Here is a 72,089-nt window from a genome sequence, read left to right as displayed (position 1 = left end):
ATTTGAGTCCTACTGAGAGAAAAGCTCTTTAAATGTATTATTATTATTATTATTATTATTATTATTATTATTATGTTTCAAATTAGCATTAGAGATGATAGATTGTAATCTAAGGATTTGTGCTACCTTTATCGTGGGAGTCGAGTATAATACACTAGTGGTTTTGGCCAAGGATTAGCCAAGGGGATTTGTGCTGTTCCCAGTATTTAGATTGTAGCCCCATGAACTGGTTCCTGGTGGACTTGAGCATGATCAGCAAGCGGGGTCAGTACAAAAGATGATCTCTCTATGCATTACAAAAGTAATAGTAGAGAGTAGTCAGGTACTGTATCTAGTCAATACCAGATCAAGGTAATCATAAAGCAGCATAAGCATCAGACAGATATCAGGACAAAAAGCAATCCCGGTCAATGCACAGGGGTCAGAAGATAAACTAATATGGAACAGACCAGGGTTTAAATAGATAGGTCTTATATTACTGTGAAGCAATGGTGATGTCAGTGGTCCCATGACAGCAAGTACACAGTCTTAAGAGTGCTGCACCCATATAGGAATGAGCATGATTTTGTCAAATACATAAACAAGTATGTGGTGAGGAGAGAGTAAGTGGCGAGTGAGATGCCAGCTGCCATATGATGCATCAGCATCAGAACCAGTAAGCGACTGCTGGCTACCGGCATCAGATGACACATGACCACTATAGTATATGAAGTTGTGGTTGTATATTCACATTAATAATTTGACATTTAATTTGGTTGTTGAATTTATACATGCAAAAGCAGGTGTTTCTATTTAATATACCTTGTATTTGTTTTTATTTAATTACATTTTAGATGGAAAATACATTTGTATGAATTTGACTTAATTCCCATAGAAATCTAACTTTTAGCAACATCTTCTCATATTTGTGATAACTCTACTAGTTCAAAGGTCTCTCCGGTCTCATCTCAGCAAAGTGTTTATGTACTGTAGCTCCTCAACAGATTGTTCATGCTTAATGAAAGATTAAATTAAACGTAGAGAGGAGAGAAGTTGCAAGTGTGGATGGCTGTCAAGATGTTCATGACTCCATCTTACTGTTCTAGAGATGACGGATCTACAAATACTGATAAATGAGCCATGCAGCCAACCAAAGCAATCTTAGAGCTCAGGACCTGATTCAGAGTTGGGAATAAATAAGAAATGGCAAGTAACTGTGCATCCTGGACAAACCATGTTGCAAGGCAAAGGGGTGCAAATACATACATTATTATTGCATGCAGGGTAAATACTGGCTGCTTCTGCATGTAGCCCACAAATGCTGGGCAGCTTTATTTTGACACTGCAATTTAGATTTCAGTTTGGACACACCCCTCCTAAATCTGACTCACTTTTTAAATCTGCGCCACATGCAGTACAGCGTAGTTTTCTAGATGCACAGTTACTCGCTGTGTCTTACTCTATTCCCAACTCTGAATCAGGCCCTCAGAGAAATCAGGGAAAAAATAAAGGGGGTAATATCAGGCAATAATTTATGTTGTGGTTGAGCCTGTCCTTAAATGTTCTGGGAATTTAACTTACCTGAAATGCATGGGAACCATCCTATTATGGCTGTCTATGATGTGGTATGCATTTGTAATACAGTAAATTCTAAATGGAAAAGTAGAAGCGCAGAGTAAGGTTAACTAAAAAAAAAGTATGGACAGCATAACAATGAGCATACCAATGAGGGTAAACTATACATATACACATATTCTTGTGTAGACATTAATCTGAAGAAATATCTTTGGAATTATGTGGACCACCAAGTAGTATATGAGTATTCTTTGGAATGTCTGAAAAGTGTTTTTTGTTGTAACCTTGGTTTCCTACTCAACTATATAAATATAGAAATGCCTTCTTGTAAATATTTAATGACACTGGAAGGGACTCTGTAAATGTAGTGAGAATCCAAAGTGCAGAGACCTTTCTTTAGTGTATCAATCAATAATATCAAGTTAGCAGAAAAAGGACAATTAGTGTTTAGTCAGATAAATATCGCAAGATTTACCTTTCAGGGGTTGTCATTAGAAGCTAAAATGAGCCTGAAGTTGTTGTTGCATATGTAAGTAACATAATGACCTACTGTAGCAATTATGTTCTGAATTTCTGCTTTAGTTTTAGAGTTTGACAACTGATTATACTCTCTGATCTTTTTCCAAAGAATGGATACAAATATATTTGATTGTGAGCAGCATGTCATCTATGTAAAGTGTGAGCTTACGGAATGTCCTAGGGAGCCTTTTTTGATTCCCAAAATATTTGGGACATCCCATGGTCTGGATGCCAGCAGTTTGATGATAACGGAAAAAAGGGTGATGCAACATCCCTGCCTTTCCATTTTTAATCTGAAAAGGGTCTGTAAAGCAGCCTTTCAGGTAGACCACTGCAGATTATTTATGGTATAATGCTGCTATAACCATAAGGATTGGGCCAGTGGTTCTCATTATCCCCAGATACGAAACAGAAATAACCAAGCTACTTGATCAAAAGTTTTCTCTGCATAAAGAGCCACCAGCACAGCAGGAGTTGTCAGGATATTACCAGCATCTATCAGATTAATGGCCACTGCTTGGCACACTGGGATGATCCCACTTGGTGGACTAGAGATATGGGTTATAAACTGTAGCATAAATTTGAGTCTCTGTCTTCTTTTGGAATCTTCGAAAATTTTGGATTGGGTGGTAGTTCGTCAAACTTCGAACTCAAAACAATTAAATTTAAATGGTCTATCAATAGATGTGAGCCATCTCAACATCTTATAACATGATACTGTGTTGCCATCTGGGCATTGGGCAGCAGCAGTTTTGAGAATTGTTTTGTCTGAAAGCTTCAAGAAGGAATATCTGATTGAACTAAGCTGTTTGTGAGATGGATACGTATGGAAGGTTACAAGCTTCTATAAAATCTTGTATGTTAGTATTGGGATTATCCGAAGTAGAATGACTCAAATGCATACAGTATTATACAATATGAAATAATAGTTGCAGAAGCATTCTGTAATTGTTAAGAAATCAGGAGGCAGCTCAAAGTGTCCTTTATGGATAATATTCTATTTAATGTTTACTTTGATTGGAGTCCTCCTGATGTACTCTTAATATTTGTGTCAGAGTTATTCAGAATAATGGTCACTTTATTGGAGAAACATTCTCTTCTGGTCCTGAGAACAAGAAATTTTGCTTCACAATTGGAATTGGAGTTAGAATTGGAAGCTTCCAATTTAAGAAATTCACAATTTTAGGACCTTTTTTCTCACTAGAGTTCATAACATGAAATGTCCCTGAATCATAACCTTTTTAGGTTCCTATATTGTGGAATATCTAGAGAAAAGTTGTGGCTATTGTACTTCACAATCGCCCCAGGTAATGTCATGGAGTAAATGATCATTGATGCATCAGAAATAAAATCAGTAGCAGTCTGAATCTCCAAGTTCCACCTTCCAATGGTCATTCTAGGAAGTGGAGTATATACACAGTGTTAGCTGAATATAATGGCTGTGTGGGGGCATTATCAGCAAGAAACAATATACATTATAATAAAAATAAAGCTTGCACATTTTTCTAGGTAAATTAAAAAGCCTTATAAATTCTATAACTTCAATGGAGTTGAAAGTATATGTAATTCTGGACATCATTACAGGGAATCAGATAGAATTACCGCTGGACCCCTGGCCGGCGGTTCAAATCCCGACTGCACCTGGCCAACAGAAGAAGAAATCATGATCGTCCCTAGGTAAGTATTCCCCTACCTAATCTACCCCCTCCTTTAGGGTGCCTAACCCTAACCTCCCCCTGGGGGTGCCTAACCCTCCCTAGCCTAACCTTAACCTCTCGGGGGGTGCCTATCCCTAAGTCCCCCCCGGGAGCCCTAAACCTAACCCTCCCCCCCGTGGCTGTCCTCTGCGGCGCCTGGCATCACTTTGATTGGGATGCCGGGCGCCGGTCTCCCAACGTAGGTCAAATGACAGGCATCTAGATTTAGACGCCTGTCATTCATCCCTAGTCGGGATAACAATGTCTGGAAGCCGGTGGTCGGCATTCCGTCCGCCGGCTTCCTGAACCTATACCCATTACAGAATTGAACATACTATGAATGCAAGCTGCTCCCTTTATGGGCACAACTTGCTATTTTTGTAAGTGAGCAGACATGTCTTTTCACAATACCCATCTTTCTGCACAGCCATAAATTGTACTTATTACTCCTGAGATGGGGGAGTTCAGATGCAGATAAAGTACATCAAGGGCAAGTTGTCGTGAAATGCGCAGAAGATACACCTAAGAGATTGAAATGCATCTGATTGAGTGGAACACAGACTGGGTAATGGTTAGCATTTCTGCCTCACAGCACTAAGGTTGTTGGTTCAATTCCTACCATGGCCCTACCTGTGTGGAGTTTCTATATTCTCCCTGTGCTTGCGTGAGTTTCCTCCGGGTATTCCGGTTTCTTCCCTCACTCCAAAGATATTCTGTCAGGCTAATTGGACCCCATAAAATTTAATCCTAGTGTGTATGTGTGTAGATGTGATAGGGAACATTTATTGTAAGCTCTACTGGGGCAGGAACTGATGTGAATGGCCAAATATTCTCTTTAAAGCGCTGCAGAATGTGTGCGCTATATAAATAACTGGTAATAAAGAAATAATAAATAAATAATGAAGATTGAGTAGTTATCTACATTTTCCATAAGCAAATTTATAATGGGTACAGGTTGTGCAATGCACATGGTCCAAGTGGGCACAGCACGGCATACCCTGCACCCAGATTATACTTACCTGGCAAGCAGGTTATTCCTCCTCCTCCGCACCATCTTTCCAGGGAAGTCTTCCGGTGCTGTACAGTGAAAGCAAAAACTCTGGCACTGTGCCAGAGTGTGTTCACAATTTTCAGGTTACTTCATAGATAAATTAGGGGTGAGCGGGTTCGGATTTCTGAAATCCGAACCCCCCCGAGCCCCCCCGATCCGAGTCCGATCCGAGTCAGGCTCGACTTTTCCCGCCTGACTCGGATTCTGAAATCGAGGCAAAACGTCATCTTCCCGCCTTCCGAGTCTCGCGGGTTTTGGATCCTATATAAGGTACCCACGTCGGCGCCATTTTCTCACTCGGCTGTGGACAGTGAAGAGGGAGGGTGGGAGTTAGGGCTGTGTAGTGTAGTGTAGTGTAGTGCTGCTGTTGTCCACTACTTCAAAGTCCATAGGGGCTGGCTGTGTTGTGCTGTGCTGCTGTTGTTAATAGGGGCTGTGTCCACTACTTCAAAGTCCATAGGGGCTGGCTGGACTGTGTTGTGCAGTCAGTTCTCCATAGGGGCTGTGTCCACTCCAAAGTCCTGTGCAGTGTCCCAGTCCTAAAGGAGTGCTGTAGTGTTGTCCAGGGGGTGCTCTGTCCATCAGGGGTGCTCCCCCCAAGTGCTAAAAAAATAATATATTTTCTGTGTTTGTGAATTGTGTGCGCAGTAGCCGCACGTGCATCAACAAAGTAGTGCCAAGCGTGCGCCTGTGTCATAAGTAAAGGGCTGGCTGGCTTGACCGTTAAGGGTGCTGTAACCCCCGAAAGTACACTCCAGTCCAAACCAAAAAAAAAATTATTTTCTGTGTTTGTGAATTGTGTGCGCAGTAGCCGCACGTGCATCAACAAAGTAGTGCCAAGCGTGCGCCTGTGTCATAAGTAAAGGGCCGGCTGGCTTGACCGTTAAGGGTGCTGTAACCCCCGAAAGTACACTCCAGTCCAAACCTAAAAAAAAATTATTTTCTGTGTTTGTGAATTGTGTGCGCAGTAGCCGCACGTGCATCAACAAAGTAGTGCCAAGCGTGCGCCTGTGTCATAAGTAAAGGGCCAGCTGGCTTGACCGTTAAAGGGTGCTGTAACCCCCGAAAGTACACTCCAGTCCAAACCAAAAAAAAATTATTTTCTGTGTTTGTGAATTGTGTGCGCAGTAGCCGCACGTGCATCAACAAAGTAGTGCCAAGCGTGCGCCTGTGTCATAAGTAAAGGGCCAGCTGGCTTGACCGTTAAGGGTGCTGTAACCCCCGAAAGTACACTCCAGTCCAAACCAAAAAAAAAATAATTTTCTGTGTTTGTGAATTGTGTGCGCAGTAGCCGCACGTGCATCAACAAAGTAGTGCCAAGCGTGCGCCTGTGTCATAAGTAAAGGGCCGGCTGGCTTGACCGTTAAGGGTGCTGTAACCCCCGAAAGTACACTCCAGTCCAAACCAAAAAAAAAATTATTTTCTGTGTTTGTGAATTGTGTGCGCAGTAGCCGCACGTGCATCAACAAAGTAGTGCCAAGCGTGCGCCTGTGTCATAAGTAAAGGGCCGGCTGGCTTGACCGTTAAGGGTGCTGTAACCCCCAAAAGTACACTCCAGTCCAAACCTAAAAAAAAATTATTTTCTGTGTTTGTGAATTGTGTGCGCAGTAGCCGCACGTGCATCAACAAAGTAGTGCCAAGCGTGCGCCTGTGTCATAAGTAAAGGGCCGGCTGGCTTGACCGTTAAAGGGTGCTGTAACCCCCGAAAGTACACTCCAGTCCAAACCAAAAAAAAATTATTTTCTGTGTTTGTGAATTGTGTGCGCAGTAGCCGCACGTGCATCAACAAAGTAGTGCCAAGCGTGCGCCTGTGTCATAAGTAAAGGGCCGGCTGGCTTGACCGTTAAGGGTGCTGTAACCCCCGAAAGTCCACTCCAGTCCAAACCAAAAAAATAATTATTTTCTGTGTTTGTGAATTGTGTGCGCAGTAGCCGCACGTGCATCAACAAAGTAGTGCCAAGCGTGCGCCTGTGTCATAAGTAAAGGGCCGGCTGGCTTGACCGTTAAGGGTGCTGTAACCCCCGAAAGTACACTCCAGTCCAAACCAAAAAAAAAATTATTTTCTGTGTTTGTGAATTGTGTGCGCAGTAGCCGCACGTGCATCAACAAAGTAGTGCCAAGCGTGCGCCTGTGTCATAAGTAAAGGGCCGGCTGGCTTGACCGTTAAGGGTGCTGTAACCCCCGAAAGTACACTCCAGTCCAAACCAAAAAAAAAATTATTTTCTGTGTTTGTGAATTGTGTGCGCAGTAGCCGCACGTGCATCAACAAAGTAGTGCCAAGCGTGCGCCTGTGTCATAAGTAAAGGGCCGGCTGGCTTGACCGTTAAGGGTGCTGTAACCCCCGAAAGTACACTCCAGTCCAAACCTAAAAAAAAATTATTTTCTGTGTTTGTGAATTGTGTGCGCAGTAGCCGCACGTGCATCAACAAAGTAGTGCCAAGCGTGCGCCTGTGTCATAAGTAAAGGGCCGGCTGGCTTGACCGTTAAAGGGTGCTGTAACCCCCGAAAGTACACTCCAGTCCAAACCAAAAAAAAATTATTTTCTGTGTTTGTGAATTGTGTGCGCAGTAGCCGCACGTGCATCAACAAAGTAGTGCCAAGCGTGCGCCTGTGTCATAAGTAAAGGGCCGGCTGGCTTGACCGTTAAGGGTGCTGTAACCCCCGAAAGTACACTCCAGTCCAAACCTAAAAAAAAATTATTTTCTGTGTTTGTGAATTGTGTGCGCAGTAGCCGCACGTGCATCAACAAAGTAGTGCCAAGCGTGCGCCTGTGTCATAAGTAAAGGGCCGGCTGGCTTGACCGTTAAAGGGTGCTGTAACCCCCGAAAGTACACTCCAGTCCAAACCAAAAAAAAATTATTTTCTGTGTTTGTGAATTGTGTGCGCAGTAGCCGCACGTGCATCAACAAAGTAGTGCCAAGCGTGCGCCTGTGTCATAAGTAAAGGGCCGGCTGGCTTGACCGTTAAGGGTGCTGTAACCCCCGAAAGTACACTCCAGTCCAAACCTAAAAAAAAATTATTTTCTGTGTTTGTGAATTGTGTGCGCAGTAGCCGCACGTGCATCAACAAAGTAGTGCCAAGCGTGCGCCTGTGTCATAAGTAAAGGGCCGGCTGGCTTGACCGTTAAGGGTGCTGTAACCCCCGAAAGTACACTCCAGTCCAAACCAAAAAAAAAATTATTTTCTGTGTTTGTGAATTGTGTGCACTGTGGCTGCACGTGCATCAACAAAGGAGCAGCGCCAAGCGTGCGCCTGTGTCCCATAAGTAAAGAGCCGGCTGGCTCATTTCTTAAAGGGTGGTGTAACCCACAAAGTGCACTACTCTCCAGCAAAAATAAAATAATATTTTCTGTGTTTGAGTGCGCTTTAGCCGCACGTATATATATATCAATATAACATAAATGGAGGACCAAACTTTCTCCGATAAAAATAAAATAGGGAAAGATCAAGAACCTCTTCCTCCTAGTGCTGTTGCTGCTGCTGGGAGTTGTTCATCATCCCAGAGAGGAAGTAGGAACATCACTACTTTTACTAAACAATTGACCCTCCAACAGTCCCTAGCGATGAGGATGAAGTACGACAGCAGTCATCCTGAAGCAAAACGTATAACTGAGGCCTTGACTGCTATGTTGGTGTTAGACGTGCGTCCGGTATCCGACATTAGTGCAGTGGGATTTAGACAATTGATGGAGGTAGTGTGTCCTCGGTTCCAAATCCCGTCTAGATTCCACCTGCATCCTCAAAGCAGCAGCGACAAGCGTGCGTCTGTCTGTTAAAGGGTGGTGACACCCTCAAAGTGTTCTACACAAACAATTAAAATATTGTTCTTTTTTTTTCGGTCTTTGTGAAATGTGTGGGCTGTAGCCTCACCTGCATCCTTAAAGCAGCAGCGACAAGCGTGCGTCTGTCTGTTAAAGGTTGGTGTAACTCTCAAAGTGTTCCAAAAAATAAAAAACTATTTTTTTAATGTGTTTGTGACTTGTGTGCGATGTAGCCACACTTGCATCCTCAAAGCAGCAGCGACAAGCGTGCGTCTGTCTGTTAAAGGGTGGTGACACCCTCAAAGTGTGCTACACAAACAATTAAAATATTGTTCTTTTTTTTTTGGTCTTTGTGAAATGTGTGGGCTGTAGCCGCACCTGCATCCTTAAAGCAGCAGCGACAAGCGTGCGTCTGTCTGTTAAAGGGTGGTGACACCCTCAAAGTGTTCTACACAAACAATTAAAATATTGTTCTTTTTTTTTCGGTCTTTGTGAAATGTGTGGGCTGTAGCCGCACCTGCATCCTTAAAGCAGCAGCGACAAGCGTGCGTCTGTCTGTTAAAGGGTGGTGTAACTCTCAAAGTGTTCCAAAAAATAAAAAACTATTTTTTTAATGTGTTTGTGACTTGTGTGCGATGTAGCCACACTTGCATCCTCAAAGCAGCAGCGACAAGCGTGCGTCTGTCTGTTAAAGGGTGGTGACACCCTCAAAGTGTGCTACAGAAACAATTAAAATATTGTTCTTTTTTTTTCTGTCTATGTGAATTGTGTGGGCTGTAGCCGCACCTGCATCCTTAAAGCAGCAGCGACAAGCGTGCGTCTGTCTGTTAAAGGGTGATGACACCTCAAAGTGTTCTACACAAACAATTAAAATATTGTTCTTTTTTTTTTCGGTCTTTGTGAAATGTGTGGGCTGTAGCCGTACCTGCATCCTTAAAGCAGCAGCGACAAGCGTGCGTCTGTCTGTTAAAGGGTGGTGACACCTCAAAGTGTTCTACACAAACAATTAAAATATTCTTCTTCTTTTTTCTGTCTTTGTGAATTGTGTGGGCTGTAGCCGCACTTGCATCCTCAAAGCAGCAGCGACAAGCGTGCGTCTGTCTGTTAAAGGGTGGTGTAACCCTCAAAGTGTGCTCCACAAACAATAAAAATATTCTTTTTTTTTTTCTGTCTTTGTGAATTGTGTGGGCTGTAGCCGCACTTGAATCCTCAAAGCAGCAGCGACAAGCGTGCGTCTGTCTGTTAAAGGATTACATCGGTGACAGCATCCAAGTAGGCATGTCAGACAGTCCGTACCTGTACTGGCAGGAAAAAGAAGCAATTTGGAGGTCCCTGTACAAACTGGCTCTATTTTACCTGAGTTGCCCCCCCTCCAGTGTGTACTCCGAAAGAGTGTTTAGTGCAGCCGGGAACCTTGTCAGCGAAAGGCGTAGGAGGTTGCTTCCACAAAATGTGGAGAAGATGATGTTCATAAAATGAATTATCAACTCTTCCAGGGAGACCAGCCTCCAGAACGTACAGAGGGACCTGTGGTTCCAGCAGGGACGAATTAATACTCTGTGAGGATGAGGATGTACACACTGAAGAGGGTGAGGAATCGGTGGATGAGGAGGATGAGGATGACATCTTGCCTCCGTAGAGCCAGTTTGTGCAGGGACACATTAATTGCCAGCTTGTTTTGTGGGGGCCCAAACGAACCAATCATTTCAGCCACAGTTGTGTGGCAGACCCTGGCGCTGAAATGATTGATTTGTTAAAGTGTGCATGTCCTGTTTATACAACATAAGGGTGGGTGGGAGGGCCCAAGGACAATTCCATCTTGCACTTCTTTTTTTTCTTTGCATTATGTACAGTTTGGGGCCTAGTTTTTCTAACTGCCATCCTGTCTGCCACTGCAGTGTCACTTCTAGATGGGTCACGTGTTTGTGCCGCCCACTCGTGTCGCTTAGCATAGTCATCCAGCTACCTCGGTGCAACCTTTTGGACATGAAAACACTATTGTGAGGTGTTCAGTGTTCAGAATAGACTGGAAATGAGTGGAAATTAAGGTTATTGAGGTTAATAATAGCATAGGAGCAGAGAAACAAACAAATTCTGTGATTTTAGCTGTTTTTATGCTTTTTTTAAAAAAAATACAGATCCAAAACACAAAACCCAGAACCCAAAACACGGAAGGGTGGTTTTGGCAAAACCAATCCAGATACAAAACACGAAGAAAGATCCAGATCCAAAACCAAAACACAAAACACGAAAAGTGGCCGGTGCACACCCCTAAGATAAATACATTAGCTCTAATTTTTCAGGTCATTCATTTTAGATGAAATAATAATCCCAATTTAGCAGTGGCCTCATTAGGAGGGGAGAGGGGGGTGCAGGCCACACCCGGGTGTCATCATAGGAGGGGGTCACACCAAAATGCTGGCTCTACTGCAGTGACAGGAGCCGGGTGATGCAGTGTGATATTCTCCTGCAGCACCAGGCTCCTATCATACAGTAGAAGGGGAGCCTACAGTATAGTGCTGACAGCCCAGCTTCCGGGGCAGCCAAGCATCTCCGGCAATGCTGTGCTGCCCCGGAGTCAAGTCATTGGGATCCCCCATGAAGCCACGCCCATTTATTTTGGGTCTCGTCTTCTTTTCGGGCATGGATGCACCTCTGGGGCATAGGGAAAGTCAAAGTGCGCACCGACCCGGTGTCACCGGACCCGGTGACGTCAGTGACTCCTCTGCAATTTCACCAGACCTGGTGACGCCTCTGCAATATAGTATTCACAAACACCAGATGAGCCGTGTTTGAAGTTAAACTGCCATGTATTTGTGCCACTGCTGTCACTTAGCTTAGTCAGCCTTTGGCCAATAGTTGTTAATGTATAGACTGATGACAAAAACAATGTCTAAACGCTTCCAAAAGGTAGATGCAAAGGATCAAACATGACAATTCTACAGGACCTTCGGGGTTAGGAACAGGATGTTCGAAAGAATTAAAAGTCTAATAAATAATCAATGTGTTCTGAATTTGCAGGTTACTTCACCGAAAATTACATTAGCTATAATTTTCAGGTCACAGATTTTAGATGGAACAGTGGTAATAATAATCCCGATTTAGTATCCACAAACACTAGATGTGTCATATTTGAAGTTGAACTGACACGTGTTTGTGCAACTGCTGTCGCTTAGCTTAGTCAGCCTAACTAGCTCAGTGCAGCCTTTGGCAAATAGTGGTGCAAACAATATTGTGAGCTGTGAGGTGGTCAAAGTTGACTCGAGATGACTAGAAATTAATGTTATTGAGGTTAATAATACTGTAGGAACAAAACATGATTTAAGCTGTTTTTACCAATTTTCTTTTTCTTTTTAAAAATCCAGATACAAACCAAAACCAAATTTAATTTTATATTTAATAATTTGAATGTGTAAACAAGTGTGGAGTCTCAAACACTGAAAACAGTGCTGTTTGAAAATTTGATTGAAATGTGAGAACGCTGAATATTTCACGTGGATCTATTGATAGTACTAAATGCTTTTAATGTCTTCAAACTAAGCATTATCTCTATGAAGTAAAATTCCTTAAAACCTGTATTTTTGATGGATGAGAATAATACGAATAATTTAGTATTGCTGAAGAATTACCAAAGTTATATAAAATAGCTGAAAGGCTATATTAATATTACTACAATATTCTAGATTTATAAGCAAAATGAATGTACAGTACTTAAACAAGGCCATATATAAAAAGAAGAATGCAATCTGAGGCCCTTTTATGTCAGAATGGGTTTATTTGCATTTTAATTACAGGACAGAAAATATGAGTTAAAACAATCAGAATTGGACAGGTATACTGTATATTAGCTGCTAGAACACCATCATTTATGTTTTGGATGTGTTGCAATACAGATATATTTCAGACATTGGTATAATATGTTTAATCTATACTTATAATAAAGTAGTAATGATTGTGTCTGTAAATAGATTTTTTTTCGAGAAATGGGACTGTGTATGAACTATGGAGACAAAAACATTTTTTCAGAATTTTTGTTTGTCTGTCTGTCCGTTCCGGCATCACTCACAAATTACGGGATGAACTTGGATTGCGTTTATAATATTGTATAGCTTAGTCACCTAGAAAGAAATGTAGGTATGTGTTATCTCAATGTTACAACAGGAAGAGGAGCAATAAATGAAAAACCAGATGCTTGACACTCAGTTTGTGCAATGTGCAGGTTCCTTAAGTCAAAAATGACTAGATGTACAGTATATAAATATAACTTTTTGGGACAAATATACCGCTTATGAACTACGGAGACGAGAACATTTTTTATCGGAATTTGCACATGTTCCTAGAGTCCAAAATTACTCTGTGTGTGTGTATGTATATATATAATGACACTGGCAATGTGGACCGGCACTTCAGTACTCGATAAACAGCTGCTTGGTTGCCTTCAGTACAATAGAAATAGCAGAAGAAATAAACTGCGGCACTCCAAGACTGATTAAATAAAATGAAGCTGTATTAGATGTATGTAAACCTATATATAAATACATAGATATATATTTCTCAAGATCTATTTTTCATGAAAATCCAACTACAGAATACATATATTAAGCAGTAATCAGGCAGTTTATCTTGACTCATGAAGTTGAGGTATAAAGGTCAATCCAGTAGATGGTGCACTAAGACAAATAATACATATCATAGAGTCGCTGCTCATGTTCCTTGCAACCTTTCCGTTTTACTGTAGGTTAAGTAGCAATAGATTTGGTATCTATAAGCGTGCAGCTGGACTTCCAGCGCAGAGCATTACACTGAAAGTTGGTGTTCCGAACATGCTTCTGCGGAACTTGACTCCAAACAAGTTATGCAATGTAACCCAACTTAAAGTTACTTCTCTACAGAGTAACCTAATTGAGTCACAGCTTCTAATGGGATCTGGTGCAGGTGAGACTGATACCCATGGCCGTAGAAAGCTGGTCCAGGCCCGGGTGAAGGGGGCGTGACCTATTCGTGGTAGGTATGGCTATGCCCTCTCAGAAAAAATACTTTTTTGCAGCATTGCTGCTAGCCCCCAGCCTGATGCAAATCCAGGGTAGCGCGATCACACTGACGTAGGAGACTGCTGCTGCTCAGCAGCAGTAAGCAGTCTCCTACTGCAGCCCAGCACACAGCAGCATGTGCTGGGCTGCTAACAGGTTTGAGGGAGGGGGGAAGGGCATCGGACCAGGGCCCCTCCAGCAAAACTGACTTGGGTAATTATTACCCGCTCCTCCCCTCTCGGCACTCCTGCATATAACCCTTATCCGCACAATTTTCCGTTTCAATGCAAGAGCCTGCATTTTCCTGTAAGTGTTGGCTACGCTATGATAATCAACAAGATGCAGGGACAAGCTCTCAGGGTTTCAGGTGTAGATCTCGGGACCAGCTGCTTCTCCCCTGGGCAGCTTTACGTGGATTGCTCATGAGTTAGTAGCCCCAAGCTTCTTTTGTGTTAATCACTGAACTGAAGGAAAAACTGCAAATATTGTATACAATGACATCTTGTGATCAATGTCTACAATATAAAATATACATCACAATATTAGATGCCACTACCGTCTTTGTAAAATTAGTTCCGCTGAGCAATAACAGACATCCATGCGAGCGAAGCTGCAGGCAAACGCTACTTTTTAAAATAAAATCAATTCTTCTTCTATTATTGTAACATACCTTTGAATAAAAACCTACAATCACATCATTTTGGTAGCTGCAGTAATGTAATGTTTGATCTAACCGGTCTCTATTGCCATTTGTAAACCTGTTCTCCGATCCAGCTTCTGCCACAATTTTCACAGCTGAGTGATCACTTTAATGGATAAATTCACCTCTTTGGTTTCAATGCACATATAATGTTTTCCTTTACAATTGTCAAGTCAGCCTTACAACTCCTTAACTATACTGTTTTTTTTGTTTGTTTGTTTTGTGTCTGCTAATTTATGTACAGGCGATAGGTCAATCTTCATGGGAAAATATACCCTTCGAATAAAAATGTCCCAGTATTTACCTTGTGGAAAGTTGAAGTTTAAACTGATGGCATTTCTAAAGTGAGTATAAATATGTATTTTTATGTAATTCTGTATTTCTTGGACACTAAAGGGAAACTCAATTCTCGGCAATGTATGATTGCGATGTTCATCTGCAGGGCCACCATCAGGGGGTACTGTCAGGACTGGCGTCCCGGGCCGGGACACTTAGCTGAAAGGGGGGGCCCGCTCCTACCCCTGTAGTTTCTAAAAAAAAATTACGGAGTGCTGCTGCTGACTCCAGTACATAAGATTGTGCCGGCGGGCACTAGGACCCGCCGCGGCTCTAACAGGCCAGGTCTGTCTGGCGACAATCATTGCGCATGCGCATCAATGCCCTGGATGCAGAGGAGACAGACAGCAGTGAGCAGCACGTGTTGTGAAGCCGGTAAGAAAGTTTAAACTCATTGCGCTGTTCTGTATGAGGGTAGGGAGGTGAACACACAAGGGGGCCTGGCTGGACACCCAAGGGGGCCTGGCTGGATACACAGATAAGGGGAGCTATCTGGACACATAAGGGGGGGGCTGGTTTGATGCACATAAGGGGGGCTGGCCAGAAACATAAGGGGGGCTGGCCAGATGCACATAAGGGGGGCTGGTTGGACAGACAAGGTTTGGGGGGCGGGCTGGACACAGAGGAAATACAACAATATAAAAACATTCTAAAAACAACCTGCGCCCTCAAGGACTGCAGCTCAGTCCACACTCAGGAGCACCACCCCTTCAAAATATAGCAGAAATACAACAATATGAGTGGTCCAAAGAGCGCTGTCCCTCATAGAGGAAAGGCTTGATATTTTTGGGGGCAAATTTTTTCTTGTAGGAATAAGGTAGTGGGGGAAGGGGGGGCCTTGGCCAATTTTGTCAATCCTGGACCCCACAATTTTTGGTGACAGCCCTGTTCATCTGTGCATACTGAAAACTCTGATAGACCATCATTGCTCATTATCCTGTGCACTGTACCTCTAATGCAGGGGTGGGAAATAAGCGCCCCCCCAGCTGTTGAAGAACTATACATCCCAGCATGCAATGTCAAAGTTTTGCAATTTGGCCATGCTGAAACTGTTGCAGGGCATGCTGGGATGTGTAGTTCAACAGCAGCTGTAGGGCCACTTATTGCCCACCCTTGCTTTAAGAGATGCAAGAAAAAACTAACAATGTTGGTGTCCACAACCGCTCCCACTATGTTCTGGTGATATTTCAAAGAAACAGCTTGGCAGGTAAAAATCTGGATTGTTAATCAGATATAGTGGGTGTTTATTGAATATCTTTATAAAGGAATATGTTGTGTACATTAATGTGTGTACTTTGTTTTGAGGAAAGAGAGGAATTTAGATGTATATATTTACATTAAATGGTATGCTAAATTTATTGGACAATGGCAGCAAATGGATCAACAAGATTTTGTAGGTCCACTACGTGCAGTGATTACTGCAGCCACCCTTCTTGGCAAACTGTCCACAAGTTTCTGCACAACAGCAGGCGGTATGTTTTGCCATTCCACCTTAAGTACAGTGACCAACTGTGACACTGAAGATGGTCAATGCGGCCTAGAACGCACCCATCACTCCAATTTGTCCCAGAGGTTCTCAATGGGGTGAAGATCTGGACTAGTCCATCCTGGTTAACAAATTACCTGTATACCTGTCTAGCTCACCCAGGAAACACGACATTTGGCATTTTTATCCTGATAAAAGTTTTTCCATAGAACTGCTAGTACATGGGCCTCCCTACGAAGTGTTCTTGTCGAAACCGCCACATTAGTAGCCATTTGGAACTTGTGTGCACTGTTATGCATTTTGCTTAGTATGCAAGCCAGTGGAGCTGAAAACCAAAATAGGCTCTGCTATGCAGGATCCCATCACCACATATTCACAGAAGAGTAGAGAAGAAACTTCCAAGGTGGACAATCCACACATCACCAACTGCTACACCTGTTGGGCTGAGTGCGAGTATTGTGCAGAATGCAGGAGAACAAAAGGAGGAGAAACAGGTTAATAGTATCTTTAAGATTATTTAGCAAACTGATTGTTAAATGCAGCAGTGAGAGAAACAGAATAATGTGGTAGATCTACTATAGTCAGCTACTGGTTTAGAGGGTAGATTCAGTCCATCTGTTTGACACAATTAATAATACCAATTAACTTTGGGAAAAATACACAGTAAATACCAGGCGAGTTAGATGTTTGTGGAAGCAATTATCTTTGGTATTGTGGGCATTAGTCATGTGATATAGATACTATCCACCAACTCCTACTGAAGGCACCTATTGCTACACAGCACTTTTAACTTTCCTATTGTATTGTACAAATCCATTTGCACTTACTAATCATACAGATGTCATATCATCTACTAAAATTGTTAATTCCCTGCCATATGCTCATGCTGCCTTCACTTCTTCATATCGGCAGCACTTCAACAGCAATATAGTGATCTAATATCCAAATCACATCTCCAATGTCCATCACACCAGATATCTTTGGGTTTTATATATTGAACTTAAGGTGCATGTCCCACTACACGAGTGTAGAACACCGTAATCGTTCATCATACTGTGCAGTGAATATTGGCCCTCATTCAGAGCCGTACGCTCTGAGCAGAGCGCATGCTCTGAATGAGGGCCGCCCTCCATAATTATGGAGTGTCCTCCTGGACGCTCATATAGCTGTGGGTCACCACCCACAGCCTATACGAGCATGCAATTTGATGGCCGCGATGGTCTTGACCATCGCGACCATCGCCACTGCGAGCCGGAGCCTGCGGTTGAGGTTTTCAACCGCAAGGCCCGGAGTGATTTTGGCTCTATCAGAGCCAAAATCACTCCCACTGACATCACTAGTGATGTCAGTGGGCCGGCTTCTGACGGTAGGCGTTCCCATGGGAATGCCCCCGTCAAGGAGGCACGCCCCCGGCACGTCCACCAAAGGGGGCGTGCTGTCAATCAACATCGACAGCACGCCCCCTTTGATCAGACACAACGAGAGAAGGAAAGTCCTTCGCTCGTCGCGTCTGGCGCATGCGCACGACGGAGCTTCCTCCGTCGTGCGCATGCTCAGTGCAGACCATCGACCCACTTGCGAGCGGACAGCCGCTCACGAGTGTGTCTGAATCAGGGCCATTGTGCCCACACTGAACGATATGTAATTTAGTGCAGGCACCCTCTCTCATCCCCGAACATGCACATCCTGTCGATGTCAGCATGTTGGCCTGAATGTTCAGGTGATGACAGATGCTGACAATGACCAGCGGGAGCATACATCACTGGTCGTTGCCGGCATATTTACTGCACGATTAATGAACGATAATGATGTCGTAATCATTCAATAGTTCAATTTCATCATGTAGTGGATATGCACCTTTACTCTGTTTGAAGCCACTCAGCCTCAATAAACCTTTGGTCCCAGACCCTGCCTTACAGGAGATGCTGTTAGTAATGTTGTGAATTAGAGCTGGGTACGAGTTCATTCATTCAATTCAACTGTAGAGATTATTATTTTTTTTTTTTTTTTGGTAAATACTGGATATATTAGTAATGCCACACATTACTTTATGACCATATAATATGATTGGTTATTTCATGCTGTAAGTCAAAATTGTCCTGGAATTTTTTTACATTAAATGAGAAATTTGTCAATTTTAATTTATTTACCCTTTGTCTTTGAATGTGAACGGTTTCATCAACCCCACTTTAAAATCTTTTTATTTTTTAGTCACTTTTTTTTCTTTTATTTTTTTTTAATAAGAGAATCTGTCTACAAAAATGATTGTGTTGCCAAGAGATGTAAGACTTTATTACCTTTAAATGTGTTTTGAATTGATTCTTGGTGAAAAAGAAAGCCCTTTTCCCTAAAATCACAATACATGCTGGCTTATAATCAATAGCTGACAACTTTACTGCTGAAGACCGGGCTGCCATTTTGTCACTCGCCTGTCAGTATTCATCTAATGTTCCACTTAGACCTCCCTCTGCATCTCAGAGAATTCCGCTGTATATTAAATGCTATTTAATGGCTTTTAGTTAAGATGTGTAAAATAACTATAATCAATTAAAGTTTTCATATGTAGAAATGCTACTACTTGAATTATGCTTTTTAATATGGAAAACTTTTAGACAATACCTGTATTCTGTATAGAGTACTTAGACCTTAAAAATAGTTTTAAAGCAAACACCTACCTAGGTGCTTAGATGGGTCTGGTTTGTTAGGTCGACGAGCATTAAGTCTACATGTCATGACCTAATATCACATTGTGACATTTGAGATGTTGACATTCTGAACATGTCAGCATAGTGCCTGTCAACATGTTGACCCATGTCAACATTCTAGTGCCAAAATTGTGGAGTTGATATTATTATGATCCCTGTCGGCCATGTGACTGGATACCTCTCAGATATAATCTTGTGAACTAACCTGGATTTACCTTAAAAAAATTTGCTACTTTAAATTAGAGATGTTCGGATTTAGGGCCTGATTCAGACCCGTTCGCTAGATGCGTATGCTCGCACTGAGCATATGCAAATGTACCAAATTGACGTCATGGGATGCGATCACTCACCAAGGCATAAGCACACCCACTTTGGCTGTGTGAATGATCGCTCTCCTTATGCAGACACCCCTTAGCATATGTAGAGATGCCCACTGGCACACGTCATCTCCAGGAAGTGTATGAAAACACTGGTACATCGAGGACCATTGGATGCGAATGCAGTGATTGTGGTAGCCTTACCCTACCACAAGCTCTGCGAACATTTCAGTGTAAAAAAAGCCAAGTGACGTGTACTATGATGCTGCCTATTATGCACACCTCTGAAACAGCTTTGAAACACTCAGGCATGCCTGCGTTTGCATCTCCAACCCCCCGTTTTTACTGGACTGCCCCTGTTATGACCCACAAATGGCCTCTCCTGTCACTCATTACACTGAGCTGTCTTTGCAGGGTGAGCGAGCGGTATGCGATCGCAGTGAGTAGTTAGTGCATGCGCAGAACAAAGCATGCGCATGCACATATGCAGAACATCGGGCTGATTGCGAGTGCACGCATATAGTGAACAGGTCTGAATCAGGCCCCTCGTCGGTTATGTTCAGATCTGAATATCACTAATATATATTTAGTATTACCTCTGAGTGTTCCAATACTACCCTATATTTATCTCCATTACATTAGTATGGGGACGTAGAAATTATGCAATTCATCAAGTTCCGAAAAAGCATTTGAGTGAGTGATACTGTATGCCACTCTGAGATGGCGTACAGCACCCAATATCATGCACAAGCATACATGGCAGCTTGTGCAGCAGAGGGAGTTTTTCGGATTCCTACAGCTGTCTCCACTTACCTCTGGTGGCTGTGGGCTGTCACCAGTTCCCTCCTGTGGTCCAGCAGGGGCGCTAGGGGGAAGACGGCAGTGGTGGAGAGAACACACGCGTGCGGGGGGAGGGGTGTTGGTTAGGGGAAATGACATGCAGAGGTCCGACGGAGGCTATGGCAGGGGCATTGGGACAAACACCCCTGGTGTGTATGTGTACACACGCAATTGCCACTTGTTCTGCAGACTGCAGTGGTGAAGTGAATACACCGGGCGGGAGTCTGTTATAGGCGGCAGTGGGAGGTGCGGCAAAAGCCACGGCAGGTGGAGTGCTGGACAAACACCCATGGTGTGTAGATAGTCACACACACTGGCTTCTAGAAGGCTGGGTATAGACAGCGGCGGGCAAAGATATTCTTCCAGAAGGGTGTTACCCACAGCTGTGGGGAAGGTGTGGGACAGACACCAGCCCCAGGGGGGTGGGGGCTGCACTTCTGAACATGGGGTGTGCGTCTGTTGTTACAGACATGGCAGGTTGGCAGGAAATGGGGGTTTGGGTACAGACGTAGTGTGTGGAAATCCTTATGGCTTCTTCAACTGCAGGGGAAAAGTATCACAATTCCGAAAAGCTGACTTCGCTTTTTCTAAGTGATACTTTTGTTAATGAGGCATGATAAATGTCTACAAAATATTTTTTAAACTCGTTAATGATGAATAGGGCCCTTAGTGAGCGCTTCCCATCTTATTTTTTAAATTTTGTCCATGTTCTGCAGTGTTTTGTACTGTAAGTCACTTTTTTTGTTCATACTGTTTTTTGCGTACTCTGTAAGGTGCTGCGGACTCCTTGTGGTGCCATATATATAAAGGCTAATAATATTGTCACAATAAATTATAATTTTGTAAAAAAAAAAAATACAATTCAGAATAAATCTGCCCCTATATTTTTTCGCAGTTAGAGATAAAACATAACACCATCTAAGAATGATGGGAATTTGTCAGTCCTGCCAAGGTTTGCATTCCCCAAACGTCTTACTATGAATGTGCAACTTTCCATTTCTTTTAATCTGTAGTTCTGAAAAAGGTCAAAATGTTTACTAGGCATGTGCTGTTTTTTTGGCTCTTGCGTGCACACTGCCAATTAAAGTTCATACAGTATGTGTGATGTGCATGTATGACCTATCCTACCCATGCATAGACAATTCTGCGATGCCATGGAATCTTCCTTCAGCGCTCTATACTACCAGCAAAGGCTACTCCATAGCCTTGCATAGACCCTCCCCCAATTTTGCTATACATCACACAAGGAATGTACTGTATGTTGTTAATTTGCAATTATACGACACACTGGGGGGCCTATTCATCAACACTAAAATAACGGTTTTAAGGACATTTTCCTTAAATAACGTTATTTTGGTATTCATGTAGCCACTTAGCACAGGAGATATCACAGATATCTCCTTGCTAAGTTCCCCTGCGTTAATTTCCACACTCCCCATACATTAGTATGGGGATGTGGAAATTGTGGTATTCATCTAATTCCGAAAATTATCAATTTTCGGAATTTGATGCAGTTACTATTCGCCACTGTGAGGTGGCGAATAGCAGGTGAAACTACCTGTATCCGTGTGTGCAGGTCCCCCGACGAGTCCCTCCGGCGCTCTGCTCAGTCCTCAGGCTCCGGAGGCTGGTTGGGCATGTGTGCTCCCAGCAGAGCACAAGAAAGTTTAGACAAAAAAAAAGTTTTTTTTTCTTTCTAATCTGTCATGCAGTCTGCTGGGAAACCACATGACAGACCAGCAGGACGGAGCCGGAGGCTGCTGCGCGGACAGGTAAGTCGGGGGGGGGAGGTGAGCAGAGGGGGGGGTCGGGTGGGTTACACAAACTTAATGCATCTGTAGGCAGTGCTGCGCATGCGCTGGTTTTACAGATGTAACAGCGCATGCACAGCACTGTTTCCAGATGCGATAAGGTAGTGTAGGCAGGGAAAAGTATCTATTTCCCGAAAAGCTGTCATCGCAAAAATGACAGCTTTTCGGAATAGATACTTATGGAGAGGTGGAATGATGAATTCCACCTATAATTAGCTAGAACTCCATGAGAGTTCTAAAGCTAATTATCTCCAGAGAATTTTTAGGTTTAATGAATAGGCCCCTGTATCACTACGGTAAGCAGCATTGCACAATGTTAAGTAACACTGCTTAAATGTGGTCTATGATAAATACAACCCTATCTCTGATGATAATCAGTTCTCTGAGAAAAATTAAATTAACCTTTTCTACACATATCAACTGAATCAGCCAGAATGAGAAGTAGCTTTAAGTTGAAACTTAAAACAACCTGTACACTCAGCAATATGTTTTTCACCTTGTCAGAGAGCATACAGTAGTGTCAAATATTTAAAATATCAAAATGTTTTCTTAACACTGTTTTGTACAGAATTAGGTGTCGCCTGAGAGTACTGAGCAAATGGAATATCATTTCCCATCTTTTCCACTGTCACTGTGATGTTACAAACTTGACTTTAGCCTTGTCAAGTGCATTATTAATGGCCCTAATAAGGTAACCTTGTTCAATGAATCTTTGCTTCATATTTTCATCTTTTGCACTGCAAATTCCCAATGTTGTAAAAATTGCCAGTTATATTTATGCCATCCAGCCTTACTGGGATGAAAACTTTCATATCTCAAAAATACGTTCATGTCTGAGGGTTTGTGAAAGCAGATATGTAAATCTTTTTATCCTTTACAGAACATCCAACAAACTAAACTTTTACCTTGATAGCAGCATTCAAAATCACTTGCATAGATGTTATTGTTAAAACTATTGAATTCATCTTGCTGGTTTTGAATGCCATCCGCCATGTACATCTGCTGTGCCAATGCGTGACAGTGGTACTGTACATCTTGGATGTGAAAATGATAATAATAATAATAATAATAATAATAATTTTATTTATATAGCGCTTTTCTCCCATAGGACTCAAAGTCGCTTTACAGACATTAGAAAACATGGTACATTGTACAAGGATTTGGTGTTGCAAAAAAATAGAAAACCACACCGAGATATTTAAAATCAACCGAAACCTAGAGACCACAAAAAGCATATTGCAGGGTTGGTGCACACATTTTGGGAAATAACTTCCATGGGTTATATATTCCACCCACAAAGGTACCAAATGAGGCAGCCGTCTTGGGCGCACTACGTAGGATTAACCTGGGTGGAATAGGTTACGCCTAGAAGAGATGACACAAAATGGGTGGTTGCAGCATCCTGATGCTAGGAATAGGGTCCCAACACAAGTCAGGTCCATGTACTTTTCATCCCATCCACGAGTGTACCAGGTGAGGCAGCCATGATGGGCGCACTACGAAGGTTGCACCGTGGGTGATTAAACCCTCTGTCGACTGAGGATGTCTATAACTATAACATAACTATAAATAAAGACATGGACACAAAGATTTGACAGAAAAATTATGTCAGCGGTTTAATTAAAATACAAATTAAAAGTAAAAAGAAAAAGGTATGGTGGCAAAGAAAGGACGGCCAGCATCGGCAATATTCAAAAATTTACAATAGCCAATCAAAACAGTGCATTGCAGACAGAAAATGCCCAAAGTGCATATAAACCTAATCATAACACAAACAAAGGTAACCATTCACCCTTCTATTTTGACTACCATCCCATTAGGGTGGTTACACTGCTCCTGTTAGGGTTGTGCATCCAACTGATAGGTCAATGAAGGTGAGCGCAATCAAACCTTAACAACTTGCACTGGGACTGGTGACCTGCCCTTCTTTCCCACCACAGCAAGGTGCTGATTACAGAAGTGCCACACTGCCACCATACCCAGCTTACATGACCATAGAGATAACCCTAAAATGGATAAAAATGGAAAGTCCCTCCTCTGTCAAAGGAACACCATCATGCCTAAAAAAAGAAGAAAAACTAAACTTAATGGATGAATGCAGCACAACATAACCTCCATTGGCAGCACAAATGTCACCACAGTCGCATTAACTTTTTTCCTGGCCCCAGAAATAGCTCAACAGTCCCACACATCATGCTAAACCAGTCAGGGAACAATATATGAGCAAACTATTTTACAATCTGGTCATGCTGACAAAACATGAGCCATATCATCAATAAATGTAAATCTAAGGCTGTCCTTTTCCCAAGAGCATTGTCACCCAAATGAATGACCAAAACCTCAAGAATCCTGAAATACACCACAAATTTGGACAAACTTGCTCTAAATGAATGCCAAAGCATAAAATAAAATAAAAATAAAGCCAATTGAATTATTGGCAATTAAATGATTGTCAAATAGAATATTGCAGATTGTAGTTGAGCAATAAAGACACATAATGATAATAATTGGAAGAAAAAAAGGGAAGTGGAGTGGTAAGATAAGGAAAAAAACTAGTGAATCTCAGCAAGATGTAAAAAACAAAAATCATGCTGAGGGACTGCTATACATAATAATTATTTAAATAAGCCAAATTATAGTCTGTCAGTTCGGTAAAAAAAAAAGTCTCTCAAGACCCTCTCTGCCAACAGTTACAAGTGGCAAACCCCAAGTAGGAAAGATAGGGGGTACAAACAGCAACACAAACAAACAGTGAAGATGGACCAGCCAACCAATCAATGAAGGCAGTATAAAATAAACACCAACAATAGAACTAATTCAACGAACAGGCCTAATGTAGTGTTCGGAATTGGTCGATTTCCACCCGCCCAAGGCCAGCAGTTCATGAACACAAGCAATGCAATGCTTCAAAACCCAGCAAAATTGATATGCTGTTAACAGTGTACCATCCAAATGCAAAAGCCAAGAACCTTCAAAGGCCTCTCCATCACATAGTCTAGCAAGGACTCCAGTCCCCGGCAGGAACTAATGAAATCCATTGGTCCCTGTCTATCTGATTCATTTAGGAGCACCTCAGTTTGCACAGTACCCCAGCAAGGGATCAATAAACCTAAGCTCTAGACCTGTCAGAGAGAAAGAACTACCAAATAAAAGAAAACATTGAGCGATGCCTACTCTTGCCTCCATGTCCGTAGCAATGGGAAAAAAAATTCCAATCTTCCCAAGCACAATGACAGTGCCCAGATAGTGTTAAGGACAAGAGATTGCTCAGCTAGGCCCTCCATCCAGGCTCAATAACCTGTCGAACATAAGATGGGCAAAGCTCATCAAACGCATCTGCTTCAGTGGCCACAGATCAAAATCTAGCCCACTGAAACCGAGAGAGGGCATCAGCAATCTCGTCTGTGTCTAGCACATGCCTAGCTTTAAAAACAATATTTTGTCACAAAAAAGTTAAAGCAAATTGTGATAGCAGATGTAAAAGTAGCAAACACAAAGCCCTTTGTCTATTTGTAGTGTCTACTACAGTAAGATACTGCAATCGAACAACTGTTCTCCACAAACTTCAAACACAATTGAGAATAGCTTGAGAAGAAACAGGTCTCTTTTTAAAACTGTCCAAACCCATTCCTTAGGCCACGTGCACCAGGATTCTTTGAGATAGTAACTGAACCTCGTAGACCCTGCTACATCGATGAAGAGCTTGAACTGAAAATTACCGAAGACCAGGGCAATCCAATACATTAACAGATAGGGCCTGCTTAATCTCTGATGACATATTAATAAAATGGTGTGGCCTAGTGACCCCAGCCATAGCCTTTTACAGTTAACAGAGAAAAATTCTACCCATATGTATCACTGTATTCTGCCTACTCAGCTCTTGCTACAGTACTTGTTGCTGCTACCTTGAACTTCTAATCAAACTACTGTATTGAACAGGCTACATCTGACTACCTACTTTTATAACAACTCTGGTCATTTGCTTCAGGATGTCACAAATCTCTGGATAGAGGTTTCTCGGATACAGTAGAGCATTATAGATGATGAAAAACTTGATCTTAATGGACTTCTCATTGGCATAAAAGGGGTTTGCCCTTATGTATATTTGTGAAGAAGAAGAAGAGATTTACTGAATAAGATTTACTGGCTGAGGATACCCTGAAGAAAAAGATAAAGAACTCTTTTTTAAATGATGACCGTATCTATGAATATGAAATATTCTATTCTACAACTGAAATCTAAATAAAGAAGTGCATAATTTCTCTTGAGTTTCTCTTTATGTTGATTTGCTTAGCTGCTCTGGTATATGTGCACATTGGCATATCCTATTCTTACATAAAAAAATTAAGCCTGGCCCAAAGTAAGCTTCTATGCAGTAGCACACGTAACAATGACTTTGTGAAGCTTAGTGACCTTCTCCTGAGGAAGACTGCTAGATCTAGAGCAGGTATCGATTTCAATACTAGAAATGGGAGACAAAGACTAAGGCCCTCAGTTTTATCATGTGCAATGGGAGCCCTAAAATGAAAAACTAGCACTTTAATAGAAAACAAAAGCACAGCACAGTGGTCTGGATTGACAGGACCCATGAATAGGAAGTCCTAAAGATAGGCAAGCACTTGTCTATGTAATATCCATCATCTAGGTGAAAGCCCATGAATCTGAAAGAATCAGGATGCAAGGGAAGCAAACAAAAAGCTTACTTAACATCAATCTTTGTTAGAAGATCACCGGGCCCACAGGCTCACACAATGTCCAAAGCATCATCAAAAGCATCATTAACAGAGGACCTGCGGGGACAAAATATGCTGAAAAGCCTACATTTGCCAGGAGTCTTCTTTGGAACAAATCCTATGGTTGAAAGGTTTAATCCCTCCAAAGGTGGTTCCACGAAAAAACAAGCCAAATGACCCAACCTGACCATCTTCTCCACTTTCTCACACACAATAACCAGGAGATCCATCACAGACTAAAAGTTCCAGGGAAATCCATGCCAACAATGGGCAAATGAAAACTAAACTAAAAATTGTAAGCTAAATACAGATCTATTAGGGTACCATTCCAGCCATTTAGCCATTACACCAATGGCACTTTACTTAGCACTACTGTTGCCCTTTGGTTTGGTTGGTTGTTGCTGACCAGTCAACTGGACACAGTTAGAGATGGGGCGGGCTTCACTGTAACACAAGCAGAGGTTTTGAAAAGTACACCGCTGACCCAGTGAACAGGATGCATTATTAAAGGCAAAACATTTGCCTTTATTTGAGACCTGTGTGGAAAATGTGGCCAGGGCCCTGAGAACAACGCACAGGATGGAGTATCAGACACTACACATGAAACTTGTGTAACATTGCAGTGTGCTGGGGGAATTTTGTTTTGCTTTTTATTTCTAGATTAACCCCTTTCTTACATGCACCTGTGATAGGCTAATAAATTGAATGAGCATTTCCATTTTGTGTATCATAGTCAAGGTTCAGTCAGGGTGTGCCATCGGAATTGTCAGTATTTAGGCAGAAATATATAAATATGTATTTTTACAGATATTTATTTTATACCAAAGATAGGACTGGTGCAAGTGTGCATGGATGATGTTGACGGGTATTAAATGCATATGGTAAATACTGTATGTACAATTTTTTTCTCTTTCATCTCTTTACAATAGTATCAAAAGAGGTCATATTGTTAGCCATAAAACATTCATGAGATGGCTTCCCTTCCGAATGTCTTGACCCTGTACTTACTAATAATGTTGTCCGATTTGAAGAGCAGGTAATTGAATGTCAACAGAGATTTGTAATGGTTTCTTCAGCTGCACCATTGTTCACAAACCTATTTAAGAGTTTTCTAGAAGAGAAGGGAAACCGAATGACTGCAGTACAAATAAGGTGGTTTAAACCTCTAGGGGTATATTTACTAAGAATCGAGTCTGGGAGAGTTTGCTTTTTTTTCAACTCAATTAGCTTCACCGAAACTCAAGTGATTTGAGGCTCCTGAGACTTTCAAATTTACCAAGAAGTTAGTTTAGCTGAGAGTGAGATGTTCGGTTGTGTAGCAGAATGAGATTTCTCTCCCGAGTAGCAGGTTTTGCAGGAGATTACTTGCCCAAGATTGTAGTGTCTTCTCTCTGCAAAACTCTCCCGAGCAAGCAGCCTGCACATATAAGTGAAATATGTGTTAGCTGCTTGTGTTCTAGGCTGTAAGATAATGGGTTAGAAGTTAAAAAATACAATGACATGGGCCCCCCCCAAAAAAAAAAAAGACTAACCAGCCCCGGACTTGCCAGCCAGTCCTGGTTCTTAAAATTGCAGGGCAGTAGGGCCAGATCTGGTTTTAAATATAGGGAGAGAGAATTTGCATGAGGTTCCCCTTATATTTAAAACCAGCTCTGGACTCTTTCTAGCGAGGGACTGATGCCTCCACCAGGGGTGCCCTTTCACCGGGCCCCCCAGCCGCAGCATCAGCCCTGACTACTAGTCAGCCCAGGGATCCAATAAAAGGGTCCCCCTCTCCAGGGAACCCCTCTCCTAGCCTGATAGCCCGAGGCTAACCCCGGGCAGTGGGTGGCCGGTTGATAGTGTAGGTGTAGTGTTAAAAATAGAAATAACAACATCATCTTTACAGTAGAACGGCAGGTCCCAGCAAGCCTCCCCCACATGCTGGTACTTGGAGAACCACAAGTACCAGCATGCAGGGCATTAAGGGCCCCAGATCCATGTGGATCATGCAAGGCATGTCAATACATAGTCGAAAGGGACCACATAGTGAACAAATATGATCAGAGAATACAACTGAAAGACTACATTAATTGCAACACAACGGGGGTCATACTGCATTATTTGCAGTTGCAACATGAAGTATGTCGGCATGACCTCTAGGCCGTTCAAACATAGGATCTTAGAACATGCCGAAACGCCATCAGATCTAACTAAATTCAAGAAACTGACTGACTTCCGTTGCACGTCATTTTCATACCCACCATAAAGGAGACCATAAAGAACTTCAGATCTTTGGTTTGGAAAGGGTTAGGCTTGGTATCCGAGGAGGAGACTTGACACAAGAATTGACCAAACATGAGAGTGAATGGACATTCAAATTGGGTACCTTGGTCCTGAAAGGAATGAATTAGTACATCAATTATGGTGTGTTTCTATAGGCACACTTAAAACACACTTATTCTAACTTATAATCGGATTGAACATGAGTATCTTTTCTTATATAATTTGAATTACACACACACACACACACACACTGTTCACTACAGAAGGGGTTATTATTGACTAGGGTTTAAATAATCTAGCACATACACAATTTAATTTAATTTTAATTATTGGTTAAAATACCGAGCTCACTTAACACAATTTGTTTACTACTGTATATACACAAAGTACGCACGGTTTAAGTCACTTAGTTTTACTTATAAAAATGTTTCCCCCTCCCCCCTCCTTTTGACATTTTCTTTTCGTTGGTTGTTATATATAAATTTTGATTTAGTTTTACACTTGTGAAGCAATCACTTATAATTACTGCCACTTTTCTAGATAATTCTATTATATTTATGAGTCACAATTTGACTATCACACACAGGAGTCATCTTAATTTTGTTATTTGAAAATACTTTTTTGATGATTCACAGTTTGTCACTAATTTTCATGACAACCTCTGGTATTCACAGCACTTGTCACCTTTTCAACAATATCATTTTTTATGAATTTATACTTAGTCTGGGAACACATTCACAATTCTTATAAATCTAGAGAAATATCTTCCCCATCTGTGGTACAGTTTATTCCACATTTGAAATATGTAGATACATACAGCACAATAGTAATGGGACAGAAATAAATGACCCTTTCCAATCCGGATTTTTGTTTTAAGCTCAGCGAGTATGGTTTTTTCCTAAACTTGGACCAGGTTTTCAGGATTCCCTTGTATGTTACATGAACCTCCTTCTCTATCTTAAGTAATTTCTCCCATTTTTTAAAGGGATATTTTTCCTCCTGAAATGTATCTATATCTGGTGTTTCTTCTATCCCCCTTCTTTCCCCTATCCACTCCCTCTTTTTGGAAATTAGGCCAGGTTTTCAGGATCTCCCTGTTTACTGTATAAACCCTCTGGCTTTTAATTAAAATCACCTAGCCGAGATTTGTTCGTGTGTTTCTCCTTATAAAATAACTTGTTTCTGTGGAATACTTACCCAGTCACCAATTTTTAGTATGATTTGGAGATAATTTCTAAATTTTGTTTTACTAGGTGTTTAATCACCAGCTGACATGCTCATTTACTTACTACATAAGGAGTAACGAGACCTGTTAGACCTGTCTAAATCACCCTATTAGGCACTGTAACTTTGTCATCATGATGGACTGTGGTGTCTGACCTAGACGCCGGTTTTCAAGATCTCCCTGTTTACTGTGTAAACCAGAGGGTTTAATTAAAGTTACCCAGCCGAGAGTTGTTTGTGCGTTTCTCTTTATGATATATTGGGTTCCTGCAGAATACTTATCCAATCACCTATTTTTATTATGATTAGGAGATAATATTTTTCCAGCTTTGTTTTATTATGTTTTTAATTACCAGCTGACACACTCATTTACTTACATATGGAGTAACTAGACTTGTCAGATTTGTCTAAATTACCCTATTGGGCACTGAAACTATGTCATCATGATGGACGGCAGTGTCTGACCTAGAGGCGGAGTCTCTCTTAAACCAAAGCCTATGATCAGTTCAACGATGTCAGTTGACATGGCCACTAAATACGTACAATCCATTTTAAAAGGAACCACCCGTGTGTGTCATGGCAGTGGAGAGGTGAACAAGCCACCTTAGAGGTGAAACGCGCGTCCTACACACCGCACACTAATGTAGATCTGGTCAGTGCCCGGACCAGACTTTAGGCCATTAACCCAGACAACGTATATATAACAGCTGACTGACCGCCGTGTCAGTGTAGCCACTAAGGTTCACATTTATTTATGTGTCTAACATTCTCTATGCAGCTTTAAACATGTGATGGTTTTCTTGCAGCATGATTTCATTTAGGAAAATATCCATCTCTACAATTTGGTGAGAAATTGCACTCTTTTTGCTGTGTTATATTCACTCCGTTTCTCTGTGTGAACAATATATAGAGTGAGGGTCTAACCTTTGTTTAATTTTGCTTGATTTGTTCACTAATTGGAGAGCTTTAAAAATTGTTTCCAACATTACCCTTAAGAGAATGTTTACAACACGAGACTGAAAATCACGTAAACTCTGCATATGTTTATATGTGATTTTCATGCAGGTACAATAGCCGACAGTTATATATCCTTTTCTTAGGATAAATGCTATAACATTCTCTACGTTCATCTTATAGAACAACTGTGATATTGGTATTTGTATAATAGCTGGCATTTGTGCATCTCTTCTCAGGTTAAGGGTTATACTTAAGCTTATTTGCACCATATGGAATAACTAGGATATTAGTATTGGTTTAATAGCTGGCACCTTTCCATTTTCTTTGTAAATAAGGTCAGCACAATCTATTAGAACCAGGTATGAAACCCCAGGGGTCACCAATGCATTGGAGCAAACAGCATATCCTCCTGTATATGTTCTATTAACATCTGTTATAATTAACATTTATCCAGAGGATTTGAGACCTCCTCTTACATCGTTATATCAAGTCTAGTCCTAAGAGAGGAGACACATATTACATATATGGCATCAAGTGGGTGATGACACCTTACCTTTGTTGGAGATATCCACATGATACAACAACTGTTTTATTTATTTTTACTTTTATTTTGCATTCAGTCCATTTGGGGATGGATAAAAATAAGCAATGTTGACTCATTCAATTGTACACATGTTGCATTATATGGAAACACAAAAATTTATTGTAACCTCAGACCAGGGTCGGATTAAGGGGTGGGGTGACAGGGGCGGTCTTCCCGGGGCCCCCAGACATAGAGGGGCTCCCACAACTTAGAAACCCCCCTGATGGACAAATCTCTGTGAAGTGGGGGCAGAGCCAAAATGACAAGCCCCATCCCCATATTACCCCCGAATCGTGGAAGTACGGCATGAGGGGTGGGGCCTAATGTGAGGTGCCTGCCCCCATTTTCAACCTGCAGCTGCAGCTTAAAAATGTAAGAATGTGCACTGGTTTATTTTGTATATATGTGTATGCATACTGTGAATGTGTTAGTATGTATGTGTTCAGTTGTATATATGTGTTAGTGTGTGTGTGTATACGGTATATGTATGTGTTTGTGTGTACACTGTATATGTGTGTTGGTATGTATGAAATATATATATAGGCAGCGAGGACCTCTGTTACCTGATGCTTTGACTATTTCAGATAAGCCCATATTGACTTTTTAAGTGTAATTATGCAATTTTTGTGTGTTTACTATATGTCCTATTAAATTGTTAGTGTTAATACACTATGAGAGTGTGTTTTTCCTTCCATATATAAATCAATGACTGTGGAATAAGAACCGGACTATCTATAATCGAAGAGGGTGACATAGAGATCCAGAGGATTATTTATCACGTCTACATTCTAATTTACGGTACGCTTAATATTAATGGTGCGTGTACAATTGATAAAATGTACTGCACTGAGGCGCTTGCTTTTCACCTTTTTGTTTTGTGTATGTATATATATATATATATATATATATATATATATGTATATAATGTGTGTGTGTGTGTGTGTGTGCATGTTTAACACAAGACACTAACCTCGCCCCCAAGTGTCTGAACCTAACCTCCCCCTCCCTGAACCCTAAACCTAACCCCTAACCCTCCCACTCCAACCCCGCTACTACCTTTGGCATCCCGGCGATTGGGATACAGGCGTCAGAATTCTGACCGGCATGGGTAATGTAAGTGTCGGCATCCCGACTGCCGGGATGCCGAAAGCATCCCATATTAGAACCCCCTAGAAAATCCTGCATTTGCCCCAGCCCACATAGGGTTGGTGTGAGCCTGCCGAGGCTCCGTGTGGCTTGGTGGACACCCCCACAACCAGCGGGACGCCGCTGCAACGACTTGAGACTTTGGGAGTCACATCTCACTGGTAGTGCCTTTGCTCTCTTTTTTGCAATTATTCAGGTTTCCCATTACACCGTGCGACCCGCCGTGGTCACATTCTTTATATTGGATCAGTGTCATCAGTGCATGACCCGCATGTGATCAGATGTCATTTATTCACTATCTGTGATTTTAGACTTATTTGTTCTTTAGCGTCACATATCATTAGCCATCACCTCATCAGCTATATTGTTGATTCTTTCTATGATATGAGTGCTGTAATACATGTATTCTATTGACGCAGTAAACATTGAGTTGTTTTATAACATTATTCCATTGCACTGTTCAGTCATTTGATTTATACATTTATATCTAGCCTTGTTAGAGCATTACTCTGTGATTAATTACACACTGACACTATAGGGTGTAGTGCTTCAATATTTCTTTTGAAATTTACCTTTAAGGAGAAAGGACATCTCCATTTGTCGTAGTAGCTCCCTTATATTATCCTGAAGTGCAAGGTCCTTTTTTTCTATAATTACCATATTTCCTTGTCCAAATTGGTCCTTGCAGCACGGATAGCAGAGGCATGTCAACACGTACATTTAGATCAACAAGATTAGATAGGGCCTCCAGTGCATTTATAACCTTAGAGAATTTAACAAACTAAACCACCAATAGAGATATTCAGTGATACATTTATTAAATTAGAGAAAATGATCAATAGAGAGACCAAAACATGGTGGGATAAACATACTCTACAGTGGTATTTACAACATGATATGGTCCCAGAAGGCCTAAGAATTAAGAAATTACCAACGCATAATACAAATGACGACACTTTTATGAGTAGCTGGCACAAAATCCTACACAATTGCTCTAACGAGTTAATTATACTAATTATAGCTAAACACGATGAAACACTCAATGGATTAGAGACTCAGATCCTTGACCTTTGTGCAAAATTAGATCCACACAGTAAAGAAGAGGAGTTTATAAACATAGAACTCTTTTCTAATCTTAGGTTACATAATAAAGAACAAAAAATAATAGACTAAGATTAGAAAAATTACACATGATCAGCAAATTAGGATTACAGAAACTAAGAAAACTAGACACAAAAATACTAACAAAAACAAAGTAGGGACATGTGATTCCAATACCAAGTTTGAACATCTACACCACGGGAATACAAGTAGGCAAGACAGAAGTGGCACAATTATGACACCAATTTACAAGAAGATAGGTTTAACGTACCAACAATACATGAGCAAAATACATAAACAAGCAAAGATTAAAAGCAAACATTTGAGCCGTAACAGCTGAAATTGTGAAATCGACACATAGCGTAACCAAGAAAGACTTAGACTGTAGTGCCTATCCACTACCATCTAGTGAGATAGACACATCATTCTCAGTGTATGACTGGGAAGATGATTTAAATCAGGGACAAATAGAGAGACTATCTTTTGATGGAGGGTGGATTAACACTATTAGGGGAGAACCAGTCAACACTGATAACGTTGACAAGACATTACTCAAGACACTTAGCCTCAACATCACTGAAACACAGGAAGCTCTGGATACCACCAAAAGTACAGAACAGGACAGAACATGGGGCAAGATTTTTTAGACTTGGAGGCAGGCCTGAGAGCCTGCACCCCAACACAACTAAGTGTGCAGCAACAGAAAAGGAAAAAATAGAACAAGACAGGGATGCAGAGCAGGTCAGTCCAAACACACCCAAAAAGATCAAACACAAACTCATGTAACTACAGCTGGTACTTTGGACCATGAATCACCTATTCTTTCAGGTGCTACACAAGTACGGGTAGATGGTAAAATTGATAAGGGTACAGTGAAATCAGGCAGGTATCTTCAATCTTATAGTAATTTAAGAAAAGGAAAGGGGACAGGGGGATTGTCGAAACCGCACAGGACTAAAGTGTCTTTTTTCTGAGTCATTTTCTATTATGACTCAATACCCATTATATATCTTCAATCTTAGCTCTATACCGCTAGACACAGCACAAATATCAGTCTTACAAAAAGGGTTGAAATTCGAACCTAATAAGAAACTTAACAAGTTTGAGACATACATGAACGTTAAAGCATTCACTAGGAAATTAACCTTAAAGAAGTATTTTATACAAAACAAACAAATACACAAAGATACAGGTAACGTGTCCACTTACCAACACACAAATTTCACACCTGCATCACAGTTTAATCACACTTATTTGAAAGGGAATTTCATTACAACCTTTGAAACTTTAGTGCAACAAGATATAAATAGACTTGACAATTGCCATAAAAGACATAAGAACAATATTACGCACAAAGAAAGACTAGCGTTGAAACAATTAGAAGAAAACACAAAGTTGATTATTAAACCAGCTGACAAGGGGGGAGGGATTGTCATTTTAGACAACACCAATTATATAGAGGAGTTAAAAGAAAATCTTGAATGACCCCCATACTTACAAAATTTTGAAATCAGACCCCACATTATCCTTCAAGAAAGAACTCAATTCCCTATTGAAGAGAGGTCTAGATAAATGCATCATAACAAAACAAGAATTTTAATTTCTTGACATACTTCATCCAGTGATTCCTGTATTTTACCACCTTCCTATACATTCACTTACATACAATCTGTCTCAATACATAGATTCACTTTTACAGGAAATAGTTAAAATACAACCCTCATACATTAAAGATACCACGGATATATTACGCACACTGACCAACATCACATGGGAACAGGGTTTTTGGCTCGTTACTAGTGATGTATCATCACTATATACTTTAATCGATCATGATCAGGGACTTCAAAGTTCCCAATATTTTTTGGAGAAAGACACGGATTTACCGAGTGACCAGATAAACTTCATTATTCAAACAATAGCATTCATTCTGAATCACAATTACACTTGGTTTAATGATACATTTTACTTACAGACAACAGGTACCGCCATGGGAACAAGATTCACACCAAGTTATGCCAACCTCTTTATGAGCAAGTGGGAGGAGGACTACGTTTGGCAGGGGCATGACTTTGGTGCGAATCTTGTTCTCTGGCGGGGGTATATCGATATCGATGATATTATTTTAATTTGGCAAGGGTCATCAGAGAGCCTTCAGAATTTCATTTCACATATGGGCAATAATCAGAATAATCTCAAGTTCACTACACAATTTAGCCAATCAAGAGTGGAATTCTTAGATCTAGAGATTTTTATTGAAAATAACATACTTCATACCGGGAACTTTAAGAATATTGTGGACGTTAATAGCTACATTCTGGCAAGTAGTGGACATTTACGTAGCTGGCTCCCCAACATACCGAAAGGAAAATACAAAAGGATTAGGAGAAATTGTAGCAGCTTAGAGGACTATGAGTCCCCAGGGTAAAGAACTATTAAAATTGTTCCTAGATAAGAAGTACGATCAAGGCTTAGTACAGGGATCATACCAAGAGGTAAAATCACTTGACAGAAACATGTTACTACAAGCAAAGAAATATGACATTATAGACAGACTGGACTGTCCTTACTTTATTACACAATATAATGAGTCAGCTTGTGACATTGGGAAGATTCTACGTAAGCATTGGAATATTCTTTTACAGGATCAAGATTTAAGAACTGTTCTGCACGAACACCCTAACATTGTCTTCACCAAAGCTCCTGACATAAAACAGAGACCTATTAAGAACCACATACCACCAAAAGCTCTGTTTCAGAGCACACTATGTAACAACCGGGCAATTGGATTCCATTACTGTGGAAGGTGCTACACATGTAAGATCTTAAAAAAGCATAACACCAAGGCTACCTGTACATTTACATCAACCAATACAGGGAATTCCCATGAAATTAAGGAACACATGACCTGTGACTCTAAAGGAGCCATTTACCTTCTTAGATGCACATGTGGCCTAGAATATGTAGGCAGAACCATGAGATCACTCAGACAGAGAGTCTATGAGCACTTACGGAATATAAAAATAGGCCATGATCACCATAGTGTATCCAGGCATTTTAAGGAACATCACCATTGCAATCCCTCTCAGATTGATTTTATAGCTATAGAAAAACAAAAGAACAATTGGAGAGGAGGGAATTTTTTAAATCTTTGAACAAAAAAGAGGCAAAGTGGATATACACACTAGGGGCATTAGAACCGGGAGGACTGAACATTGATTTTAATATTGCGAGTCTTCTGAATTAAGATTGATCTATCAACACATTTGCCTTTGCCTATATGGAGACATTCAATAACATCAATGCCATTGGGTGGTTAGCACAACATCACTAATACCTAATATAGTAATGAATCCACTCCTAGGTATTTAGGTATTTACTAGTATGCATTTCCAGTTAGAACTGCAAGGTTGTTTGTAAATACTATGTTATACTTTTGTACGTGTATATTAGGGCATTATTGCTATCAGTAGAGACATTATTAACTTAAGTCTAGATAGCAGACATAGTTAGTGGGAATATCTTAGGTCAACACAGTAGCCCCTGAAATACATGTAACCTATATGTACTCACGTTAACACATCCATGGAGTGTCCAGTGGATGACATCATCCATATTGATAATGTCAGTGTATTGTTTCCATTTTTCATTTATTTATTTATTATTTCATTTATTTATGTATTTATATTATATTATATATATTTATTTATTTCATTTTTCCATCAGCATATTACTTAATTTTGGAATAGTTAAGTGTGGATACTAAACACTATTTCTACAAGGCATGGTGATTAACACCAGTGCTACCATGTGAAAATCAAGGACTCAGCCTATGTTTAATTACACCGATTGACTTAGAACACACCTGCATTTTCTCAATGAAGCAATAAATAGACAGGAGTTACAACCAATCAGTACTCCTTGACAAAGGATTAAGTCAAAATGTGTTGAAGGATATTACACATGCCTGCACTCAGGCACGCATCTCCAGCAGTTGGCACACACCAGTGAGACCCGCTATCCCATCCCGTGACGAGGCGGTCACACGGCTCCATCCGGACTGCACAAGCCCAAGACACGATCCGAAGGAAGGATAGAGCCAGCTAGGAGGAGGAGCGGCCTCCTGGTAGCTACTGAGGAAGGTAAGTGTCCTGTCCATTGGAGGGGCGCAGCATTATATCAGGCTCACTGGAGCTTTTGCTGCCATGTCACTTCTTTTCAGACGTGCAGGCGCGGGTGAGCGGCTGGATCACCCAGCCTCTATGCCCGCGTCCACACACACGGTCATTGTATTATTTTGACGATTTAGAATACTCTTAAAAATTTTCGCCACACCTACTTATCTGCTAAGGAGATCTGTATAATTTTAAGGAAAAACATTAAAAGTTACATTTTATATATTTGGATTAAAGAGTGCCCCAACAACAAGCACTTCTTGTTCTCTTTTTCTTGGTATACTGTACATCTAGACACGCTAGAGACACTTTTTAATATGTCCACTTATCACTCAGGAAAACATCATCCCCGACCCACAATATTAGTTTCGTTTAAAGCTTCCCTAATGAACTGGTCTTTGCTCTGTAATGAGCATCACGGGTTTCCTAGACAACGGAATCCTCATCATATGACCTTACAGCGGAGTTCAGCTGTTTTGCCAGTATTGAGGTAAACACAGCATCACTCGGAGTCCATCTCCATAGCTACCAGATCCCTCTGACAGCTCTGCAGCGGCACTAAAGATTGGCTTCACGCAAATCACTTAAGGAAGTCTGCAATGCATGCCAAAGAGTTGGTCCCCCATATTAAGCACTTAGGACAGATGTGGAACACTATGATCTCCATATCTCCATTCTTTAAATTTCGTCCAGAGTCTACTCCTCCCATTCAGATTCTTTTAACTTTTTTTTCATTTATGTATACTTATTATTCTCATTCTATTTATAGGAGTTATGCCATTTTAGGTGTTCAGTAGCAATGATCATTTATTATTTTAATATCTACTGTATTCTACATTTTCACAATCATTCAATTAAGAACACATTACCCTGTATATCATCATTATCATCCTTCAAGTTCCCTATTTAAAGGCCAGGTTGTTCATTCCTCTACTACCAGTCCAAGGAAGCAGACAGAGGCTCTGCGAAATGCGTTGCTAGGTAACCATTCATTGGTTCTCTTCCTTCCATTTTATTTCATTTATTTTATTTAATTTTTGAACTTTCTTTTTAATATATATTATTATTATTTTTTATCATGTTATCTCATATGTCCTTTTATATTATTGATGTAAATTAGGTTACACCAATTATGGACCAATAATAATGTATTTTTTATTAAAAATATAGCAACTTGATTACTGTTAAATTAAATTTTTTGGATCCAAGGACCAGAAATTCTACATAATGGACATCGGTTGTTAAAAATCAAATGTCTAAAGCTTACATCATACCTCATAGAAGGTGAGTACACTACAGAATTTTGTAGGACTTCTTTTGGGTTTACTGATTTGCACTATGGAGGCATGTTACATGTGTGTCCTCCTAATAACTGACATCGTTCCTGAGTGCTTATCGGATCAACATTGTATTTCACAACCACCATAGGACCACGGTGAAAATTGGTTAAATGCCCATATACCACCGACAAATAGTGAATGCATTTTAACTTCATTTAATATAATATATTCCATTTAACGATATTACACGATATTAGTTCTTCATTTTTTACATATCTCGAAATACACCGGGAACAAGACCAAACAAAGCCGCAAAAAAGATCTCAAGATAGTACTGGAAACATTCCACTTCTTCACAATTAGTTTGATTTGCCGCCATATTTCATTCCGGCTGTGGAGAGTGAAGAGAGAGGGAGCTGTGCTGTGCTGTTGTTATATTGTGAATACTTAATACTTGTTACTGGCCTGCTGTTTACTATAGAGAGGCTAGCTGGCTGTTGTCGTGTCCATAGGGCGTGGCTGGCTGTCGTTGTCCAGTCCATAGGGGCTGGATGGCTGTCGTTGTTCTGTCAATAGGGGCTAGCTGTTGTACTTGTCCTGTCCATAGGGGCTGGCTGGCTGTAGTGCTGTGTTGTCCTGGGGGTGCACTGTCATTCAGGGGTGCTCTTCACCCACCACCAGTGTGAAAAAAATAAAATTAGTGTTAGCCACACTTGTCATCAGTGCAGGCAGAGGTGCTGTGCTGATGTCTAGGGGCTGCTGCCTCTTTTCAGGGGATCGCCCCAGTGTTAAAAAAAAAGAAACTATTTTTGTGTGTGCGTGTCAGCCACACCTGGCTGTCACTGTCATCGGCGTAGCTGTGCAGGGGTGCTGTGCTCCTGTCTGTTGAGGGGCTGCTGCCCAAAATAATAAATAAACATTTTTTTTTGTGTGTGTGTCAGCCACACCTGGCTGTCACTTTCATCAGCGTAGCTGTGCAGGGGTGCTGTGCTCCTGTCTGTCGAGAGCCTGCTGCCTAAAATAATAAAAATAAAACCAACAATTTTTTATGTGTGTGGTTGTGTGCATAGTGAGTATGGAGGACAGTTACCTGACTGGAGAGCAGGATCCACATACCAGTCTTGTAGCTGCCGGCAGCAGTCATGATGAAGATGCAAGGTTGTCAATGTAATCTATGAAGGCCAATGTACCAGGGCTTAAGTCAGGCCAAAAAGTCAGGCTAACAAAATCAACTTTTACCCTGTTAAAGCAAAAAAAAATAAAGCTAAGTCAGCTTTAGAGAAACAAAAAATTGGCAATATGCCATTCACTACACGAAGTGGCAAGGAAAGGATAAGGCATTGGCCTGTATGTATGACTGATGGTCCTAGTGATAATTGAAGCCCCTCTGCTTGTAGGAGAGGTACAAAAAATTGACAATTGTTAAAACGAGTAAGACAATGGAACCAACTGTGTGCTCAGAAAAATCAAAAATTCCAGAGGAGAGTCAAAGTGTGTCCACGGTTGCCATGTGTGAGCCTCACCTTTCTAATACTGTACTTGAAGAGGATCCTCCTTCCACCATTTGTGTGCCTTCTGACATAGAAATCGAGGATGCTTCTGTGGAATTGCACGAGGAGGATGAGGAGGATATTTATGTAGTTGGCGATAACAACAAGGATGATGAGTATGTTGATGATGATGATGAGGATGTTAATTGCGAAGATGTTTGTGTAAAAACTGTAAATCAGGCAACAGTTGTTGCCCATGGTGGGAAAAATTCCATTGTTGCCATGCCTTGGCAAAGGACCAAAAAATCCACTTCTCATGTGTGGAATTATTTCCACCCAAATACGGACAACTTTTGCCAAACCGTTTGTAACCATTGCCAAGTAACAGTGAGTAGAGGTAAGGACCATAACCATCTTGGAACCTCCTCCCTGTTACGTCACTTGAAGCGCATTCATCACATTGGAAAGGGTACAGAAACTTTGGGGACAAAAAAAACAAAAACAATCAGTCCAGTATCACCAAGCTGCTCTCTTCTATCTGGATCCAAGCACCTGCAATATCCACCACCAACACCTGCATCATCATCGACATCCTCATTCGTGATTGAAGGAAGTCCTGCATCCAATATCATAAGGACTAACTCCTCTCCTATCCATTGTTCCTCACAAGGATCCTTGAGTGTTATGCCTGCTGCTGCTACTGTTGCTATAAGTGGATCTTCATCCCAGAAGGGGACCAGGAAGCAGACTACTTTTAGTAGTTCAGGAAGTTCAACAAAACAATTGACTATCACACAGTCCCTTGCATTGGTGAACAAGTATGACCGCAAACACCCAGCTGCACAACGTATTACTGATGCTATAACAGCTATGCTGGTATTAGATGTGTGTCCAGTGTCCGCCATTAATGCAGTGGGTTTTAATGCAGTTAATGGAGGTCCTGTATCCCCGCTACAATGCGCCTTCTAGATTCCACTTTTCTAGAATAACAATACCCAATCTGTACTAGGGCATTAAAAAAAATCTTATTAATGTCCTCCAAATTGCCGTTGTGCTGTTGAATTTGCCATGCCATCAGCTGAAGCAAGCGGTAATAACTAGGTGGAATTCTACCCTCTATATGCTTCAGCAGATGGAGGAGCAGAAAAAGGCCATCCAAGGTTACACTACATCCTATGACATAGCGAGAGGAGAGGGAATTCACCTTAGTCAAGCGCCGTAGAGAATAATTTCCATGTTGTGCAAGGTTCTCAAAACCTTTGAACTTGCCACATGTGAAGTTAGTTCAGACATTACCAGCTTGAGTCAGGTCATTCCCCTCATCAGACTTTTGCAAAAACAGCTGTAGAAACTGAAGGAGGAGCTGAAATGTAGTGATTCCGCTAAGTATGAGGGACTTGTAGATCAAGCCCTTCATTCGCTTCGACAGGATCCAAGGGTCGTCAATCTCTTGAAATCAGATCACTTAATTTTGGCGACCATACTTGATCCTAGGTTTAAGTCTTTCTTTCCGATGGACATACAGTAAATCTAAAAAGATGCAAAGAACTGGTGGTTAAAAAATTGTCAGCTCAAGCGTAATGTGACACGGCAGCATCTCCTCCTTCAGTTTCTACAGCTGCCAGGAAAAAACAACATTTTCCTAAGAGACCCACTGCTGGTGGTGATGCAAATCAGTCAGCAAAATCTAATGACATCTGGTTGGGTCTGAAAGAACTGCTTACAATGAGTGACATGTCTACCATGACTTTGTCTGATACAGTCACCATTCAGAGAATGGTGGATGACTATTTAGGGATAGCATCCAAATAGGCATGTCAGACAGTCTTTTTCACTACTGGAAGGAAAAAGAGGCAGTTTGGAGTCCTTTACACAAACTGACTTTGCTGTACTTAAGTTTCCCACCCTCCAGTTTGTACTCTGAAAAAGTTTTCCGCGCAGCCAGGAACCTTGTCAGTGATCGTCGTAGGAGGTTACTTCCCCAAAATGTGGAAAAGATGATGTTCATCAAAATTAATTACAAATTCTACAAGGAAGACCTTTACCAGCACTTAAGTCCAAAAAATACAGAAGCGTCTGACTCTGTAATGGTGGATTCCAGTGCAGACAAATTCATATTGTGTGAAGAAGAGGAGGATGCACACACCGATGAGGATGACTATGACGATGATGACATCTAATGTATTGTAAAGCCAGTTTGTGTATGGGATCATTGCCACCAATGTCCACTGCGCATTGTCAGCTTGTTTTGTGGGGGGTCCAAACAAACCAGTCATTTCAGCGGCAAGTGGCAGTCCATGTCACTTAAGTGATTGGTTTGTTAAACTGTGAATGTCCTGTTTCATATACAACATAGGGGTGGGTTGGAGCCTCCAAGGACATTTCCATCTTGCACCTTTTTCCTTTCCATTATGTGCTGGTTGGGGCATTGCTGCCTGACATTTTTAATACTATGGTTTATGAATGTCCAGAAATTGGAATGGCCACAGACAGCATCTCCTGCATGCCCCCTTTCATTTTTTTTAAAGAAAATTCTGAACCAATTGCTGCTTGTTGTGTCAACCCAATGGCGCAAGTCACACAACAGTGACATTCAACCAAGAGTTCTCAGCCATTAAGGATGCTACACAGCCCAAAGGCTGCATCCTGCTTCACGGCCCAAAGGCCACCTGTCGTCACTCCTCACCAGCCCTCAAGCCTGCAATGGCCGCAACTTGCCAAGAGTTCCAGGCCTCAAGGCTGTTGCAGGACTGGTTCCTTCTTAATCATACTGTGGATCTGTATTCCACTACTACTCAGCCCGGAGGCAGCATCAACAATGATCTATCAACTATCAATTCTTCAGCCAGCCAGGGGCTGCACCAATTATCAATTCAGCCAGGGGCTGCACCAATTATTAATTCTTCAGCCAGGGGCTGCACCAATTATCAATTCTTAAATCCTCATATTTGCACAGTCCTCAACTCTATCACTTAGTTTTGAGCTAGCTAGCTGGATGCAACCGTTTGGCCCTTAACTAGATGAAAAAAATCATTATTGTGAGTTGTGAGGTTCTCAAAATTGACTGGAAACGAGAGGAAATAACTGTTATTGAGGTTTATAATACTGTAGGAAAAAAGGTCCATTTTATGTGATTTTAGCTGTTTTTATGATTTTTTTTTTAAGAAAAAATCCAGATCCAAAACCAAAACTGAAAAACAAAACCCATCCAGATCCAAAACCAGGGGAGATCCAGATCCAAAACCAAAACACAAGGGTCAGTGCACATCTCTACTTTCTAGGGGAACTGTTGAAAGGCCCCTGTTGTTCCCAGCTGCATGTCTGGTTCTATTGGATCTTACATGGAATTTGGCACTAGTCATATCATTTTGATAGATACCAATACCTTTTGTCTAGTGAGCACTGGGATCAAAGTCTGAGACATTATTGAATATAGTACACAGATAGGATCATGTGACAGGACTGAGCTGTAACAATGCTAGAGACTGGAAGCAGGTAACCAGCAACTTGTGGCAAACAAGTGAAGACTCCGTTCCAATAGTGTGGTATGATATACTGAAATAATGTTCTTTTGAGCAGGAGACTAAAGATATGGAATAAAATGTTGGCACTTAGTATGATAAATTATAATATTAATACATAATAAATATTAATATTAGTTAGAAAGATATATAGTGAGCAATCAAAAAACATACATACAAATTATGTGATGTGCACCAGGCCATTTTTGCTGGATTTGGATTTGGCTCTGATTTGTCGTCCGGTTTTAGATTTGGATTTGCCAAACCGATGTTACAGGTTTTGGATTTAGACTAAGAAATGAACACAGCCCCAGCAGCACAGCCCCTTAGAGATGGACATAGTCTAAGCTGCACAGCCCCTTAGAGATGGACATATTCCAAGCTGCACAACCCCATAGAGATGGACAGCCCCAGCAGCACAGCCCCTTAGAGATGGACACACAGCTGCACAACCCTTTAAAGATGGACACAGCGCCTTAGAGATGGTCAAAACTGCACTTGGACACCTCAGAGTGCAGCATGCAGAAGCATGACTGGACTGGAGTGAATGATGCAGAGTTCCGTCTACAACTCCTTTATATGGAATCCAAATCACGCGAGAATCCGATGCCGGGAGGATGATGTTCGGCCTCGATCTGACCTCCGAGCCTGGTAGGAAACTCTAAGCCAGGACTCGGATGCGGCTCGGATTTAGGAGTTCGGAGTGGTCCGGATTCCACGTAACCCAGATCTGTTAAGTGGACAGCGGGTACAGCAGCATTTTGGAGGCCACTAATTAAGTTTTTTTAAATGTCCCTGTACAGGTTGGAAAATGCTTTTAAAAGTGAAGTGAAATCTTTGCAAAGGATTGTTTAACAATCAATTGTTTTTTGAAAGCACTGCTAGTAGTCTTCCTGGTCTCCTTCTGGGATAAAAATCCACTCCCAGCAGTAGCAGCAGGCATCGTGCTCAAGGATTCTTAAGAAAGACACAACGTAAGAATTAAACCCTTAATCTTGCATTTGCTCTGTTCAGCTTGTCCACATATTTGTGGTTAAGTGGACAGTGGGTACAACGGCATATTGGAGGTAACTAATTAAGTTTTTTTTTAATGTCCCTGTACAGGTTGGAAAATGCTTTTCTAGTGAAGTGGAATCTCTGCAAAACTTGTTTAACAGTCAATTGTTTTTGAAAGCACTATTAGTAGTCTTTCTTGTCCCATTCTGGGATAAAAATCCATGCCCAGCAGCAGCAGGCATAGCACTCAATGATTTTTCTGGTGCAAGGACTAATATTACAGGAGCAGATATTCACATTGGTTCATATTGTGAACTTTTTATTGTGTCATTTGATATGCATTTGTGTTGCTTTTTAATAAATTAATGTACTTTTTGTCATAACACGTCCATCCTTTATAGGACTGGTTAGTTTGGCTTATGAATAATAAAAAACATTTGTTTCCTGATGTGCCATGTTGCAAATTGAACTGCCACATGTTTGTGTTTTGCCCACTACAGCCATTTAGCTTAGTCAGCCAGCTAGCGGTGCAAATTTTGGGCCTAAACCGGATGAAAACAATATTGTAAGCTGTGAGGTAGTCAAAATTGACTGACTGGAAACGAGTGGATATTAATGTTATTGAGGTTAATAATACTGTAGGAACAAAAAAAAAACAAATGATGTAATTTTGCCAGATCTTATCAATTTTTGAAAAATAAATACAAATCCAAAACCAATTCACGCAAGAGGCTGTTTTGGCAAAACCAAGTCCAGTTCCAAAACACAAGGAGATACAGATCCAAAGCCAAAACCAAAACACAGGGTCGGCGCAAATCCCTACTTTTTTTATTTGTTACCCTTTCTGATTATCATGAGTAACACCTACCTGAAGGTTGGAAGCCACCAGCGCAATTTGTTATGCTCTTTTTTTTTTAAATAACCCACACTTCTTGAGACCAAAGTTTGGTGAAGTGCTGGAACCCCTCCTGCCCCCATTTGATCCGCTATCTTCTAGGAACATTTTGGTTGAGTTCTAAAATTTCAAGCTGCATACTCCTAACCTTCACTGGACTTTTTTCTTTGCTGCAAGTAACCTTCACTTCTCTGATCACATTCCCTCTTCCAGCTGTTTTGGTTACTGTTGTATTCTTTGATTAATATGATTATTATTACTTAGGATGGATGCTATATTTACTTATTGTAATGTATGTTTTGACTCAATTGCTTCATTAAAAAAATATATATGAAATAAGAATGTGAAACACCAACAACCTGTCTTACATATTTCTATACAATGCCCTGTTATGTGCAGAGCACCACTATTTACTAACATAGCTTACAGCATACATCCCAACATATTGACATCCTGAATCAGGACAGGGAGGTGTGCCATGATGTCAAGGAGATGTGTCCATGTTACAGAGAGTACGTGACCCTGGGAGTTTACCTAGCACTGAAAATCACTAGGTTGCCACCTCTACCCATCCAGTTTTGCCAGGTGCATGTGGCCCCATTCACTGCTGATCTGAATTTACCCCTGGCCCCAGGATAAGAGTTAAAGATGATGGGGTTGATTCTGAGTTAGGAGTAAAGCAAAAAAAGAAAGTAAATTTGTACCTGGGCAAAACCATGTTGCTCGGCAGATGGGTCAGACTCAGCTGTAAAATGTGCAGTGAGATTTAAAATTGAGACAGGTGTGTCTAAACTTAAATCTAAATTGCTTTGTAAATATAAAGGCATCCAGCATATCTGAGCTACATGCAACAGCAGGCAGTATTTACCATATATGCAACAAATAAATGTATTTGCTCTCCTTGCAAAGAATCAGCCCTGATGACTATACCTGCTCTTCTATACCAGCTGTACTGGTCCCATGTGTCATTACACTTATATGTTCGTCCCCAATTTTCAATATTTTTCTCTTCTTTCTGTTACAATCATTTACTTTGAAAACATCAAACATTCATTTGGAGACTACTTCATAGTTTGGAAGCAGCAAAGACTAATATGGAGATATGAACCAGCATTTGAGGCATCAATTATTAAAAAGAATTGACTGATTCAACCCGTCACTCCAGAGAAGGAAATCCTCTGTATTATATGTAGGGATAACAAAATCTTACAGTCAGTGACGCAGATTGAAAATTGTAAACATGCATTTGTTTTCCCATGGACAATACACATTCAGAAAGTAAAAACAAATATAATTATTTACCAAGCATGAGGAAAAAAAAAGCTGTATTTCTGTAACTTTCCATAGATGTCATTGTGCTCCTTTTCATTCGGAAAATAATCTATAGATTGGTTATAGGATCTTTCTATCTCTAAAGGACCAAAAAGCTGAAATACTTAAAAATTACTTATAAAAAGGCTAGCGGCAATGTGCCTGAATCAGACTCAGGGATAGAGTAAGGTAAAGCCAGTAACTGTGCATCCTGGACAAACCATGTTGTAATACAAGGAGTGCAAATACACAGAGCCATAATTAAACGTTTTGGTACCCTGTGCCAGAGAAAGCATTGCCCCCCCCTCCCTCTATTTTTTAAATAGGGACATAAGATAGTGCACCTGAAAAAGGGCCATGGCCTCATGGGGAAGGGTCAGGGAAGAGAAAGGAGTACTCCTGGGGCAGCCAGGAGGTGCTGGGGATCAAAGAAAGAAAGCTACAAGTAAGTATGATAATAAACTGGAAAATTGACAGGCCCATACAGCGCCCCTGCCCTACGTTGCCCTGTGCCATGGCACAGGTCGCACTACCCTAGCTACGGTCCTGCAAATACATACATTTTTTTGCATGTGGGGCACATACTGGATGCTTTTGCATGTAGCCAGGGGCTGGCTGGCAAACTTTACCATGGGGGGCAGACGCTAGTAAGTGACCCTGCTTTCTACTGGTACTTGCAACGGATTTGTAGGCGGTATTTGAAATAAACACACAGGAAAACATATATGCACCTTGACAAGTGTTTTGCTCTTCTTGTTATGTTTTCCCTATTATGGGCCTGTTTCTGAGTCAGTCGCGGCCATCTATTGCAGGAGTTGCAACTGCGATTTCTACTAACGGCGCTTCAAAGCCCTTCCCTGGTGTTCATGTGCAAGGACTGAGACACCCACTGTTAGTGTCTTTAGATGCTCAAATACTGCTTGGTGAGTCTTCAGAGGCCACCATCAGTTCATACATGCCTACCCTCCCGGTTATCGTGGGAGGCTCCCGATTTTTTTCTGGTAACACCCCCGCACCCCCAGAAGGGTAGGCACTTTTTCTGCATTCTTCCCACTTCCTAGTGAAGTGGGCAGAATAGGGAGAATTTCTGCGGTGATCGCGGGTCCCCGTGTAGGGGTCGTGGCTTAATGACGCATTATTCATGAATTGCGTCATTTAACCCTGCCCCTATGTAAATGTGTACCAATCGCGGCTATTTACCATGAAGGGGATGGGGCTTAATGACGGGAATCATCAAGGCCTGCCCCTGTCACAACTCACTTGCTTCTCCTCCCCGGATATCTCCAGGGGAAGAGAAATTAAAGGTAGGCAACTCTGCGTCAGTTGCGCCATTGAAGCTTGCACCACTCCTATGGCAGGTGCAGTATCTCCATCTGCATATGGCCTCCAATGTGAATGAATGTGCATGAATCTCAGTACTCAGCCGCTATCAGCCACACATGCCTGCGACACTCCCATGACATGCAACATCACCGGGCGTCTGATTAACCACCCTCCTGTCACCATGCAGGAATGCCCCATACATTTCCAACACGATTCTGCTACCATGTATCTACACCTGTACTGCAACTCTGTACAATATAATTGGGATGCATGCACAGACAAAGAGGATCCCTCAACTGCATCTGACATCCCGGTTATGTCTGACCCACAATCTGGCACTATGTGTCCCTACTTTGAGTGCCGCCTAATGTGCAAATTGGTGTGTATGTGTGTGTGTGTGTGTGTGTGTATATATATATATTAGGGGTGAGCGGGTTCGGATCTCTGAAATCCGAACCCCCCCGAGCCCCCCGATCCGAGGCCGATCCGAGTCAGGCTCGACTTTTCCCGCCTGACTCGGATCTGAAATCGAGGCAAAACGTCATCATCCCGCCTTCCGGATCTCGCGGGTTTTGGATCCTATATAAGGTACCCGCGTCGGCGCCATTTTCTCACTCGGCTGTGGACAGTGAAGACGGAGGGTGGGAGTTAGGGCTGGCTGGGCTGTGTAGTGTAGTGTAGTGCAGAGTAGTTTTGTGCTGCGCTGTGCTGCTGTTGTCCATAGGGGCTGTGTCCACTACTTCAAAGTCCATAGGGGCTGGCTGTGTTGTGCTGTGCTGCTGTTGTCCATAGGGGCTGTGTCCACTCCAAAGTACTGTGCAGTGTCCCAGTCCTAAAGGGGTGCTGTAGTGTTGTCCAGGGGGTGCTCTGTCCGTCAGGGGTGCTCCCTCCAAGTGCTAAAAAAAATATTTTTTTTCTGTGTTTGTGAATTGTGTGCGCAGTAGCCGCACGTGCATCAACAAAGTAGTGCCAAGAATGCGCCTGTGTCACAAGTAAAGGGCCGGTTGGCTTGACCGTTAAAGGGTGCTGTAACCCCCAAAGCACACTCCAAACCAAATAAAAAATATTTTTTTTCTGTGTTTGTGAATTGTGTGCGCAGTAGCCGCACGTCCATCAACAAAGTAGTGCCAAGCGTGCGCCTGTGTCATAAGTAATGGGCCGGCTGGCTTGACCATTAAAGGGTGCTGTACCCCCCAAAGTACACTCCAAACCAAATAAAAAAATATTTTCTGTGTTTGTGAATTGTGTGCGCAGTAGCCGCACGTGCATCAACAAAGTAGTGCCAATCGTGCGCCTGTGTCATAAGTAAAGGGCCGGCTGGCTTGACCGTTAAAGGGTGCTGTAACCCCCAAAGTACACTCCAAACCAAATAAAAAAATATTTTTTTCTGTGTTTGTGAATTGTGTGCGCAGTAGCCGCACGTGCATCAACAAAGTAGTGCCAAGCGTGCGCCTGTGTCATAAGTAAAGGGCCGGCTGGCTTGACCGTTAAAGGGTGCTGTAACCCCCAAAGGGCACTCCAAGCAAAATAAAAAAAATGTTTTCTGTGTTTGTGAATTGTGTGCACTGTGGCTGCACGTGCATCAACAAAGGAGCAGCGCCAAGCGTGCACCTGTGTCCCATAAGTAAAAGGCCAGCTGGCTTGTCCGTTAAAGGGTGCTGTAACCCCCAAAGGGCACTCCAAACAAAATAAAAAAATATTTTCTGTGTTTGTGAATTGTGTGGGCTGTAGCTGCACGTGCATCAACAAAGGAGCAGCGCCAAGCGTGCGCCTGTGTCCCATAAGTAAAGGGCCAGCTGGCTCATTTCTTAAAGGGTGGTGTAACCCACAAAGTGCACTAGTCTCCAACGAAAATAAAAAATTATTTTCTGTGTTTGTGTTTGTGTGCGCCTTAGCCGCACGTATATATCAATATAACATAAATGGAGGACCAAACTTTCTCCGATAAAAATGAAATAGGGAAAGATCAAGAACCACTTCCTCCTAGTGCTGAAGCTGCTGCCACTAGTCATGACATAGACGATAACATGCCATCAACGTCGTCTGCCAAGGCCGATGCCCAATGTCATAGTAGAGGGCACATACAATCCCAAATGCCAAAGTTCAGTAAAATTACCTTGAAGAAAACATTTAAATCATCTGAAGAGAAACGTAAACTTGCCAATATGCCATTTACGACACGGAGTGGCAAGGAACGGCTAAGGTCTTTCCCTATGTTCATGACTAGTGGTTCAGCTTCACATGATGATGGAAGCCCTCCTCCCGCTAAAAAAAATCAAACGAGTTAAGCTGGCAAAAGCACAGCGAAGAACTTAGCGTTCTAAGAAGGTATCACAAATCCCCAAGGAGAGTCCAAGTGTGGTGGCGGTTGCGATGCCTGACCTTCCCAGCACTGGACGGGAAGAGGTGGCTCTTTCCACCATTTGCACGCCCCCTGCAAGTGCTGAAAGGAGCACCCACAGTCCACTTGCTGATAAGCAAATTGAAGATGTCACTGTTGAAGTACAACAGGACGAGGATACTGGTGTAGCTGGCACAGAGGAGGAAGTTGGCGAGGAGGATTCTGATGGTGATGTGGTTTGTTTAAATCAGGCTCCAGGGGAGACAGTTGTTGTCTGTGGGATGAAAAAGCCCATCACGGTCATGCCTGGGCAGAAGACCAAACATTCCACCTCTTTGGTCTGGCAATATTTCTATCCAAATCCGGACAACAACTGCCATATGTACCATATGTAAAGGTGAAATAAGTAGGGGTAGGGACGTTAACCACCTAGGAACATCCTCCCTTATACGGCACCTGCAGCGCGTTCATAAAAAGTTACTGTCAAGTTCAGAAACTTTGGCTAAGAACGTAAGCAGTCCAGGGACACCAAAATCCCTTTTTCCTGTTTTATCCAAGGAATCAGTGGATATGGAGGATGAGGACGACATCTTGCCTCCGTAGAGCCAGTTTGTGCAGGGACACATTAATTGCCAGCTTGTTTTGTGGGGGCCCAAACGAACCAATCATTTCAGCCACAGTCATGTGGCAGACCCTGGCTCTGAAATGATTGGTTTGTTAAAGTGTGCATGTCCTATTTATACAACATAAGGTTGGGTGGGAGGGCCCAAGGACAATTCCATCTTGCACCTCTTTTTTTTCTTTGCATTATGTACTGTTTGGGGCCTAGTTTTTCAAACTGCCATCCTGTCAGCCACTGCAGTGTCACTCCTAGATGGGCCACATGTTTGTGCCGCCCACTCGTGTCGCTTAGCATAGTCATCCAGCTACCTCGGTGCAATCTTTTGGCCATAAAAACAATATTGTGAGGTGTGAGGTGTTCAGAATAGACTGGAAATGAGTGGAAATGAAGGTTATTGATGTTAATAATTGCATAGGAGCAGAAAAACCCACAAATTCTGTGATTTGTTTTTATGCTTTTTTTAAAAAAAAATACAGATCCAAAACACAAAACCCAGAACCCAAAACACGGAAGGGTGGTTTTGGCAAAACCAATCCAGATCCAAAACACGAAGAAAGATCCAGATCCAAAACCAAAACACAAAACACGAAAAGTGGGTGGTGCACACCCCTAATATATATATATATATATATATATATATATATACATATATAAAATCATACTTGCCTACCCTCCCGATTTGGTCGGGAGCCTCCCGAAAATCGAGTGCCGCTCCCGACCTCCCGGGAAGGCAGGCAATCCTACTGGCTGCCATCCATCCCTCCTATCCCCCCGCAATAACTCCTGCAACCCCGGCAGCGGGGGGGGGGCCGTGACGCGATTCACGTAATTTTAGCCCTGTTCCCTGCTTTACAATGCCTATATTATCGGCATTCTGTAGTGGGGGTGGGGCCAAACTGGCACGATCGCGTGGCCCCACCCCCGTCACACCCACAAGTGTCTGTCACCCACCCAGCCACTCCCCCTTGTCCCAGCCACGCCCCCCCATCCTGCCGATCTGGCTGCTCCCTCTCGGAAGGAGCAGCCAGAAAGTCGGCAGGTATGATATATACACACACACACATATGTATTATAAACAACATCCCACAAACATAATTTATGCCAGACTGGCAAACTGTAAAGTCTGTACACAAACAGTATATACTAAAAACAATATAGTCCTGTACTCAGAGTACCAGCAACAAATGTGCAGGTGCCTGCACAAATTTAGTCAATAAAACATATGTTGAAATGCGCCATTCATGGATCCCCTAATAGTAGTACTCCTGATGACAGTGTGAAGTATACAGACACTAAAACATTGAAGCAAGCTATGTCACTGTGAACGCTTATTATTAAGAGATCCATGAGCAGGGGCATTCTAAGAGAGGAGGGGGCCCGTGTGCAACCTCCTTTTGGGCCCCCTTCTCTCTGCCAGTGCACTGAGCGCTGTAGATTCTGGCTTTCCCGGGGACATCTTTTCTGCGCATGCACAGATCACAGGGAAAATGGCCACTGGCATTTTCACAGTGAGTGTTTGATGCTCTGCAGCACCGATCTGGCACTGTGGAGCAGCACTTGGGAAACTGCGGAGAGGAAAGTATAATTTAACTATGGGTGCAGGGTGTGCGGTGTGGGCACCCATTATGAAGATATATATATATTTCACAAAATGTGTTCCACGGCTCAACTGCCCCCACATAGAGGCAGGTGGGACAAACACTATCCAACTGCCAGAGAGGAGAAAGACCCTGTGTCCTGAACGGGGTAAGAATAAAACTGGGGGGTTGGGGAGAGACTGAGGACTCAGGGGCACTGATACTTATATTTATTACATACAGTATAGATTATATATATATATATATATATATATATATATATATATACAAACAAGACACCCCATACACATAATTTACACCAGACTGACATATACTGTAAATTGTATATACACACCCATATATAGGAATCTCTCCCTATATCCCTATATAGATATATGTAGGAGAGACAGAGAGAGAAACGTTGGACTAGCACTCAGCTATACCCGTGGATAAATGCTCCTGTGCCCTCTGCAGACTGTGTAGATGGGTGGACCAAATCAGAGGCACTAGGAGACTTTTAAAGAGGTTTTAATGTGAGGTGTCACATTAAAACCTCTTTAAAAGTCCCCTAGTGCTGCTGATTTGGTCCACCTATATATAAAGATTATAAGGGCACAGTTGTGCCCTTATATTAAGGCTGCATATAAAAAAACTGATTTCTCCATAGAGAATTCCGGAGGGGGGGGGGCAGGGTGTTCAAGGGGCTACACCTCAAAAGCTATTAGAAGTATAGATCTGAAATTTGGTATGACCAGGTAAAACTGTCACTGGGTGCTGCATGCCGAACTTCAGGACATAAACATAAAAAGTGAGGATTTGGGAGTAATCTATAGCTCCAACTGTCACTTTTTCTGACATTCTCAATTAGGACCACTTTTCTGCTATAGTCTATGGGTTTTTTTTGGGAAGGCAAAACTCAGGGTATGGGTGGAATAACTGTAGCTTCACTTCGGTGCACAAAGATGGCTGTCAGTTGCGGACTTTAGCGGTGGTGGGCTCAGGGGAAAGAGGCTCACATTGGCTGCAATGGGAGCCGGTGGAAAGGAGCGGGGGGTAACGGGCATTTGCTGTGGCCAGAACCCGGGGATAGTAGCAGGCTTTAGTGGTGCGGGCGGCAGTGCGGACAGTGGTGGGGCAGGTGTTAGGACCCGGGGGAGGTAGCAGCACACAGAATGCAGGCTTGGATCTGGAAGAGACATAATACCTGCTTCTGTGTTTCATTTTTTTTAAAAATGGCGTGGCCCCACCCCCAGCAATGGGCTTTGGAACCCCAGTACTGGTTGTGCTAAATACAGGGGACAAACGATGTAGGGGTCCCCCATATTAAGCACAACCAGTTCCAGGCTTTGGAGAACCAGTCCTGGTGGCCAAAATATGGGAGACAAATGATGTAGGGGTCACCTGTATTTAGCGCAATCAGCACAGGGCTCTGAGCCAGTCCTGGTTTTGGAAATACAGGGGGAAAAAATGTGTAGGGTTCCCCTGTATTTACCAGAACCAGACTTCTTCTAGAGGGGAGGGTGATTCCACAACCAAGGGAGCCCTTTCACCGAGCCCCCCAGCCACAGCATTACCCCTGACCACTAGTCAGTCCAGGCCAGGGATCCCTCCTCAGGGCACCCCAGGCCCAGGCTGATAGCCCGGGGCTATCCCCAGTACCCCTGGGCGGAGGGTGCTAGGTTGATTATGTAAACTGCGGTGCATATGAAAATATAAAAATTGTCTTTTGCTATGGAACTACATTTCCCAGCAAGCCTCCCCTGCATGCTGGTACTTGGAGAACAACAAGTATCAGCATGCGGGGCATTACGGGCTTGCTGGTACTTTTAGTTCCCCAGCAAAAGCAATATTAAAAAAACACACGTAGAAAAGTACAATTTTATTAAAACATACATGCACACACACATGTACTCACACATGCACAGACTATCTCACATACTCACCTAGTATCCCTGAAGCCAATCTGTCCAGTAGGTAATCCAATGGGGAGTACCTGTAATAAAAATGTCATACTCACCTCCTCCTATGTGTGGATCAGGCCCTCTTAACACAATCCAGGGTCTTGGCAAAAAAACAAACAAACTAGATACCCAGACCCTCACACATTAGTAATGTTCTCTAAGAACACTACTACCTGAATGACAGCTCTGCCCAGGATTTCAGTACAGTTTTCCACCAATCTGCATTACTTTGGCTACCCCCCCCTGTACTGCTTAACCTTCCCTCCTCTATACGCCTTTGTGTCTTACCTATCCATGCTGCTGTCTCCTCCCCCCATCTACACCACTTTCATCCCATCTGCACAGCTCTCTTTTCTGCTTTGACCTCAGTTGCATAGACTGCATGTGTGTATTCCAATGAGCACACAAGTCTGTGAATTAGCAGCTCCACCATTTTGTGAGTGACAGCAATCTCATTCTGTGAGAGTGCTGAATCTTCACTTAATCACAGGGTGTGATGGAATATCATATCTGTGTTGCGCATGCAAAACATCTATTAAGTTGTCAGCCTTAATAATCGGACATTCATAACTTTTTAAAGTTTGAGCGGCAGAAATTTCAGAACAAGAACAATATGAAAAAAACACTGCTCTCTGATAATTAAGTAGAAACATATGAGTAACACCTTGGTATATTAAACTCAATTTATTATCTATAAAAAAGATATTAAAATAATGATAAGACACACATAGAAAATGACATCTAAAAACACATAATAATCACATAAAGTCAGCTGAGGAAGCTATATAGAATGTGAACAATAAATGATAATTAAGATTGTGAATACAGATAAAGGAGATGATCAGGCTCCGATATTAGTATATCAATCCTCTACTATTGACTATAGATATATTAATTACGACAATCTGTGCCAAAAAGTAAAGTTGCAGCTAAGTAGCCAATTCAGGTGTAATCGGCAATGCATGTAAAATGAGAACATTGACACTGTCTAGCTAATGGTAGCTCTCCCCTTTAGAAAAAACAGAAGCCTTTGGTGTTATGTCCAACACATGTATCAAAGTCCTGGATACAGTGGGTTATCCCCAACAAATTGTAAACATGAGTCTGTATCAGGAAATGATTGTAAATTCCTGAAATGTGTTGCAGGACACAAACGTAGGTACCAGAGAGTTTATACAATGATGGAAGCTATAGGTTTACCTGTGAAGGCTGCTATCACGATCTCTGAGTGTTAGAAACACAGGACCTAGTGTGGCTTATAGTGGGTCAGCACGGCCAGCCAGGGAGTGACGTCCAGCAGAGGTAGATGTACTGCAGTGCACTGTGTAATGGAAATGAATACCAATCTCTGTCTGTGTGCTGACATCCACCGGGACCTTCAACTGGCAGTGATAGCATCTTGGGTGTCTGTGCTCTGATAGCACAGTGTGGTCAGCAGACAGGGAACTGGTGTGCACCCGCACTCTCTCAGGAGAAGTTGTAGATTACCGCTTCTGGTACAGCCGCAATTAGGTAGTAGTAGCAGGTCTCATGAAGAAAATGTGAGTGGCTGTCAGACCATTAACTGCAGGTATCTTGATCAGGGAGCAGCTCCAATTAGCTGAATAGAGAACACAGCAACGCGTTTCGGCTACTGCTGTAGCCTTTTTCAAGCTGAAATGCTCTCTTTAGATTGTGAGTTCATATATATAGTATCAGGCTAAAAGCCATTGGACAATTGGATAATTGAATTTAACTCTTGACCATTTGTTTCAACATAAATAGATCAAAATATCTTTCTCTCTGTCATTTTTTGTGTCATTTTTCTTCTAAAATCACATCTCTTCTTATAGTATCAACATAAAACTATATATCAGTGGGCATAAATAATATCATAAATATAATCTATTCAAAAATAATGAATAAATTATTCACTTAAATTAATATAAAGATAATAGTCCTACAACAACATATAAGGCAATTAGTGGTGCACATATGTATATACATGAATATTTTGCATACACATATGAAAGCACATGTACCAACATACACAGCACATACCCACATATATTATCTATTATTGTGCATAATTTCTAATATTTATAAACTCAATGTCCCAACAAAAAACATGACAAAGCCATATGGACCAAAACTAATAAATAATATATCGTATATTCCAGAATAATAAATGGATTCTCTAGACAATATAGGCTGTTTTATAATACCACCTAATCCAATATCAGCCATCATAAGAAAATAGAACTGTACCAACACTTATATCGTGCAAATATAATTTAATTAGAAATGATAAATGAAAAATGAAAAATAAATAAAAAATAAATAAAAAATATTAATATAATGTTAATGTAAATAATAATAATAATAATAATAATAATAATAATTAATTTATATAAAGATTAACCCTAATATATTAGATTACTAAAAACTAAAATAATAAATAATGATGGTCATAATAGTGGAATTTGAGATTTTTTAGATGATACCATCATAGGACCAGGTTTTGTGAAATTTCTGAAAAAGTCTAAGAAGACTTAATGTGATATGTGAAACTATAAGGTTTTTTGTCTATGGAATTTCATTGCTTTTTTGTAATTTATTAACCATCAGGGATGGGAGCAGCAAACTGGGCCACCTGCAGGAGAGAAGGGCAATAAAATGGTACACTAGCACTGGTGGTGGAGTGGAAAGCACACAAGAGGTGTTTCAGTGGTGCAGAGAGAGAGACGGCTAAGGGGGCAATGGCAGCAGTGGGGCAGTGCACAGGGGCAGCAGCAGGGGTGTGGAGCAGTGGCAGCACTGGGCAGTGCACAGGTTCAGCAGTGGGGTACAAAAAGTCTCATTGGCACTGATGGTCCCAGTCTTGAACTGCTTCTTAAGGCCCCTACACATGGATGCGATATCGTGAACAATTTCCCTTGAATACTCCCTGGCACTCCAGGACATGATATGGTGCTTAAACAGCATATTTTGACTTAAGAACTATCGTGCAAGTTCTAAAGATAGCTGACTGTATACACAGATGGCATCTGTGTAAAATAAAGGTCTTCAGAGATGCCCGCACAGAGCAGTGCGATCCGTGTGGCTTGCATCTGAAAAAAATAATCAATAAGACAAAAATGCATGGATGGACCAGTGAGATCCATCCATGCATCTGTGTTAAAAAAAATCAATAAAAGTATATATACTGTAAAAAAAAATGCATTCCCCCCCCACCCCAGGAATAACCAGTCCTGGGCTCTGGAGACCCAGAACTGGTTGTGCTATATACAGGGGACAAAAGATGTAGGGGTCCCTGTATGACGCACAACCAGCACCAGGCTTTTCAGAACCAGTCCTGGTTGCCAAAATATGGAGGGAAAATGATGTAGGGGTCCCCTATATTCAGTGCAACCAGCACTGGGCTCTGAGCACTGATCCAGTCCTGGTTCTGGTAATACAAAGGAAAAAATGCATAGCATCCTCTGTATTTACCAGAACCAGCACCATCCTCTTTTTAGCAGGGAGGTAATGCCACAGCCAGGGGAGCCCTTTCAAAGGGCCTTCCAGCCGAAGCATCACCCCTGACCGCCTGTCAGCTCAGGCCAGGGATCCCTGGGGACACCTATATTGGGGTCCCCCTCTCCAGGGCACCCCAGGCCTGGGCTGATAGCCCAGCGCTATCCCCTGCACCCCTGGCCGGTGGGTGCTGGGTTGATAGTATAGTGCATATTTAGGTATAAAAGTTGTCTTTTGCAGTAGGACTACAGGTCCCAGCAGGCCTCCCCTGCATGCTGGAACTTGGAGAACTACAAGTACCAGCAAGCTGGTGACTAAGGGCCCGTTGGTACCTATAGTACCCCTGTAAAATAAATATTAAAATTAAACAAGGACAACGATTGTTTTTAACATTTTATTTTTCTGCACCTTCACCTGGGAGGTGGTAGCCTTTAAGCTCTTTTCATTGGCTGCCATTTCTCCCAGGACTTCCATGGCATCTTCACCGGGAGGGCGGCGGCATTTAAATTCTTTTTCATGGCAGCTGCCCATCCAGGACTTCCCCGGTGTCTTCTTGCTTCGGCAGGTCTCCTCTGCTGCCACCCGGCTGATGGACTGTTGTGCCATCTCCTCGCACTGGCTTATATAAGCCAGCCCAAAGGGGCTGGGCAATGACATTGCAAGCCGTGATTGGCCTGTGGCGGCCATCTTTGAATTTCAAAAATGGTGCAGAGGCACCATTATTGAAATAGGCATGAGCAGTACTCACCATTGTCAATGGTGAGAACCGCTCATTAGCTGAGAGGTGAAGGTTCGCCTCTCTCAGCCCATGAAAGCTCCGCACCGGGATTTCTGCACTGAAATCCCATGGTGGAGCTGTCATTTGGGTAGTACTGTTATTAGACAACAGTACTAAAGTTCGCTGGTCCGCGTCTTTTTTTTTTTTTTGCCAAGACCCTGGATTGCCTACTTTAGAACGAAAAGAACCTGATCCACGTATAGGAAGTGAGGTAAGGATGGATTTTTTTTATTAAAGGTACACCAGTTCATATTCTACTGGAGAAGAGGACCGATGTGCTACAGGGATACATAGGTGATTATGTGTACATGTGTGTATACATGTGTGTTGCTATGTGCATATATCTTTGAATAAAATGTAACTTTCTGCGATGTGTGTTCTGTGGTTATTTTTTTTAATATTGCTTTTGCTATGGAACTACAGGTACCAGCAGTCCCGTAATGCCCTGCATGTTGGTACTTGTGGTTCTCCAAGTACCAGCATGTGGGGGAGGCTTGCTGGGAACTATAGTTCCACAGCAAAAGACAATATTTTAACTATTTTCTTGTACCACACTTTGCATAAACCCGTCACCCACTTCCCAGGGGTGTCGGGGTAGCCCTGGGCTATCAGCCTGGGGTGCCCAGGAGAGGGAAACCTCTTTATTGGGGAGGTTTCCAGTTCCAAGGGATCCCTGGCCTGGGCTGACTAGCAGACAGAGGTGATGCTTCGGCTGGGGGGCCTGGTAAAAGGGGTTCCCTGACTGTGGAGACCCTATGCATTTTTCCCTCTATAGTTCCAGATCCAGGACTGGATCAGAGCCCAGTGCTGGTTGCAGTGAATACGGGGGACCCCTACATCATTTGTTCCCTGTATTTTGGCAACCAGGTCTGGTTCTGAAAAGCCTGGTGCTGGTTGTGCTTCATACGGAGGACCCCTATGTCATTTGTCCCCTGTATTTAGCACAACCAATTCTGGCTTTCCAAAGCCCAATGCTTGTTTTTTGGGGGGGGCATGACATTAATTTTACACAATTTTTATTTTTTTTAAACACAGAAGCACAGACGGGTCTCACTAATCCCATCCCTGATTCTGTGTTTGTTTTTTAATACACAGATGCAGGTATCACGGATCTTTCAGATCCGAGCCTGCATCTGTCTGCTGCTACCTCCCCCGGGTCCTGTCGCCTGCACCACCACAGCCAGCACTGCCGCTATCGCCGCCGCTAATGCCCGCTACCATCCCCGGGTCCTGTCCACAGCTTACACCTGTCACTCCCCCTCCCCCAGGTCCCGGACCACAGTTAAAGACTGCTTTCTTCCCCCGAGCCCATCACCGCTACTGCCCGCACTGGCCAGCCACCTTGGTGCACCCAAGTGAAGCCACAGTGACTATACCTGCTGGAGGCTCCTACTGAGGCTGCACAAGGAATTGAGGACCTGTTTCAGACCCGCTCGCAGGGATGCGTTCGCTCGTAACCAGCGATTGTTTGCAATCTGCGCATGCATATGCATCGCAGTGCGCATGCACGAACCATTGCAATAGATCGGGAAGCGATCGCACATTGCACATAGTCAGCCTAGCAGAGTGAGTGACCGGAGAACCCATTTGTGGGTGGTGACAGGGGCTGGTCACTATAAACGGGGGAGTGAAGATGCTGATGCAAGCGTGTCTGAGTGTTACAATGCCATTTCAGAGGCATGCATAATTAAGAGACAGCATCATAGTACACGTCACCTGGCTGATTTTTACACTGACGTGATCGCAGTGCTTGAGATAGGGTATAGTCAACCTCAAGCGCTGGGTTTGCTTCCAATGGTACCTGATGTACCGATGGTTGCATACACTTCCTTGAGATGAAGTGCATAAGTGGGCGTCTTAAGTCAGGCTTGTGGGCGTCTGCATACACTAAGCGATCGCACTCCAAGACATAGTGGGCATGCATATGGCTTGCTGTGCGATTGCGTGCCATGCTGTCACTTAGCCGAATTTGCATACGCTCTGGGCCTGATTCAGAGCCGCTCGTAAGCAGCCGCTTGTTCGTTCCGAGCGATGTTTGCCCAACTGCGCATGCGTACGGATCGTAATACGCATGCGCGAACCAGTCAGTGCAGCCGAAATTCATTTGTTCGCTAAATAGTGAATGCCTGCTATTTTGAGTGACAGGAGGTGGCGTATGTGGGTGGTAACAGGGGAAGGTGCTTGAAAACGGGGAGTGGAGATCAGAACGCAGGCGTGCTTAAAGGTCAAAACGGGCGTTTGATGGGTGTCCATAATTAAAACAGCAGCGTCATTGACCACGTCACTGGGTTATTTTATAGACAGAACTGCTCGCAAGGTTGCGGTAGGAAAACCAACCACAAGAATAGCGAGCAGTTCATACGCTGGACGATGTACTCGATTAATCTAATAAATAGCGGACATGATGTAGGATGCGAGTGGCCAGGGGGCGTAGTTTTCCAAAAAACAACCGCATGTTTTGTACACTCGTTCAGACATAGAGGCGTCAACAGACCGCAAAGAGCGAACGGTTCATTTGAATAGCCACCCCTTTTTTCTGAACGAGCGAGCGCAAATAGCGTCCGGCTCTGAATCAGGCCCTCAGTGCGAGCATATGCATCTAGCGACCAGGTCTCAATCAGGCCCTGAATCTTCCTAGCTCTATAGTGGCACAATTCTTGAGGTAATAGTTTAAAAACTGTAACTTTTTCAATTACCTGAACCCAAAAAGGCCCTACCCTGGAACAATAGCTACCTAATAAAATAAACCCTAAGACTAAATTCACCCCCAACCCTGAGTTATGCCTTCCCAAAAATCCCCCATAGAGATCAGCAGAAAACTGGTCCTAACTGAAAGTGTCAGAAAAAACTGGCAGTTGGAACTTTAGATTACGCCCAAATCGTTTTATCCTGATATTCGGCATGCAGCACCGAGAGAGAGTTCTACCCACCTGTGCCAAATTTGAGCCCAGCACCTTCGATATCTTTTGAGGTGTAGCCCCTTAAACACCATGCCCCTCCTCCAGAATTCTCTATTGAGATTTCTGGGGTTTTTTTCGATTCAGCCTTAATATAAGGGCACGACTACGCCCTTATTATAAATATATACTGATATATATATATATATATATATGTGTGTGTGTGTGTATGTATGTGTGTGTATATATATATATATATATATATATATATATACACAGAGAAAAGTGGATGAGGGAGATGGCGGGGGGAGAGAAAGAGAGGGGAAACAAGAGGGGAGAGATGGATGGGGACCATGGATAAAGAGAGAGGGAGTGAGAGAGGTGGCAGCAAGGATATGAACCAGACAGGAGTACAGAGACACAAAGAGGGTAAAAGGTGGACAGGTATGGAAAAGGGGGTACAGAGAAATGGGGGAATGGCGACAACACTGTCCACAAATCACAAAAGCTAGCGACCCAACGAATGATGGGTCTGTAGTACCAGTAATTTACTAAGCTTACTAACACAAAACTAAGGGCCTGATTCAGCAAGGAACGCACGGATGCAGACGCACGCACACATCCGCTGCAAGAGTATGCTAATCAATGCATACGCACGGAGACCGCAGCACAAGTTGCAGATGCCCAGCCCCATACTATGCCGCCCATCTCCCTTTACTCACAGCCTAATCAGCACGCAAGATAGCGTAAACATCGGTAACATTGAGAACCATCGGACCCATACGCACAATAGTGTGTTCAGCTTATGGTAAGGCTGCATATGCCGTCGCACTGCCTTCATTTTGCACGACCCTATAATGGCGTTATAAAGCCTGTGTTCACCTGACCCCCAATAAAGCCTACCTCACCCAGGGAATCAAAATAGAAGTGTATTAATAACCATAATAAAAGTAAATAGGGTACTTAAATTGAAACAAAGGGCTGTTACATGCATATTTGCATAAGTGTGAAAAAATTCTGGAAAGCATTTTTTTTGGGGGGGGGAATAATTGCTGTAGTTAAATTGTGGGTACATTAAAATGGGTACTAGTATATTTTGGCTCTGTTCTGTCGACCCATTTTCCAACACTTTCTATATTTTCGCCCAAAAAGTCTTTTTGTGGGGTGAATTAAGATTATTTTTTACAATTTTTTGCCTAATTTGTCATTGGGGGGGGGGGTCCGAAGGCTTCTGAACCAAGTCCCAACATCTGCACCCCAAAATAAGGTTTTTGCACTTTTCTCCTGCCTTTTGGTGGAGAAACTTTGGCCCTGATTCAGAGCCGGTCGCTACTTGCGGTAGTTCGTTCAAAAAAAAGGGGTGGCTATTCAAATGAACCATTCACTCTTTGCGGTCTGTTCACGCCTCTATGTCTGAACGAGCGAACCAAACTTGCGGTCGTTTTTTGGATAACTACGCCCCCTGGCCGCTCGCATCCTACGTCATGTCCGCTATTTATTAGATTAATCGAGTACATCGACCAGCGTATGAACTGCTCGCTATTCTTGTGGTTGGTTTTTCCTACCACAAATTTGCGAGCAGTTCTGACTATAAAATAACCCAGTGACGTGGTCAGTGACGCTGCTGTATTAATTATGCACACCCATAAAACGCCCGTTTTGACCTTTAAGCACGCCTGCGTTCTGATCTCCACTCCCTGTTTTCAAGCACCTTCCCCTGTTACCACCCTCATACGCCTCCTCCTGTCACTCATATTAGCAGGCATTCGCTATTTAGCGAACAAACGATTTTCGGCCGCACTGACTGGTTCGCGTGTTGCGTATTACGATCCGTACGCATGCGCAGTTGGGCAAACATCGCTCGGAACGAACGAGCGGCCGCTTACGAGCGGCTCTGAATCAGGCCTTTGTCACCTGTTTTTGCCTATGGAGTTTCCACCTAGGCAAAAACGTCCTGGAATTGAATAGGGCAATACTTCAGAAACAGGTGAAAACCATGCATCGGCGAAAACTTTAATTGAATATGAGCCTTGGTCTGGTGACAAAGGGGAGAAAACTCTCCGGTATTGAAGGTGTTAACAGCCAATCAGACAAAAGCTTTATTTCTGTGACGATAGAATTTTGCTACAGCACAGTTATGTCTGCTCATGCGATTAGCAAAGTGGTTCAACTGATATAAATACTCCACTATTTCTCTCACAAAGGTTGATATATCTGTGCGTTTTTTTAGCATTTTGTTTCTCCTAAGGTAATTTGAAATCTGTTCGGTATCTTTAGAACTAAAAATACGTTATGGGCCATTCCACATCATATTTTGCCTTTTAACTAAACTGGATCCAGTCAATCGACTTTGCTTTGAAAGGCTATTTAAATTAATTTAAAGTGTTTCTCTTATGTGAATCTGCAGATGTTCTGAGTCTGACACACTGATCTCCATTCTTATAGTTTCACTTCACAGGACTCGATGGAAATGTTACTGAATACAAATAGCGGAAATGTACAGGACTTTTATCAGTATCCTTCAGAGACTTTAGTTTATGGATGAAAATCAGATAAGGAAACTGAATGCATTTATTAGACATTAACTATATTAAACAATACTTTAAAACAAAGTATGATTTGTTTAACAAAGTAAAGGTTCTGTTATATCTCAGTTTTATAATTAAAAATGTCAACCTGACCATATAAAAATATTTTTATACATGAGAATCTCTGAAACCAATGTGATTTTAAAAAAGAGATCAAGGTGGCATGCAGGGGCATATCTATAATGGGCGCAGGGTGTGCGGTGCACATGGGCCCCGTGTTCCGTGCACCCATATAATGCAAAACTTACCGCTCCGAGGTCCCGCATCGGGTCTCCCAGCACTGCTCAAACGCCGGTAAATGGAAACCGCGGCCATTTTTCCAGTGTTTTGAGCATACGCTGTGAGGAAATCTACAAAGATGTATGGAAAAAATTGCGGCGCCCACCTCCCTGCAATATATCGTGACCAGCAGCTGTCCTAGGTGTCCTCCAGTATCCTATTCCAATAAAGGAATGAATATATTGTAGAAAATTGTGACAGCGCATATAGGTCTAACCGGACCCAGAAGACACACCAAGTATGAATAATATATATTTATTTTAAACATAAAAAATCAATACCATATAAAATTTAATTAATGGTCAGTAGTGACAATAGATTCACTGCAGTGAACTCAATAAAATTGTGAAAAAATGCACATATGAAACAATTTGAAATAGAGCACCAGCTGTATGCTCTAATCACATATACTAATGAGACTGATAAATCTGTTAATAAAATTAACCTCTATTCTGTAGGTATGAGAGATAAAGTCCTCCTAAGGAATGAGTGTGTATTCTTATTAATGCATTTGAATAACAGTTTCGTTAATGGGAATCCATGTTGACATCAATAGTACATTGTATCCTTTTGTTTGCTGCAATTGCAATAACGAATAAAATAATGTAGCCAATGTTAGCAACAATGTGTCTCTTTCTAATAAGAGAGGAGGTGAGTATTTGTTCTTATGAATCCTCCTACAGCCCACCTAGGATATAGGCTGGGGGATAACAATATAAATATGTCTCTCACCTAGTATTCTTGTACAAAGTCCTGCTGTCTAAGCTGTGAAGATCAAAGCAGCTGCAGCCGTCAATGGGCAATGAGAGGGAGAGTGTATGTCCCGTATCAGCACTGATTCTTGATCTTGCGCCGGCTGAGAACTGGCTAAGTAGCCGTGAATTGATGGATCCTGAGCCGTGGTAGAAGGCTGGAGCTCAACAGAGGCACTCACAGTGAGTATATCAACCTCGGAGCACAACACTGTCCCGCAGCCGCAGCGGGAGGACAGAATGCTGTACCGGCTTCAGTGTATTCGATCGCTATCAGTTTCTCCAAAAATAGTGCATCAGGGCAGGAATGCAGGCTAGCTTGCAGGGACACCCTAACGCGTTTCTTTCTCCACCGAGAATTTCTTCAGAAGGATGTCTTAGTGGCAGGAAGATGCCTGCCAATCAGTTTTGTTCATTAGTCCAGACAACACCTGCAATCTATTTTGGCAGCAGCATTCCTTGGCTCAAATTATTTAAATCATTCCTTTTAATATGTGCAATCCACAGAGATCTTATATACATTCAAAAATTGACTATATGTCAATATAATCCCATGTAACATCTGTCTATATTAAATGCAATGAATATTATGTTTATATTACATTTAATTTTAGACTTAATATGAAAACATATTATATATATATATATATTTATTTAAAACTTATATAAATAATATATCTATCCATTCACCTTAACAGATGATTCATTATCAAAGGTGATTTCTTGTTGTAAATATTTACACTAAGAATACTATGCCAGTTATCTCAAAAGCCGTGCCATTTTCTCTAGCGATTTGCACATGTGCAATAAACCCCGGGCACACTCTAGAGTCTAGAGTCTATTTATTCTGTGGTGGCCGGCCAGCCGCGTCAGTCGGCTGCTGGAGTGAGAGTAGGTGGCCCCTGATGGGGGGTGCACACGGGCCCCCTTCTCTCTAAAGACACCCTTGGTGGGATGTATTAAAGGCAAAATGCGGAAAAAAATCGGAAAACTTCCATTTTCAGAGTTCTGGCTGCATTCCCCATATGTACCATGCTCTGGAATGTGTTACTTTCCAGAGCTTGGACCTGGTGAGAAACATCATCTATTGGATTCTCTTCACATTGTGTCCATTGGATCCTTCCCTGTGTCCTCCTGAGGGACTTCTGGGTCCTAAACCTGGAAGTTCCCACTTCACAAAGGACAGCTCTTTTCGAAAAAGCCGTCCTTTGCATTTTTAATCACAATTTTAGGTACACACCAGTGTTATTATTTATGTACCCGATAAGTGGTGTGATGTACCGCATCCAAACTGCAATGCGTAGAACATCCTGCCCCCAATCCAATAGAATTTTTAATTGTAAAATTTGTTTCTATTAATGCTATCACATTGTAACATGTGTGTTGTAGTGTATAAAATAGATGCACGTGTGGTATATTTTGTTGACATTCATCATATAGATGTCGACATTTCAACAAATACGACATCGTGTGTTGACATAGTCCCATCAACACTATGTCGAACTACATCCAGTTCAGAATAACTTATTATAAATAAAGAAGGGATCATCATGCACACACAGAAGTTCCATTTTTTTTAAAATAAATAATAGCACAATCAAGAAACAAACACTGGAAAACACTGCATGGTACCCAAAATGTGATAGTTTTCCTCTGCAATGACAACATGTTTCATAGCTTTAGCAATTTTCTCAAGACCCTTTTTCCAAATACAGCCAACTGCATGTCATTTGGGGGTTAGTGCATTGACTGCACCCATTGCAAAATTTGGGAAGGGACCTTCTGATTCCATTCTTGTCTCCGAGGCAATTCGGCAAGACCTGGCCCCCTCACCCCCGCACTCCCTGCAGCTGCAAGTAATATGCACTACATTGTTCTGGCAGAGTTACCTTGCATCATATAGTGAGTGTATTGTCATCTTCACAGTATATTTTATACTGGATTTTGTTAATATTTATACAATAAATATTTCCCTGGTGCCTATCGCTGTTGAGTCAGCCTTGGGTTTGACCTTTTGATATATATTAGTGAATCAAATGAAGCAAAAAGCAAATACATAGGGCAAATCCTTCATGTTACTGAGATTAATAATGGACCAGAAATAACTAAAGAGTTTATATTGTACTTACCTAAATATGACCATTATGCTTACTATCACTCCGCTGGATCAGGCTGCCATATATAGTGGAATGTGCTTCTCTAACAAATAAGCCAGAGGTTAACTAACATATATTCCATATTATTTATATGCAGTTTGTGGACTGATTGAATTATACATACAAGAGCAGTGTCACAGTAGCTCAAATGACTGTAGTCTCAACATTTTAACTTCCTGACCTATTAGGATTAGAGATGAGCGGGTTCGGATCTAAGAGACCCGAACCCACCCGAACTAAGGGAATCTGAGTCGGGTCTAAGCAGGCTCAGATGTTCCCGCTTTACTCGGATCTCTGACATCGAGGTAAAACCATAGAGATGAAATCTCGCAGCTCGCGAGGTTTCGTCTCTATATATAAGGGACGCGGCATGCGCCATTTCACTCCAGCTGTAGAGACTGAACAGGGAGGGTGCGTAGTGTAGGGCTGGGGAGAGGTGCTGTGCTGTGCTGTCTGCTGTGTCCTGGGCTGATGCTGATCCATTCTGGGCTGGTGCTGTGCTGTCTGCTGTGTCCATCTGGGCTGTTGCTGATCCATCTGGGCTGCTGCTATGCTGTTTGCTGCGTCCATCTGGGCAGGTACTGATCCATCAGGTGCTGGTGCTGTGCTGTCTGCTGTGTCCTGGGCTGGTGTTGATCCATTCTGGGATGGTGCTTTGCTGTCTGCTGTGTTCATCTAGGCTTCTGCTGATCCATCTGGTCTGGTGCTGTGCTGTCTGCTGCGTCCATCTGGACAGGTACTGAACCATCTGGGCTGGTTCTGTGCTGTCTACTGAGTCCATCTGGGCCCAAGTTCTGCACCCAAAAATATATATATATATATTGTCAATTTATTTTCTATGTGTGTGTGCATGATAGGCTTAGCCACACAATATACAGCAAGTTGCAACCTAGTGCTGCCAGACTCCAGTCATCATCAATCTGTGCTCTGGGCCCAAGTTCTGGAGCTGAAACATTTTTTTTTTTTAAATTGTCTTTTTTGTCTAATAAATGTCTGTGCGTGTTAGGCTTAGCCACACAAGATCTAGCAAGTTGGCAACGCACTGCAACTGCTTCAAGACAGCAGAAAATATGGAGGGCTGTCACATGACAGGAGAACAAGGCCAATAACCAAACGTTGTAGCTGCCGCCAGCAGTGCAAGGCCATCAACTTCCTTGTCCTCTTTGAAGGCACATGCCCCAGGGTTTAAGTCACACCATCGATATGGTAAAGCTACTTTTACCAAAGTTAAGAAAAAAATTTAAAAGAAATTTGCAATATACCATTCACTGCACGAAGTGGCAAGGAAAGGATAAGGCCTTGGCCTTTCTTTAGGAAGACTGCTGATTCTGATAATCCTTTGAAACAACAAACTGTGTACCCTGAGAAATAGTAATCACAAATCCCTGAGGAGAGTGCAAGTGTGTCCGCGGTTGCCATATGTCAGCCAGACCTAAATACTAGTGTACTGGAGGATCCTCCAAGTTCCAACATTTGTGTGTCCTCTGTAAATATGGGGAAGGGCCGTCAACAGCTTGCAGACATAGTCATCGAGGATGCTTCAGTGGAATTGCACATGGAGGAGGAGGATATTTTGGTAGTTGAAGGTGCTAAGGATGATGAGGATGTTGATGATGAAGATATTGGTGATGAGGATGTTGATGCCGAGAATGTCCTTTGTGTAAGTAAGGCAACAGCTGTTGAACATGGTTTGAAAAAGCCAAAGTTCATAGTTGTCATGCCGCGACAAAAGACAAAAAAATCTACTTCTTGCTTGTGAAATTATTTCCACCCCGATCCAGAAAACAGTTGTCAAGCCATATGTGACCATTGCCAAGCAAGAGTGAGTAGAGGGAGGGATCTAAACCACCTAGGAACATCCTCCTTGTTACATCACTTGGAGCGCATTCATCAAATATCAAAGTGTATGTCGCCAAGTTCCAAAACTCAAAACGTTACAAGTCCAGTGCCACCTACCTGCTTCCTCGCTATGAAATCAAAGCACCTTCCATCTCCAACACCAACACCTGCATCATCAACATCCTCATTTGTCATCAGTAGTAGTCCTGCTGCATCCAATGTTGGTATTCGAAGCTTGATTGACTCCTCTCTTATCCGTGATTCCTCAGAAGGATCCTTGATGACTACGCCTGTTGCTGTGAGTGGATCTTCATCCCAGAAGGGGACCAGGAGGAAGACCACTTGTAGCATATCCTCCAAAAAACAATTAACTGTTAAACAATCGTTTGCAAGGGCAAACAAGTATGATAGCAATCACCCATTTGCACAGCAGATTACTGACGCCATAACAGCTATGCTGGTATTAGATGTGCATCCAGTATCCTCTATTACTGCAGTGGGTTTTCAACAATTAATTAAGGTCCTGTGTCCTTGCTACCAGATCCCTTCTAGATTCCACTTCGCTAGAACAACAATTCCATGCCATTGTACCCACTGTCCACTTGACCACTGATATGTGGACAAGTGGGACAAGGCAAACTAAGGATTATATGACTGTGACAGCCCACTGGGTAGGTGTATTGCCTACAACAGCAACAGCAGCAGCAACATCTACTAAAAGACAGCTGATACAGAGGCATGCTACTCTCTGTATAACTGGTTTTACTAAGAGGCATACTGCTGAGAACTTCTTAGAAAAACTCAGAGAAATCATTACTAAATGGCTTAGCCCACTTGGACTCTCCTGGGGATTTGTGATTTCAGACAATGCCACCAATATTGTGAGAGCATTACATGTGGGCGAATTCCAACATGTCCCATGTTTTGCTCACACAATTAATTTGGTGGTGCAATGTTTTTTAAAAAGTGACAGGGCCGTGTAGGAGAGGCTCTTGGTAGCCCGCAAAATATCCCAATATTTTAGACATTCGGCGACTGCTTGCCAAAGATTGCATGACCAGCAGGTACTGTTAAATTTGCCCTGCCATCAGCTGAAGCAAGAGGTAGAAACTCGGTGGAATTCTACCCTCTATATGCTTCAGCAGATGGAGGAACAGTAAAAGGCCATCCAGGGCTATACAATGGCCTATGAGAGAATAATTTCCGTGTTGTGCAAGGTTCTCAAACCCTTTGAACTTGCCACATATGAAGTTAGTTCAGACACTGCCAGCTTGAGTCATGTCATTCCCCTCATCAGACTTTTGCAAAAACAGCTGGAGAAACTGAAGGAGGAGGTGAAACTGAGCGATTGTAAAAAGTCGGACTTGTGGATGAAGCCCTTGATTCACTTCACCAGGATCCAACAGTTGTCAATCTATTGAAATCTGAAAAATATATTTGGTGACCTTTCTGGATCCTAGGTTTAAGTCCTTCCTTGTGAGTTTTATTCCAACAGACCGAAATCTAAAACTATGTAAAGACCTGTTGGTAAAAAAATTGTCATCTGCAGCCACACGTGAAACGCCATCATCTCCTCCTTCAGTTTTTGCAGCTGCCAGGAAAAAACTAAATTTTCCTTATGGAATGTCTGCTGGTCATGCAGATCGTTCAGCAAAAAATGACATCTGGTCGGGCCTGAGAGAACTGCCTACTAGTGACATGTCTTCTACCATGACTATGTGTGATGCGGTCTCCATTCACAGAATGGTGAAGGTCTATTTCAGAGATACCATCCTAATAGGCATGTTAGACAGTCCCTTACAGTACTGGCAGGAAAAAGAGGCAATTCGGAGTCCCATACACAAACTGGCTTTGCATTACTTAAGTTGCCCACCCTCCAGTGTGTACTCTGAAAGAGTTTTCAGTGCAGCTGGCAAGCTTGTCAGTGATCGGCGTAGGAGGTTACTTTCTCAAAATGTGGAAAAAAAAGATGATGTTCATTAAAATGAATTACAAATT

The sequence above is a fragment of the Taudactylus pleione genome, unplaced genomic scaffold (genome assembly GCF_031769625.1).
Source record: "Taudactylus pleione unplaced genomic scaffold, aTauple2 ptg000156l, whole genome shotgun sequence".
Taxonomy (NCBI): domain Eukaryota; kingdom Metazoa; phylum Chordata; class Amphibia; order Anura; family Myobatrachidae; genus Taudactylus; species Taudactylus pleione.
Note: the sequence above shows the minus strand (reverse complement) of the source record.